The following is a 72,089-nucleotide window of genomic DNA, read 5'->3' on the forward strand; positions in this document are numbered from 1 at the left end:
TTGCCCTTTTTGATCATGTACTTGCTGTTCACTTTGCTTGCTGCTTCAGAGTCTTCATGATTTTTCTGCTTCTTCTTTTTCTCTTTGATCTTTCCTTCATGGTCATCATTTTCATGGACTTTGCTTGCATTAGTCATCTGGTTCTTGTCTTTAAGGTCCCCCTCAAGCAAAGGTACAATCTTTGAGATAGCGTAAATGTCTTCAAACTTTTGCACTTTCATGTCTTCAAGGTCTTCAAATGGATGCACTGATGGCATTTGGATATAGTAAGCTCCTTGTCTTCTTGTAGGGAGAGTAACATCTTCTATGTAGTGTATTTTGGCAAGGAGAATTGTATCACTTTTCATAACAAGCATCTTCATAAAGGAATTCATTTTGGTCATTCCCATAACTGAGAATGAGCTTCAAATTTTGAGTTTGCACCGCAGAAGAGTTACACTTTAATGTGTCAATAGACACAAGAAGACTAGTGTTTATCAGCACTGAATGAGTATCAAAAAGATACTATCTTGAAGCTTGGTGTTGAAACTGAGTTTGATTTCTTAATTCCCTTACTGATTTGAATTGGAAACTCAGTAGATCAAAGTGAATTAGAACTGCAGAGGGTTGGTTGAGCCCAAGGGAGTGAGAAATTGAAGAATTTTATGAGCTTGAGTTAAAAAGCTATGGAGGACTATTAGGGTTTGAGGTGCAAGCGACTGATTTTTTCGATGATTCAGCAGCTACGATGGATCATTTCGTCGCATATTTGATTGAGATGAAGCTTAGGAGTCCTTCTTCAAATGCCCTATGCCCAGAGGGTAAATCGCGCAGCGCAGAGGTCAAGTCGGACGTACGACCACACAGGCGCAGATCTGGACAGCAATCACGAATCTGGGCAATGCTGGAGCATAGACGGACCAATGTCAGACTGTGATGTACCAGGAGGCTTCGCCCTGACCTAGACAATATATCTCAAGAAGAAAGCGTGAGGAGATAAGGTCTATAGAGGGAGATCTCAGCCCTCTATCAGAGGTATGTCCAGGCTGGCTATGGTGGCCACAGGACAGAACCACAGAAGAATGACAATGCTAAAGCTATAGGAGCCCAATGTCAGTGATTGATGTGTCAAGAAGAAGCTCTGGAAGTAGGGGAACACTTTCCCAGAAGGAAGCAAGTGAAGATATGCCCTGTAAGTGGAGATCCAGCTCCTCCAACAGAGGTAGGTTGCAGGTTGGCTATGGCTGCCAAGGGATAGAGAGTGAAAATGGAGTTGGAGATTAAGTCAAACACTTGACCTGAGCTGGATAGAGATTATGAGAGACTGAGGGAGTAGAGAGAGGACCTGAAACATGCTAAGCCATGCTCAGCTGCGCTCTGATACCATGTTAAAAATGCGGGATCTAGAGCATGGCTATGGTGGCTTGTAGGCATAGAGTGAACTCATGATGGAGAAGACAAGGACACTGTTTGTTACACAAGTGAATTAGGTTCCAAGATAGAAGCTTGGACTCATAAACACAATCTTGTGTATGACTGACAAGACACTTAACTGAAAGTACAAGGCATCATGACATTGTATTCATTCTACATGAAAAATGGTAGTCAAGTACAATGCTTATATAGTTGTTGGATGGGTAGCAATCTTCCCTCTCTGTGCATATGGGATTACTGCAGCCTGCATGTCCTAAGCCTAGACTGCCTCATACAAAGAGGCTACATTAGGTGTGATTGCAAATATCTCAACAATGAGAACATGAGCACTGATAAAATACTTTTTATCATATTTAAGGGCTGCCACAATTTCCCATAATTCTCTTTTAACCTGTGGATACCTTATCTCTCGTTCAGTCAATACTTTAGCACCAAAGTGAATTGCATATCTTTGCCCTTCCTCATCATCTTGCCCAATTTCCCATCCAATCCCGATTGGGCTTGTATCAACAGTAATAATGATAAGCTTTCCATGTGAATAGTCAGCCTTTCTCAATGTAGGAGTAGATTTTAAGAGTTGCTTCAATTTCTTCATTGTTTTCTGATGCTTCCTTTCCCAATGAAATTTCTAACATTTCCTTAGAAGCTGATAAAGAGCATCGGCTACATGTGCAAAGTGAGAAATCCATATCAAATAGAACACACATGCACCCAAGAATCTACGCACCTCTGATACATTCGTGCATACATCTTGCATTCTATCAATCCCATCTTTTTTTTTTGTCATGGTCTTCGCCCATAAGGCCCACACATATGCCCAACAATCAAAACCTCTTCAACTCCAAAGACATACTTTTGTCCAGAAAGAGTTAAATGCACCTTTTCTAGATGTGTCAAAATCCTCTCACAATCCACAATATAGTCTGCAACAAACTATCTGCATCCATGAGCATCCATCTCTTCATTCTTTTCATCCACTACACACCCTTTGATTGGAACATCATCCAAGAAGGGCATAGTCAACTATGGTATAAAATCCATGAGTACCCTATTCATAGCATTTGTCATGTGTACCACTAAGTCTGTTGCACCCTGTGGGAGAGTACACATCCGTACTAGCCCCAAAGGAGTCTTAATGGTTGTGATATCCCTACTTTTGATTGCAAGTTGAAGCTGATCATAAGCCGAGTAAAGATCACCCAAAGAATAGATCGCTCTGCCTACAAAAGCCTCTGAAAATTCATCAACCACCACATGACCTGCACCTATATTTTTTATGGTCACTTTATTGGCCGGTTGCATGTCTTGAGTAAATCTCAAAGCCCCACTCTAGGGCTCCCCCTGCCTCTAAAGTTTCCTCTGCCTCCAGAAACCTGCATTTCACCAAACTGTTGATTGAACCTGTTTTGCTGGTTATCGTCAGCACATCCCATACCACGGCCTCTCGAAGAGGATCTACCACGTCCCCTTCCTAAACTCAAGTAAAATGCTTGGACCTGTTCACCATTTCTTTCAGATAAATCACCCTGCATATTGATCTCTTTAGTAATTATGAGAGAGATCAGCTCATCAAAATCTGGAAATGGCTTCCGTACATATACTAAAGTAACAAATGATTTCCATGCCTTCTCATTGTTAAGGCCACTCAGAGTGGGTGAAACCAAATCATCATCATCCGGCATTGCATCAATCGCTGCTAAAGCATCTGCAATGCTCCTCACCTTCAACGCATACTCATTGATAGACATTTTTCCTTTCTTCAAGGCATTCAACTCTTGCTTAAGTTAAATCTTTCGTACCTTTATATTTATTGAAAACATGCTCTCAAAAATTATCCAAACTGCATGTGAATTTTCTGCATTCCTAATATGTCCTAGCATAGTATTATCAGTGACTGTAGATAGCCAGTACATCACCTTTTTGTCTTTCGTATTCCAGTCTTTCCATGCTTTTATCTCATCTATAGTCGGAGGGATATCCAGCTCTGGCTCCTTTTCTTCACCTGAGACAAACTCATAAAGGCCCTTTCCAATGCGAAAGTTCATCACACGAAACTTCCATGAAGGGTAGTTGTTCTTGTCAAGCTTCTCAATAATGGGATTTCCACTGTTCTCTGCCATTATCACAAACAAGGATACAACACAACAAGCTAGTCTTCTACAATCTTTCACAGCACATGCATAGCAATACACCAAGCAACCTTTTTCATTGATTGCTCAATAGAACATGTAATCTGCAACCTATTTGCAGATAAACCTTATGTTTTCTTCCTACAAACACCTCAAAAATTACAGATTCGCAATCTATAACCTGCGCACCCACTTTCGGTCAGTACAGTCGAAATCACAATGTACCCTGAAATTGTTGTTCGCAACCTTGTGGTTCTAAAACGGGGCATGAAACGGCCTCAAACGCCCAAAATAATTGCTTCTTATCCATTGCTTGCTTGCTTAAACCTTGCTTCTCCTTCACTTCAGCCTTCGAAATCAGCCTCTCTTAGTGGCACGGCTCTGATACCATGTCAAGAATCGTGTGCTGGGGGACTTGCTTGAGGTGCTGCGCCAAACACACACTATATACACAAGAGGAAGCTCACTCAAGAACAGAAGAAGAGAGATGGAGGCCAAAATGTTTTCTTGTTGGTTTCTTCTTCTTCTTCCACACACTATACAATGTACACAAAGTATAGATAAGATACAACATAAAGAAAAGTGGCCTACTAAGTCAAACAGTGCATAAGCGACTACACTAATCAACTGGCGCTACGTCTTTGCCAGCTGTAGGTAGGTGTAGCAAACTAAATATAATAAGTGATAAGTCAGTGGCCATGTGAGTATCATAATGGCCACCAATGTGCTAAGTGTAGACATGCAGACCCATCTAGCTAGGCGGTCCATCATCAATGTCCGCATGTGTTGAGCTTGCCATCTCAACAGGGGGTAAACATGCCTCCGCCTAGCCGCCCATGTATTACTACACTGACAATACCTACCACTTCACACTGCAGGTGGCAGAGTGCCTATCACATTCACTTATTCTTTATTCTTTTAGTGACAGTTTGAATAAAGGAAGGCTTGGCCACACATTGTGGTTGTTGGAGTTCCCACTTTGAGCTTCTCTCTCTCTCTTGCTCTTGCTCTCCATCTACCATAGCTCTCACCACCAAGCTTCTTCCTCCTGGGTTCTACTTCCCTTTCAATTCCAAGCAAGCACAACCCGACCCATAGTGTAGGGATAGTGGGGGATCTCGAAAATTTGGATCCCCACTAGCTCCTTGCAGCACTGCAAGGTAGTGCTAGCAATCCAAACTTGCTATTTCCAATTGAATAAAAAGCAAATGCCCATGAGGAGTCCACCTAATAGAACATGTAAGATACTACGTGCGTTCAAAAGAAAGGGAATGCGATTTTTAAAAAATCCATAAGTTCAGTAAAGTAAAAGGGATCATTTAAAGGCCTTATATCATGTAAGAAAATGGTATTTCTTAATATCCTTTGAACACACGTTATATAGATGTTTTCTTATAGAAAGACCTCCCAGTGCCAACTCCCTCGTTTTCCTTATTGTCGTGGATCAATTCAATGGTGGACATTGGTGCACACAAATCTCAAATGACCTCACCCTCCACTTGAAACATGTACTTTCACTATCTTATATCACTCCTAACTTGTGCCCCTTGCCATTGGTTCAAGCTATATAATTTGCAAGGTTCGAAGAGCATGTGTGTTTTTTCTTCTTCAAAAATCCCTCGCCCCCCCCCCCCCAAAAAAACGAGGTATGTCTTTCTCCCTAATTACTAGTTGTCATTGTTTGTGTTATGAAATGCCATTGGGCTCTACCATCCATACTCAAATGGCATTTCTAATTGGGGTCTTTGTAAAATAGCCTTCTCTTCATGCCAAAGTTGGACATCATGTTGATTGCTCTTGTTTTAGTATGTAATTTCCTTGACATGGTGTTGTCTATTGAACTTTCCCTTCATTTCTCGCATGCATACAAAAATAGGAGCTATGGAAGAGACAATAGCCTCTCCCTTCATGGTGGTAGACCTAAACACATGTGGAGTGCTCAATTATGTGACTCTATGTGAGCGTAACCTACCATGATGTCAAGATTAACCTCCTTTCATGATAGGACCAAATGGGGGCTTCATTATCAAAATTAGCATGCACTTGAAATTTTTTTAATTCTCTAAATTTTGATGTTGATTGATTGTGTTTGCTGCACTAATCAAAATTTGAAGAAATTTACCTCCCCTCCCCCTCCCCAATGGTGTGCTACTATACTTGGTAAATGTCTAGAATGGAGGGCTACCAACATTTCAAGGCCTCAATTTTTGAATACATGATTTCTTATGTTTTAAGATTGGTCAAAATTGAGTTTTGAACATTAGCACGCCTCTTTCCCTTTTCCCTACTCATTAAAATCTGTGTGTAAGGTGCATATTGGCTTGCATGTTGGTTTGCATGTAACTAGCTTGTTGCATGCACGTATGTGACATCAAGGAATTTCCCTTTATACCCACAATACCTTGAATTCTCATGCTATTCTTGGAGTGATCAAACCATGTAGTATAAGTTTCTTTTGGTAGTAAAATCATGCTAATATAGGTGTAATCTATAGCATCAAAGTAGTTGGGAAGACTCTGATGGGATAGGAATCAATCCTTCACCTTGTCTAACTTTGATTGGGTGGAGATTGGATAAAGTGAGTTCCATGCTTTCATAATTTCATTCACTACCTCATGGAGGAACTTAGTCTAATTGAGCGATTGCAATATTAATAAGGCTTACAAAAGCCAAAAATCCATGCCAATGACACTACCACTGAGCAATCTAACTCCTGCCCCCAAAACAACAACATGGGTTATAATGGGGTGATAATTTAATCCACCTCTAACTAGTCAAATGAAGATATTATTGTTGATATTATTGTTCAAAAAAGACCATCATGAAACATTGTAGAAGCACATTGGTAGGTCAATTGGGTGGTTACTCTCTTATCGCCTCCCAAAACACCACCACAAGATAAAAGCCAAGAATATCTCTCAACAAAATTATTCAAATCAGCACCACAGAAAGTAAAACAAGGTCACTTAGATCTAGCCTTTTAATAGTTGAAATTTAATTCAAAATTATAGATTCTTCATTTTTAGGAGCTATAAATCCACTATGGGGTTGCAAGCACCGCTATGGAGACTACATAGTTGGACAAAGCTAACTGTGTCTTTTAATTTCAAATATGTATTTAGCGTGAAAAGGCTTATATTGAGTATGCTCTTCCTTGATAAACACTATAAAGCTTAAGAACTTACTTCGGAGTGGTGAGTACTACTACAGAGATTGCAAGATCTTGGGTAGCAAATTGTCTTTTTTATTCTAGATCTGTATTCCAATGTGGAAAAGCATGTATTTCATCATACTCTTTTTTGATAGAACACTACAAGGCTTCAAGACTTGTTGTAGGGCTATTGCTACGAAATTGCGAGTATCACTATGAAAACTATGGGGTTGGGTCAATAGACTATCACTTTTGATTCTGGAACTAATTCCAAGTACAAAAATGCATATATTTCAATATATTTTTCCCTAATAAAGCACCACAAAGGTTCAAAATCTAGCTTCAAGAGCTGCACATTTTTAGACTATGTGAGTGTTAAACAAGGCCATGCAAGAAAGACTTTCCGTTCCTAAAGAAATGTGTAATTTTATTATGTTGCCGTAAATCCTTCAATTTCCTCATTGACTTGAGTACCATATTTAGCCTTTGTCAATAGTACCTAGCCTTTATGATATACAAATCCCTCAAACACGGAAATTCTAGTTTCCCTTTTCTCACTAATGAGAAACCTCTAACATGTGACACACACCATCAACAGCATAGAGCAAAATAGCATTCCTATTCTCCTTCTCACCAACAATAATATGTCGACTAAAAGACTACACTCACTGTACTTCCTAAAGTAGGAGAAAGGAAAAGAGAAGTTGAAAGAAAACCTTGTTGTCGTAGTTAGAGAATAAAGGAATTACAGTCTTGTTAAAATGTGTGTGTAGTGCTAGAGAAACATGTAACTGAATCCCATAAGAAAAGTGTGAGGAATGTATTGAAGCTAAAAAGCTATTAAAGAATGTACTTCCCAGAACTATCAATCAAGCAAGTCTCTTTCATGGGTTATGAACAAGATTGCAAAGAGAGTCTAATAATAACCAAGAAAATATCCAGCCATCAAAGTAACCCCTCTTGAAGGTCTTCCAAATGTTGAGATGCAAATTATGCATAACTAGAATTCATGGCAATCCCATTTGAAAGCACTACATGAGTAAAATCCTTGACAAAGCCTTTAGCAAAGACTAATATAATCTCCATATTGGTGGCCGGTTTCTAGTAGATATTTTAGTGAGTTTCTCTCAATTTGAGAAGAGAATTAATGAATATCCAATAGGACCTCAAAAGCAGAGTGGTAGGAGTTAGAAGTAGAAAATAGAAAACTAGCAATGAAAAACTCAACTTAGCTATCAATTCCTTGAGAAAGAAGCTGAAGGAATATAAGGAGGTGTTATTGTTCTTTGACATAGAGCATCACTCTAGAGTTACGGCAATACGTGGAGCTTGAGTTGAAGATTGAACTGTATAAGTAGACTTTGAAAATTGTAGTTTTTTTGCAAATTGGAGATCCATTTCTTGATGATGATAGCATTGTTTGTCGACATTACCTATTGTCTAGTAAGTCTCTAGAAATATCTCTCATGGAATTCACCTTTAGTTTTTACCAATGTAGCTACTTATTAGGATTGATTATTCCTTTGTTCTTAAGCTCACGTAAGGGCCCTGGAATTAGAAGTTTTGAGCCATGAACAACATTTTCAGCTCTTGATGCATTTGGAGAACTACATTGAAACATCTTTGTTTCCAAGATCTGTGTGTAATTTGGCCATTGCCACACTAACAAGACATGGAGGCTCAACATGCATTTTACCAATGCACTATAGTAGTGGCTATGGGCTTGTCCTTAATTCAGTGGAAGTTATGGCAATATTCACACTTTCTATGCTTTGCTATTGCATGCTCTATTGAGTCGACTTGATTGCCAACAAAAATTACCAACAAACTAGTTGTCTAAGGCTACTAAAGAGCTTATGAACACTCTATCCTTAAGTCAATGAAACTCTTGTATCTTAACTAGCATGCCATATACACATGAATATAATCTATTTACCATCCTTACTTTGCTGCAAGTATGATAGCATGCTAGGTATGCCAACATGCGTATTGGATATGCTAGCTCCCATACATTCAAAGGTAACTTGGAATTATATCAAGCATATTAGGTATGTTAGCAATCATACTAGGTGTTTTTCCATAATGGAAATAATAAATAGTTATCTAGTATACCAGTATGTTGGAAATAATACCTGGAAAAAATATTTTATGCTAGTTATATAACTTGCATGCTAACAAACATGCTTGTAGCATATTAGATGTGCCAACTATCATGCTTAGAGTGATCATACCTCTTTTTAGATTACCTTTGTCACACAAAGACGTGATAGTTAGGATACCTCATTTGGCTTAAGTTTACTAGTTACGCTACAAGTAATGCCAATTAGCATGTGTGTATGCTTAGCAGCATACCCTTTTGTGCTATTTGAATCTTCATATCATACAATGAATGCTAACCAAAATACCATGTATATTGACTAGCATACATGTTATCATCTATGTATACTTTTGTTGTAGACATGCTAAGCTGAATATTAGGTATTTCATTCCTCTCAATAGGTCTCAATTTTGTGGTTTGGATGCACTATTTGTTGAGTGGTTTTCTTCTTTAAATTTATCATTTTATGTGTTTTGTATTTGTTTTGCAACTAGTTTTCTTATTAAATCGTGCAAAATGGAGGTGATAAGTGCACAATTAGGCTTTCTCTTTTTTTGTAATCAATGTATCTCAATGCAATGCAACTTTCATGTGCTTATGGTGCTCAAAAAATTTCTTTACTTTCCAATCAAAGTACAAAAGCATAATCAATTTCTCTTGATCAATCAATCACTTGAGAAATCTAGATGCTCTTTCCTTACAAGCCAACCACTTTTTCAAGGTTTATTATGGGCCATTTGAGGAAAGGTCTTTGTTTTCTAGAGTGGGTCATTTCTTTGATATATCTAAGTATGCAACTTGGATAGTCACTCTCAATGTTCACCCCACACAAGGTTTGAAAGTTGACAATTACTGCTAGCTAGCACATCAACTCAAGGTGTTCTCAAGAGTGGTCCTTTGCAAGCACACAAATGGATCTAGATTGGCTACTCAAGCTTACTTCCTAAATTGCTCAATGGATGGTGTTTGAGAGCCTCTAGCACTTTCTCCATGAAAGTGAGTGAAGTAGATTTTTTTTCTCATGCAATGATGTTTCCAAGAATTTATCAATCCTTGACTTCTTAGGCCATTATGGATTTATAATGGCTTGTTGTAATTCCACTTCTACTAGGCTAATTGCTTTTATATGGTGCTTATCTAAGTCCAAACTCTATGTCAAACACTGAGGTGTAGCAAGTTAACAAAGGGTGTCTATAAGTTGCTTTTGTTTTGGACGTTTGGAGACACTAATTTGGCTGGTAGAATGTTCTTCTCTCATTCCTTGCTCGGCCTAGAAGCTCCTTTGGAACTCTTGCAAGGTGTGTAGCCTTAGACATTCAATATACTTTACACATTCAAATGGGTAACCTGAAAGTGTCTTTGCACAAGATTGTTGATGTGGAGCCTTGGCTTGGTGTATTTGATGGAGCTAATGGTGCTAGAGGTTGCATGGAAATAGGATTCCTTATGGCCACAACTCTCCAAGTTAAATTTGTGTGGCTAGACAAGATGATTACATTAAAATAATTGATAAGATTTTTATTGAGAAGCTTGGTTAGTGATGATAACTCAAGATCATGCATAAGCTCTTGTAGGGTGGGCTTGTTGGCCTAATCACATGCTTCCACCCTATAATCTTGGAATACCATTTGTGGTGTCTTGTTTGAGTAAAGTGTGCATAGCTCTTGTTCCTTAAAGACACTATCACTACTTTTCACTTGTGATGGACATGTATCTATTGTTTGGCCTTGTTTGGGAGCTTGCGCCACTAGGATTTTAATCAAGAAATATCTGACTCACAATTGCACCCTGGAAGGCATTAAATATAATTTGAGTAGACAAATCATGCGGTCCTAACCATTTATGTCTATCTAGTTATTAGGTTAGGTCCCCTACAGCAAACCAGTGAAGTATTGGATCTTCCAGAATATCCCTATGCACTCCTCATTATGGGTTAAACATCAATGAAAGATTTTGCATGCCATCATGGTCTGAGTGATGGTGATGATTGGCTACCTAGTTTTGGCATCATGGAAAGCTACCATACATGATGATTTGGTGCATGTTTTTTTGTCAACAATGTGACACGCCTTCTAGTTTTGGAAAAGCTACTTGATTCCATTGCTAGGGCTTGATGAGGAGGCGGCCATTGTTATTGGTGCATGCCAAAGTGGCCTTTCCAAATTGTAGTTTGAGTCAGGATGGCCTAGGGGAAGAAGGCCACAAGGGCTAAGGCCTATGGTCCAAGGGGGTGAGGGCCAAGGCCTCATGTGGCCATAGTCAAGGCATTGGGGCCTACTTTTGGTTGAGTACTTGGAGGCCACCAAGATCAAGCCACAAACTATCGAGTTTATGAAGTGAGGGTTTTGGTTTTTATTGGTCGAGGGTGACTACACCTATCCAAGGGTGGACAACAATAGCAATAGGTCAAGTCCACAATCAAGGTGTCTAAGTCACAAAACTAGCCTAGATGCTGAATTACAAGGAAAATGGGAATTGAGCACTAAGGTAGAGGTGGGATCATGCATGGGCTTGAATTGGCTTGAACCCAATAACCTATCAAGCCCACACAAGGAAATAAATATCCTTCTAGCTCCTTTTTTTGTTTTTCTTATTTGTGATGAGACTTTTAAGCAATTTTAGCCTGTAGGAAATCACTCAAACTAGTCCCTTAGCCACTATGGACTTCATCATGATGGGAACTTAGCTTGGGACTTAGACTTAGACTAGCTACCTTATACAAGATTTTGACCATTCGGCTAACTAAAATGACTCTCATGTTCAACTTATGAGTATCCTCAAGAAAGGAGAAAGCAAAGGATGCATCCCTCTTAGAGAGACCACTCAATCCGTAGCCCCCATCTTGGCATCAAATCAAATGTAACACATCACAAATAATCCCCATCTCTTATCTCAAAACAAAATGACAAACAAAGAAAGGGCAAGGTGATAGAGGCAATCGATGCCAAAATAATTCACATCATAGATCTTAGGCGCCTCCTTAAATGTGAACCAAAGGACTTGCATTACAAAGTCGAACAATAAACAAGTTAAAACTACCTGCACTTAAGGAAATGGAATATCCCTCTTGTCCTTATGAAATATATCAAGATAGCACAATATTTAGTAATACACTGATGGCAAGCACTCCCTTGGTTTCTACAACTCTCACATAATGGATGTCTAAACTGAATATAACATTGAGCAATCTTGTGTGTCCAAGATAGAATTGGAAGGTGGTTTATAGCTACCTAACTCATCACCCACACTAACCACCACTGATGACCAAAGAATGAAATTTTAGCAAAAAGTAAAGCACAAAGAATCCCTAGGTGGTAGTTGATATAATCAAATAATTGAAAAAGACCCTCAAGACAATAGTTAAAGAATACATCATTAACATAAGTATAGTTTGACAAGGAATTCACAAAGTGGTTCCATTGAGACAATGAATTAACTAGTAGGCTACTGACTCAAATGTCTAAATCATATCAAGCACAACAACACATACAAAGAATGGGATCACATACCCTATAAGTCGCATTCAACTAATTTATTACCAAATACAAGTCACCTTTTACTAACAAATAACAAATACCACCATATCTAGAAGATTTAGCCCCATCAACAAGGCCTTGTATTCTAATGTATTGTTAGTGACACTTGGTACCTAGATAAACACCCATCTTCATAATGACTTGGTGACAATTGTCTTTTAAGCCAACCTCAATACTATGTAATGTCTTTAGGAGTTGACTTAATTATGTGTAATAGCTAGTTGTATCCTCCTCTTGGTGGGAAGGAAATGAAGGGAAGTCTTCTTGATGATTGACCATATGGACATGGCGTAACTTCCTTTATAATTTTTGAGTGTCCCATAATATATTTGACCACCTAGTTAGAGATTTCTCCAAAGCTCATATGGCTATCTATGTTAGCTTCATCACAAGTTATAGTCTCAAACCTAGGTGAGCATATATCCATAAATAACCATTTGCTCTAGGTTAGAATGTGTGGAAATACTTTTGTTTAAACAATTCTATAAAGAGTTGAAACTATGGAACTCTATTTTGATAATTACATGTTTAAATAAATATTTGCATAATCTGACATCCTTTCACCATAAACCCCCAATATCATGTGCATGCTTATAAAACTTTGTATAGCTGTCCCCTCTACATAATTGATTTCTCTTACAAGCTAGGTATGCGTGAGGGGTTTTGACCGCAAAACACGTGCACCAAAGCCACTGTTTTGCAACTCGGTCACACTTGCATCGCTCCACCTGTATTTTGCCTACACACTTAGGAGTGCAAGAAGTGTCTTCAAGTGAGATACTTGGCACCCATCATATAATGGTATGGATGCTTCCTCTCTAAGTGGATTAGATGTCTCGACATCCATGGGCATCAATGCATCGATCATTGCCTCCATCTCAGGCTCCAAGATTGTAGAAAATTCTGGAAGGATGCATGTTTCCTTTGGTATTGACAGTATAGATTGGATTGTGCCTTCCAAGTGGTGGATTGGCTCAAGCACTCCATCCATCACATGCCCACGAACTCTTCTAACTGGCCGCAAAGGGTGCACTCCTCCTTGGAATGAGACATCACCTCCCTGTAATAAATTTTACGACCACATCCAATGTTTTTGTATATGATATTCAATTAGTTTGTGAATACAATGCATGATTGATATATACTTTTCTTACCGTTTGCTCAAAATCTAAGGTCGTCTGATCAATGATCTCTAATTGAAACTTGTCAAAGTGTCGTATGTGTTCCATAGACAATCGACGTTTTTGTCTCATTGCCAACTTACATTGAGAGCAAGGACATGGAACATGCTGATTAAGTTACGCCTCGCGATCTTGAACATCAGCCTTCATCGTTTTCCATTTGGTCTACATTATGACAAACAATTTGTTTTTGTTATCATTCTTTTTTTCTTTCTTGAATTGTTTGAGAAGGGATTTCTTCTCTTGTAACTCAACAAAATTAACGTATGTAAAGTCTCCACCTGCCTATGGACGGTCGAGCCTACAGTATGTAAAGTCTAATATGTTATGCATGGGGACGAGAGAGTAGCTACCCTATGTCGAAGTGTTTCCCGTCCCGTGGTATTGCACCAGACCACTACTACTACTAGTACTCGCCTGCTCAAACACACCAAAGGTGCACCTTTAACAAAACCTCTCTCTCTCTCTCTCTCTCTCTCTCTCTCTCTCTCTCTCTCTCTCTCTCTCTCTCTCTCTCTCTCTCTCTCTCTCTCTCTCTCTCTCTCTCTCTCTCTCTCTCTCTCTCTCTCTCTCTCTCTCTCTCTCTCTCTCTCTCTCACCACCACCACCACTACCACCACCACCACCACCACTACTACTACTACCACTACTACTACTCGCCTTTCCGAAGCGTCGAACACACCCAAGGCGGTGCACCTTTAACAAAACATCTCTCTCTCTCTCTCTCTCTCTCTCTCTCTCTCTCTCTCTCTCTCTCTCTCTCTCTCTCTCTCTCTCTCTCTCTCTCTCTCTCTCTCTCTCTCTCTCTCTCTCTCTCTCTCTCTCTCTCTCTCTCTATACTACCAAAAAAAAACAAGAAAATAAGAAATTTAAGAACTACCACTACCACAATTAAAAAAAACAAGAAATTAAGACATTACATAAGAAAATAGGAAATTAAAGAACTACTACTACAAAAAAAAAAACTAAATAACTACTAAAAAAAACTAAATAACTACTACTACTACAAAAGAAATTAAGAAATTAAATAACTACTACAAAAAAAACAAGAAAATAGGAAATTAAAGAACTACTACTACTACCACTACCACTACCACTACCACTACCACTACCACTACCACTACCACTACCACTACCACTACCACTACCACTACCACTACCACTACCACTACCACCACCACCACCACCACCAAAAAACCAAGAAAATAAGAAATTAAAGAACTACCACTACCACAACAAAAAAAACAAGAAACTAAGAAATTAAATAACTACCACCACCAAAAAACCAAGAAAATAAGAAATTAAAGAACTACCACTACCACAACAAAAAAAAAAAATTAAGAAATTAAATAACTACCACTACCAAAAAAAAAACAAGAAAATAAGAAATTTAAGAACTACCACTACCACAACAAAAAAAAACAAGAAATTAAGAAATTAAATAACTACTACAAAAAAAAAACAAGAAAATAGGAAATTAAAGAACTACTACTACTACTACAAAAAACAAAAACTAAATAACTACTACAAAAAAAACTAAATAACTACTACTACTACAAAAGAAATTAAGAAATTAAATAACTACTACAAAAAAAAACAAGAAAATAGGAAATTAAAGAACTACTACTACTACTACTACTACCACTACTACCACTACTACCACTACTACTACGACTACTACGACTACTACCACCACCAAAAAACCAAGAAAATAAGAAATTAAAGAACTACCACTACCACAACAAAAAAAACAAGAAATTAAGAAATTAAATAACTACCACCACCAAAAAAACAAGAAAATAAGAAATTAAAGAACTACCACTACCACAACAAAAAAAACAAGAAATTAAGAAATTAAATAACTACTACTACAAAAAAAAGAAGAAATTAAAGAACTGCTACTCCTACTCCTACTCCTACTCCTACTCCTACTACTAACATCTCTCTCTCTCTCTCTCTCTCTCTCTCTCTCTCTCTCTCTCTCTCTCTCTCTCTCTCTCTCTCTCTCTCTCTCTCTCTCTCTCTCTCTCTCTCTCTCTCTCTCTCTCTCTACTACCAAAAAACGAAGAAATTAAGAAATTAAAGAACTACCACTACCACAACAAAAAAAACAAGAAATTAAGAAATTAAATAAATACTACTACAAAAATAAATAAGAAAATAAGAAATTAAAAAACTGCTACTGCTACTGCTACTACAAGAAAAGAATAAATTACTACTACTACCACCACCACTACTATAAACAAGAAAAGAAGAAATTAAAGAACTATTGCTACTGTTATTGCTACTGCTGCTGCTGCTACTGCTACTGCTGCTGCTGCTACTGCTACTGCTACTATTATTACTACTACTACTAATACTACTACTACAAGAAAAGAATAAATTACTACTACTACCACCACCACTACTATAAACAAGAAAAGAAGAAATTAAAGAACTACTACTACTACTGCTGCTACTGCTACTGTTAGTTGTCAGGCAAGTTCAAAATGTTTGGAAAGTTAACAAATAAGTTTTAAGGAATTGATTGTTCAAGAAAAGGGGTTGGTTAAGTAGCTGCAGAAATTTGAAATTTGGCATATTGGGAGGGAAATTAACACTAAAACTCATGAGTTGGTTGAAAATGTTGTTTCAAATTATGTTGCTACCATGAGAATAGACAACCCTCTATATTAAGGCAAGGAAAACCTTGATTTGATTGAAGAGTTCCTAAGAACTAGCAAGCTGAAATCTTTGGCTAATTTTGAAATTCCTATTTGTTCATCTTCTTGTCACAAAGAAGGATGTGGAGGACACTTTGGATTTAAGCTAACCAAAAGAAAAATCTTGTTTGCAAGACTTGCTTGTCCTAGTTTGAGTACTCATGTTACTCACTGGTGTAAAAGGTTCCATGCTTTTCAGTCATTCACTAAGAGGGTATTGATTCCAGAACCTGTTTAAGCTATTGTTACCTATGGGCCATTTTAAGAATGGGGTTTTGATTTCATTAGACCTTTGCATCTGATAGTAAGATAAGAAAGTCTTCTATCCTTATTGTAGTAGATTACATGACCAAATGGCTTGAAGCAAAAGCCACTCAAAAATGTAAGAAAGAGGATGTAACCTAATTTAGATTGCAAAGGACCACTCCCAAGAGGCGAAGGATCACTTCTCAAGCTCCTTTGTTAAGCCGTTTCCTTCCTAGAGAAACAGACAAGAAATTTCATCAAAATTGAGCTTGTAAGCTTAATAAAGCTTAAGATAGGCATAAGCTTTTTACAATCCAACAATCAGTGCTGGCAAGACAAACTCCACGAGGTTGACGTCATCCACGACATGCCATTGTCCTGCACGCTGATCTTGACGACTTGCTTAAAGCTTTTATTAAAAAGCTTAAAGCTAAGCTTTATCAAAGCTTGAAAGTTTCATTAATAACCTTCTACATAACACCTATTCCTATTGTGATATTCTCAAATCGGCCTTCAAGCCTCACCAAGCCTCTCTCCTACCTGCACTTTGACAGAGTTGATTTTCAGCAAAGTAACTATCACACGTAGAGTCTATTTGTCGCTTGGAAGAAGACTGACATCAATTACTGTAACCGCGAAAGAAGCAAGATCTTGAATTCCAATTTTTTTAAAAATTAAGCCTTGTCAACCCAAATTTGAGCTATGCTCATCCTTCTTACAAGATTTCAAGTTTGTGAGGTTGTTTGAGATTTTTGCAGGATGTCCGATCAAAACATGAAAGATTTTATGTCCGATCAAAACACGCAACGTCAAGAAGAGCGAAGAGTACTTCAAAATTTGCAAGCACAACTGGCTACACTTCAACGATCCACTGTTGATCAATATGGAGTGCAACCTGAAGATGTTATTCGATGTACCATTGACGTGACACTCGAAGCATAGTCTCTCAGGAAAGAAGCCAAGATAAATAAAAGAATTTTTAACTTTCGTAATTTCAATGGGCAATGTGACGAAAAAATTATTATTGCTTTCATCAGTCAGTTTGATGATTGTTTCCATGAAGAGCAATATGCTAAAAAAGATAAACTCAAATGCGTCACTAATCATTTAGCAGACAGAGCATCATTATGGTGGACTATTCTCCACAACAGTATTGATTGTCCCACTACTTGGGAGGCCTTTCAAAATAAATTTTGGCAAAATTTTCTTCCACCTCAATTCCACGAAAAAGTAATCAGACAATGGGATCTTCTGCAACAAAGAGATCGTGAATATAGACCACAATAATACATTGAGTGTTTCTGGAGTGCCTTACTACAACTTCGAATGCTTGAAGATGTTCCTGAGGCAATCCACAAGCGCAAATATATGTCCAATTTTCTTGGTCACTTCTATGTGGAAGTGAACATGTTCAACCCAAAGACTTTGGAGAATGTGATTTCTTTAGCGCATGATGCTAAAGACAAAATTCATGGATGAGAAAAGTGACAACAACAATTTCCAACTAATGGTAACTTTAGTACAAAGCAATTCAATACTAACTTTTGAATATTCAATCAAAATTTATTTGTCCCTTCTTATTTCCATAAACCCTAGACTCGACCCCCTGCCTTACCATCAAACACAAATTCAAAACCCTAAGCAATCTCTCCAGCCAAATCCTAACATACCCAAATTTCTAGTCCTTACCAACAATGCTTCCAAAGCAAAGCCTATAGTTTGCTACAAGTGTCAACAACCTGGACACTTAGCAGTGAATTGTCAATCCAAGAAACCAGCTATTCAAATCAAATACTTGGGAGCGACAGAAGACGAAGACCATGAAGATATGCCACACTTCAATAAAGATGATGATGATATCACCGATGCTTCAAATACTTTACCAGGTATGTCAAATCCTCATTCATCATTAACAATGAAATGTTTTGTGCATGGTCAAGAAAATATTATTTTGCATGATGATGGAAGCACGCATGATTTTATTTCTGCAAAGTTAGTAAAAGAATTGAATTTTCCTACTGTTCCAACTCATTATCATAAAAATGCTGCATTCTTAGGCACTAGATACAATGGTACACAAGAAGTTCATGATTTAGAAATTTAAATTGGCAATTATGTTGAGCGCAAAAATTTCTTAGTTGTGCCTTTGCAAGCTAGTGATATTATTTTAGGAATGCCTTGGCGTCACAAATATAATCCCAATATAGATTATTCCACACATTCCATGAAAGTTTGTTCTAACGGAAAACAAATTACATTATATGAAACGCACACCTTTTGATCATTTTTCCATGCTTAGTTATACACAGGCTAAACATGCATTGAGAAAAGGTAGCAAATCATACTTAGTATGGGTGAATGAAATTGAAGCTAAAGAAAATCAAATGCATCCTAGGCATGCACAATTTCTTTCACAATTCAAAGATTGTTTTGATACTGCATCCTAGAAAAAACTATTTAATGGGATCCGAATTTATGATCAAAACTGACCAAAAAAGTATCAAACATCTTCTTAGTCAACCATAAATCTCTGACCGTCATATTAAAATGGGCTACTTTCATTCAAAGTTTCCATCCACTTTTCCAATATCATCCCAGTAGAGAAAATGTTGTTGCCAATGCATTGAGTTGAAGACCAAGTATCCATAATATTTCTGTTATATCTTTTGATTCCCTTATTCCTATGAAGGATACCTATGACCATGACCCTAGTTTTCAAGCTGATTGAAATAAATTATTTGCTAATAACTGGATTCCAATTGATTCTTTGTCTTATTCTGATGGATTTATGTTTATGAGAAAAGATTGTGTGTCACTGCTCCATTTAGATCATTTGTGTTGCACGATCCCCCATATCAAATCCATAGAGGTATTATTTCTACATTAAGAGCATTGGTTTAAGATTTTTACTGCGCCATAAATGGAATCTGATGTTTCTAACTTTGATTGTGAGTACTTAATTTGTCAAAGAGTCAAGCGACACCATGGTAAGCAATATGGTTTATTAATACCTTTACCAACTCCTGAACGTCCATGGGAACATATTTCAATGGATTTTATAACGGGTTTGCTTAACACACAAGCTAATCATGATACGATTTGGACTATAGTAGATCGATTTAACAAACTAGCATATTTCCTACCATGTAAGAAAACATTAATTGCATGTCAAGTTGCACAATTATTTTTGAAGATTGTTTTTACTAACAATGATTTGCCAAAAGTTATTATTTATGATCATTATTCTAGATTTTGCAATAAATTTTAGACTACTTTGTTTGCTAATTTAGGTACTAAGATTGACTTCTCATCTGCATTTCATCCTGAAACCAATTGGCAAACAAAAGCTACTAACAATACAATTCTAGATCTTTTGTGTGCATACACAATTTCAAAACCACAAACATAGGATACACATTTGCATCTACTTCAATTTGCATACAATAATACACCCCACACATCTACAGATAAAGCACCTTTTGAAATCATTTATGGACATCGATTGCCTACACCTGTTACACCATTGTCAAACAAAGTTAAAGCTACTAATGATATTGCCAATACGCATGCTACTATTTTTGCTGAAGTTGAAGATATGATTGCGAAAGCCCAACAATCATATACGAAACAAGCTAATAGTAAAAGAAAAGACATGAGTTTCAATGTTGATGATTATGTTTGGTTACACATTGAAAAGAGAAGATTGCAAAGTGTTAAAAAACATCATATTGTTAAATTAGCACCTAGATTTTATGGACCTTTCAAAATAATTCACAAGATCAATGACAATGCATTTAAATTAGAACTACCCCAATATTGGAAGATCCATAATACTTTTCATATCAGTTTACTACGGCCTTTTAGAGGCCAATTATCTCTCCACCCTGTCTATGAAAACCCTCCTTTGTTAGATGAAGAAACTGAAATACTTGAACCTAAAACTATTCTAGACACTGACTTTATGACCACTAGAACTGGTCGTAGATATTCTAGATATTTGGTTAAGTTTAAAAATCATCATGTTGAAGAAGCCCAATGGATGCACGCCCACGACCTAAGTACTTACTGTACTCGTACTAAATTAAGGTTAGGATAGAGTTCTAGCCTATTTTATTATTTTGTAGCTGAAGACTGCTAGGTATTCACTTTTGTGGATTTTATCTTATTATTTTCTAACAATTGTGAATGCTTCATTTAATATGTAGAGCGGTACTAGTGGCGTTGTGGGAAGCACCAAGCGATGGCGTGTATTCAGATTACCTAGAAGAAATTATCATTTTTTATGGGTGTGTGTCTTATCATTAAAGGCGTGGCATCAATATCTATTTAGGAGCACTTATTTATTAAAGCACTTGACAAACATTTATTATTTTGTATGCAAATAGACGCTCCATTTTAAATATTTTATTATCGGACATTGTATTTGGACACATCCCAACTTTTGGGACGCCCAAACACTTTACTCTTTATTTGGGCAAAAGCAAACACAAAAACCAAAAGCATGTTAATTGTAAATTGGACTATTTTTTAGCTTGGAGGTTAATAAAGTTATAAATACATGCCTTGTGAAGCGCTCACACAAGGCATGGGGGGAGATTTTACCCAATTGGTCTTTTTGTCTCATGTCGTGCAAACCCTTCTTCTTGCTTTATGAGGTTTTTGTAGAGTTCTTTGTTCTTGGCGACCTTCCGAAGTTCACTACATGCACATACAGCATCTGTTTTGCGCACCAGGATTAGCATTGTGTGGAGCTAAAGTTCAAAAACTATTGGATACATAGTTTATTTACCCCATTGATGATATAGAATGGATATATCCTATTTTGTAATCAAACCAAAGAACAATGAAAAATGGAGAGTATGAATTGATTTTAAGCCTTTTAATGTTGTGACCAAAAGGGATTAATATCCTCTTCCATTTCAAGATGAGATTTTGGATCAAATAGCAAGTCATGAGCTTTATAGTGTATGTGATGGGTATTATGCATACTTTCAAAGAGGAGGATCAGAAAAAGATAGCATTCATTACTCCTTTGGGATGTTTTTTGTTATAGGGTAATGCCTTTTAGTTTGACGAATTCATATGCTAGCATTCAAAGATGGGTTAATTGAGTATTTGCTCCATTCATTTGGAAAATCCTTGTGAGTCTTTATGGATGACTTTTACATATACAACTCTAGAGATTTGCATGTTGAGAAGCTAGATAAGGTTTTTTGCAAACCGGATAAGATGGGGAACAACTAAATCCTAATAAACGCAAGTTAGCAAGGGGTAAAGTGATACTCTTGGATCACAAAGTATCTGCTACTAATGGCATTTCACATGTACCTGGTTAAGTTTAGGCTTTTCTTCTTATGGATTCTCCAAAGACTATAAAAGAGTTAACAAGCCTTATTCAGAAACTAAGGTATTTTTCAAGATCTTTTCATATGCTATCTAAGAGAGGAAAGGGAATGTCTTATATGCAACTTGTGTTTTACAAAGTAGACCTATTGAAGCAACCAAAAACAATTGGATGAAAGAAGAGCTCTTACTATGGGGACTGGTATATGTAGTTAAAAGCTTATAAAGAGCCTGTTGAAAGTGTAGTTGTTATGAAATAAAAATCCTCGAATTCATTAGAAAATGAATGATGAAGATGGCACTTTGCTTTTTGATGGCAGCTGTCACTACAAGATACAGGCCTCATACCGATGTTCAAAGCGTTAAAAAAGTTCATTAAAAAATTTCGCCCCCATCGTCCCAAAAAACGATGATATTAGCGATGCCATAGAATTCTTGCTATTATTGTCACTATATGCGTCGCTATTATGCAATGCAAATAGTGATGCATATAGCAACGATTTGCGACGCTAATAGCGATGCGTGCAGTAAATTTGTGATGCTAATAGCGACAGTTACAGGGGAAAAATTTTATGATGTGCTTTATTTGGGCCATATAAAAGAGTTACAATAAAGTGTACAATGCTCGTCTCCATGCAACCAAAGTGTACTTGAATCCATAAGACTGATACATAAAATAAATACAAGATCACATAATAAAAGCGATGGTACAATCATGGCAAGATACAAAGGATGATAATAAGATAGTGTATAGAAAATGTATACATAAATCACATGACCAAAAAAGAAGAGGATGTGCACTCCACGGATCCAAGGGTGAGATATAAATCCTCTCCATCTGAAAGCTCTCATCCCGTTGCAAAGGAGCATCGAATGGACTCTACAAAAAAAGAAACAACTACACATCAGTCCACCATACAATAATGCATTTTAATTAAAATTAGTAACTACAGACAAGAAAGATGAGTGACTTATGGGACCACCGCATCCATACTATTAGTCGATCAATGCAGTGAGAGCATGTCTCTCTGCATATCGAATCTCTAGGTCGATGGGATCGCGGTTTGTAATGGAGTGTTGCAAAGAAAACAAAATACAACGTTAGAAACACGATTGTCAATACAATGGATATTGCAAAAAAATAAGCAAGCAGAACAAAAGAAAAACTTACAAAGTCCTCCAGATAAGTCCTATGGCCACCACTCCTCCCAAGATGATGGACCACTCCTACCTCCAGTCATGCCCTCGCCGCCTCGCGCTACTGTCTCCAACATCTTGGAGGATCTTTAGCCTCCTCCCTGAGTTGGCACCAGTCATTTGTGTCTAGCCACTTGGGATTTGAGGCCCCACTCTTAAGTGCCTTGCGTGTGTCAAATCGTCTGTATGACATGTACGCACGCATACACTCCATCATCCAACCTGTGAGAAACCTATCTACTGCGACAGGTACCAGAAACTCCTCATGCAAAGATGCTACTATGTATTCCTTGCTCCCCTCCGGTATGTTCTTCCAATGATTCAAGACGTTGTGCTGAAAAACTTGTTGGCACAACTCTCTCATACTAGCCATCACCCTCCTCCCCTCACCATTCATAATGATGGCTCCTGTCCTATCATCTACAAGGTATCCATATCCCTCTAGGGTATGCCTAAGATGTGCCATCTTCCATCTATGACCATGCTCTTGGGCATATCTAGGAGACCCCTGTACATCTAGTGTACCTACAGGGTAGTATGTCTCGGAGTAGCACTCAGAGGGGTGCCACCTGCGGACGGTTGAGCAAAATCTGGAGTGATTGGAGTAGTCGTCCCCACAGGTGTGACAAATCCCATAGGTGACGCAACTCCAACAAAACGATGAGACGAAGACACTATGTCGGTACCTACACAAGAACCATCTGAGAGCTACTCTCTCGAACCTATACGAGAGCAAGGAGTAGCACCTGTATCCTGAGCCCCGACTGCAAGCTCCAAAGACTGTGGGCTCACTGCATCCTTATCTCCGTAGCATCTCCTAGAACCACTCCCTTCGTCTGGTCCAAGTCTGAAGCATCGATCTCATCTACTGGAAACTAAAGCATTAGAGTGCACCAAAGTAGATCTAACAAAACGGCCTGATGGTGTCCAAGATAGCTCCTGCTCTACCATATCTCTGAATCGAGCCATCTGATCTAGAGACATATGTGTGAAGATCTCCTGTATCTCCTCGTCGCTCATCCCTTGACTCATCATGCGGATCCAAATATTCACAAAGGTTACCTGCACAGACAAAAATTGATGTTAGCATGATCAATATAAATCAAGCAAAGCACAGTAATATAAATCTTCAAGAAATGATCTTACTTAAAACACATATATTATGTATCCTTATAAGTGATTCGTCAACGAGTTGAGTAGGTGGATGCTCCAAGTATGAAGTACCCTATGGTCCCATGTCAATCTCCTGACACAACTCCGCATACACTGAAAGGTCGATAGACATGTCACCACAAAATGATGAGTCGACATTGTTACCCAATTTGGCCTTCTCTACATGCTCCAAGCTTTCGGCGGCCTCCACCCCTTGTTTGCAATATCAACCCCTCTATTTGCATATTGTCCTCATCAAAGCTAGAAACATTGCTTTGATCATACACTCTTGAAGGTACAACATACCACCATCGAGGTTGTCAAGGGTTTAGATAGAAAATTACAATCACGTACAAGAGAGATTTAACTTTTGTGACATGTACCATGTTGTAATAAAATTTAAAAAAACATGAGTTCATGCACTTGTTCACAATGGGCCGTCAATACAAACGTGTTGCACAAATCCGTCCATCTTTTTTTGGAATCTATTTTGAGAAATCCAGATAGACCTTATCGAATTGTTGTCCCAACTCTTTCAAGTACGACTTTGAACCACTGCACATCGAATAGGATCATGGAGAAGCTACGGTAATCCACCGTGATAATACTTTGCAAGCTCCCAAAATACTCCATCTCATCTATAATGGTGTTTGGATCCATTGCTCATCGTCGGCTCTCCTACTCGAACTTTGCCATGATACTACAATCTGTTGTGGAGCGCATTTTGTGGATACGCTCCACGCAGAAATATTATCCATGTGACCACGCCGCACTATATATTTTGTATTATACATTGAAATAGTCAATTATTTGTCGCATATAAAATCTAGATACGACAAACCCTAAACATGTCATCACCTTTAGACTACATCCCCTCGAGAATTTTCACTCCTCAGTTGAGACCTCCGCCCCTTCACGAGACATAAACTGCGGCATCTCCTCCATACTCTCAGAATATCGAATCGGTCGATGGTGCCTACTACGTCAAAATTTAGACCGCGCTTCTTCGAGATCTTTCCTAGCTTGCTCGTACCTAGCGAGCCACGTCTCCATGGAGGCATGGTGCAACATACAAAAACAATTCACTTTCTCCTCCATTGCAGCATCCATTCTTTTTTCCACCCCATTTCCAACCACCATCAGCACTTGACTGCGGTATACGCGAGGTAGTTGCAAGTGACCATCACCACTCGCAAAGCGCTTCCATCTTGCCTACCTCCTTCAAAATCATTTGTGCCCCTGTAGTGTCTCTCTTTCCTGTGATGTGGTCCCATAATAAGCTACCCATATTCTTGAAAATATGCATGGGATCCAAGTGGTTGATCTGCAAGTGGGTCCAATATGGCAACTCGTAGAAAACTGAGAACCTTCGCATTCCCTTTGGATGTGACTCTGTGTGGACCATTTTTTTCTTGTACTAGCTTTCGATATTCATTTGTGCTGGACGTCATCTAGGAAAACCTTCCCTTAGTTCATGACCCTCTAGCAAGAAAGTGGCATGTCCTTGATATACCATCTTCTTCATGGTTCGTGACCTTCAGGAGTCTAACTGTGGCCCACACACAATGGATATGCATGATAACCTGAGGTAACCAGACCTGTCCCCACACCTCTATCTAGTGAATACAAACTTGAACGAGCTATGATAGATATTACCAATGAGAACGGAAGCCTACTTACCTGAGCACTCCCCGAATCTCGGAAAGTCATGCATGGTCCACATGAGAATGGCTCGAAATATTGGTGGACCGTTGATCATCATGCTTGTATCTTCCACGACGACCCCCTCCTCCCACAAAATCTTAAGCTCATCGACTAATGGACGAAGATACACATCCATATTCTTGACTTTGTAGTGGCTGGGAATGAGCAAGCTAAGGATGAGGTGTCCTTTCTTCATAGAAAACCATGGAGGGATGTTGTAGTTAACAAGGACTACATGCCACACATTGTAAGAAGTTGAGCACACACCGAATGGGCTCACGCCATCCATAGTAAGACTGAGCCAAAGATTCCTTGGCTCTCTGGCAAAGCCTAGAAAGAAAGAGTCAATGTGGCTTCCTGCGCATGAATCCTCTTATATTCGTTGGACTCTATCTGTGGATCTATTCTGCACATGCCACATTGTTAAGCTTGCCATGCCGAATATACAAAACATGTGATGTATACGGGGGATAAGCAGAAAGTGTCTAAAAACTTTTTGAGAGATGGTTTATCCTTGCAAGTCTTGTTGATACCTATGAGCACCACACTTTGGACATGTCTCCATATTCTCGTATTCTCCTCGAAATAGTATACAATCGTTGATACATGCATGGATGCTATTGTAGTCCATGCCAAGCTTTCGCAAAACATGTCACGCATCATCACGAGACTCATGTATGGTATTTGCAAGTGGTAATATATGATACTTTAGTAACCTGGAAAAAATCATAAAACACCTTGAAAAAGCACAATTGTTTTTCACGATGGTGCTGAAAAGAAATCAACGAAGCGTACATAGAAGGTACTCAAACAACTCGGTCACACTCTCATCGCTTCACTTGTATTTTGCTTACACACTTAGGAGTGCAAGAAGTGTGTTCAAGCGAGATACTCGGCACCCATCATACAATGGTATGGATGCTTCCTCTCTAAGTGGATCAGATGTCTCGACATCCATGGGTATCAATGCATCGATCATTGCCTCCATCTCAAGCTTCAAGATTGTAGAAAATTTTGGAAGGATGCATGTTTCCTTTGGTATTGACGGTATAGATTGGATTGTATCTTCCAAGTGGTGGATTGGCTCAAGCACTCCATCCATTGCATGCCCATGAACTCTTCTAACTGGCCGCAAAGGGTGCACTCCTCCTTGGAATGAGACATCACCTCCATGTTATAAACTTTACGGCCACATCCAATGTTTTTGTATATGATATTCAATTAGTTTGCGAATACAATGCATGATTGATATATACTCTTCTTACCGTTTGCTCAAAATCTGAGATCGCCTGATCAATGATCTCTAATTGAAACTCGTCAAAGTGTCGTACGTGTTCCATAGACAATAGACATTTTCATCTCATTGCCAACTTACATTGAGAGCAAGGACATGGAATACGCTGATTAAGATAAGCCTTGCGATCTTGAACATCGCAGCCTTCATCATTTTCCATTTGGTCTACGTTACGACAAACAATTTGTTTTTGTTATCTTTTTTTTTTCTTTCTTAAATTGTTTGAGAAGGGATTTCTTCTATGGTAACTCAACAAAATTAAAGTATGTAAAGTCTCCACCTGCCTATGGACGGTCAGTCCTACAGTATGTAAAGTCTAATATGGTATGCATGGGGACGAGAGAGTAGCTACCCTATGTCGAAGTGTTTCCCGTCCCGTGGTATTGCACCAGACCACTACTACTACTAGTACTCGCCTTCTCAAACACACCAAATGTGCACCTTTAACAAAACCTCTCTCTCTCTCTCTCTCTCTCTCTCTCTCTCTCTCTCTCTCTCTCTCTCTCTCTCTCTCTACCACTACCACTACCACTACCACTACTAACAACAAGAAAAGAAGAAATTAAAGAACCACCACCACCACCACCACCATGACTACTACTACTACTACTACTAACAAGAAAAGAAGAAATTAAAGAACCGCCGCCACCGCCGCCACCACCACTACTACTATCACCACCACCACTATAAACAAGAAAATAAGAAATTAAAGAAATACAGCTACTACTACTACTACTGCCACTGCCACTGCCACTGCCACTGCCACTACCAGTGCTGCTACTACTACTAATAAGAAAAGAAGAAATTAAAGAACTATTGCTGCTGATGCTGCTCCTGCTCCTGCTCCTGCTCCTGCTCCTGCTCTTGGGCCTGCCTGTGTATAGTGACCGCCCATATTCTTTATTCATATATATATGAGATAGTGTATTAAGGCTATCATATCATTCTTGATATCATCTACATTGTGTGTGCTCTTCTCTCCCGCATCTTTCTCTTCTCCTTCTCCATTGCCATTGCATCCCCTTCAACTAGTATCAAAGCAGGTCTTTTGGAGTGTGATTGGGATGTGCACATAAGATACGAGAGATTGCTTCTCACTCAGTTTTAGCCATTCACAAGTACAGTAGGGTTTGGAAAAGCATGGATAGCCATATCTTCACTCTTTGGATCTTGTTTCTACTTCCCCTTAACTTGAGCCTTTGCAGGCTTGTTTGGGCATACTATAGGCCTCCATTGGGACTTGTCTTGCCTCCCCCCACCATATTTTTCTACAAAAACATGATGCTGGAATGATTCAACATTTTGCACCATTTTTCAGACCTATCTACAGCTCATGACCATCATTTGAAGCAGCCCCTCATCAATAGGGCACTTGGACATGGCTTCTTGAGCCCCGAGCACTTGATTTCAACCCTGGACTTGGTCTTCAAGCTTGGCATTGATCATTGATGTGATTTACTTTAGATTTAGGACTATTATACACAGTTTATAGGCAGCCCACAGCAGTGCTACATTAGCATTTTATGTCTGGACCACTTTGGCATTGACATTGGTTGCCTGGTTGGTCTCGAATGCTCTCCAAATGCTAGGGGAATGCATGCCTATGATGTGAGATGCTTTTGGGGCTGAATTTTCTCAGCCATTGACTATTTTACACAATCCATAGGTAGCCCAAAATAGGGCAGCCCCTTGTCATTACATTTTATGCTTATGCTACATGGTCATTTGATGTCCGATTATGCCCAGTTTGTGCCTATACATATGGGAAAGTATGCCTGTGGTTTGCCTATGCTTTTGAGCTTGGCTTGAGCCATTTTTTGCTCAGTTTTGGACTATTATTTGCTGCTGGAATAAGCAGGGCTAAAGCTATTTTGTTTCCATTTTGGTTATGCATATTGGTTATGGGGTGCTCCCAGCTACTTGGCTTGACATCTTGATGCATTTGGATGATGCCACATCGATGTCAATGCTCCCGGAATCATTTTTAACCAAGATTAGAGCTCAATTTATGGTTTTACTATCATTTTTTATTTGTAGCTAGCATGCTACTTGAGATAGTTCATGTTACGTATCACTTGGGTGATCCTTGTACAACCCTCTTTGGGATTGATGTCTGAGGTGGATGCTTTTGGTCTCGGCTTGCAGGATGGCAAAGATCTTTGGGCTTTGTCTTGACTTTCATTGTAGTATTCCTTTGAGAAGTTTGACATTTCGTTGGTGTAATCCCTTACGCAGCTTGGATGCTATTTGGCCTTGTGATGCTCCAATGATTTTCTTGGATCTTGGATGTTTGTTGGATGCAGATACATGTCAAGCAGTGATTGCTCCATTTTTCTTTGGCAGCTGGATATTGAGCTTTGATTGCTCGTTGGTGTCTGGATTTGTTGCAGGATACCTGGTTGATTAGTGGACTTTATAGTTCTTGGGCGCTACAGTTATGGCTTTCTTGCTCTTCTATTGTCTAGCTTCTATGCTAGTTGGGCTACCGTTGCCGCCGTCCATGTTAGAGAGCAGATGTTATGTATCCTTACCCATCTATTCACATGGTCTACTATTGTATACCTTACAGAACCCCTTGTATGGATGATGTTGTACAGGTATTTGGGCTTCTCTTGGAGCTTGACCATTGCAGGATCTTATGCCACTTACTAGTCTTGCATTGACTTGGATGCTACTATGTGGTCTGATGTACTGTAGAGTCATGTTTGCCATTATGGTTATGGGCTGATTTCATGGTTGAATACCATATGATCTTATGATAGATGTATTATGCTTTACCATATTGTGGTTGGTTATGTCATGCAATTGGCTATGACTCTTCTTCATGTGGGAGCTTTTGCATCCTTGGTTGATGCCTTTATGTCCTCCCGTCCGTTGAGGTCTCATGAGCCTTTGTAGCATGCTTCTACCACTAATGTACTTGCAAATGATTGTCTTTATGATCAGGTTTCCTCTGTTGGGATAGCCCTCAACTTCTTGAGTTCCGTGGATGCTATGGATAGCCCTATTCATGATGACTTGGATTCCTTGTCCTCTTCTACAAGTTCTTCAGTTACACATGTTGTATGCTTCCATTGTGGAAAGCTTGGACATGTTAAAAGAAAATTTTTTAGACTGATTAGAGAGCAACAAAGATAGAGACGGACTCGACATGAGTAGAGAGTCAGTGATGCAGCAGGTGTTACCACTCTTTCTAATGGTGAGGTACATGCAGTTACCCATGATGATGGAATTGAGCATGTCCTCCTGTCATCTAGTTTCCCTACAGCTTACTTGCTCAATGATCAGGTCTATGTCTTTGATTGGTTGTTGGATTCTTCAGCCTCTTGTCATGTTGCCCCTCATAGAGCATGGTTCTCTTCTTATAGGGAGGTTGATGGATGTATTTATTTGGGTCTTGAGTAGTCTTATGCTATTGTTGGTATAGGGGATATACACCTAGCTTTGCTTGATGGGACTTCTCTAATGCTCATGGATGTTTTACATGTTCCCATGCTTGATGGGACTTCTCTTACGCTCATGGATGTTTTACATGTTCCCATGCTCGGTAAGAGCTTGATTTCTGTCAGTCAATTGCATGATGCAGGATATATTGTTTCTCTTCAAGATAGATGTAATGATTCCTCACCTTGTCTCTTTTCCTTTTTCTTTGTTTTTTCACTCCCTGGCCCCTTGGCCTTTTAGTGGGAGGTTGTTGGGCGTGCTTGTGTATAGTGACCTCCCATATTCTTTATTCATATATATATGAGATAGTGCAATAAGGTTGTCATATCATTCTTGACAGCACGTACATTGTGTGTGCTCTTCTCTCCCACATCTTCCTCTTCTCCTCCGCTGCCATTGCATCCCCTTCATTCATTTTCATTAATATCTTTAGCAAAACGGAAGATATTTGCACTTTCAAGCTTTTGAATTTGTTAATCAGTGAAGTTAGGGAGCCATAATTGTTTAGATCTAGTGTGAAAAAATCTTATTAGAAGATTTATTTTTGAGTTCTTTACTCAAGAGCCAAATTTTTTATCCAATTCTTTCTAGGCTTGCGTTTCAGAATGATTGCATAAACTAATTCATGACAGCAAGTAGTGTGACTGCAAATTTTTGAAGTATTCAATGTGAATTAGATCTAAATAGAACCACTTTATGGATTCTCAGTGTGAATAGCGTTTGGTTTCAAACTAGTTTGATGTTGAGAATAAATGTGAGCAAGGGCTTAGAAAAACTAGTTTGAAGGAGGATTAAGTGCGAAAGTGATTGAAGTATTAAGGTTTAACAACCTTAAAAGAGAGGGCAATGATGACTTATTGTCTACATATTGATGTGGCCATTTCAAATCGGTGAATGCAGTCATGTCTTCAAGGTGTGTTTGTTGTCTTTGATCTGGACATGTCGAGAGTTACAGACAACCAATTTTATGTGGCTTTAAGCTCTTCCAACCTCTCTTTCTTCTTCTTTTCTTCTTTTTCTTTGATTGCAACAAAGAAAGCAGCCCCCCATCTTATATTGAAAGCATGCCCTTCAAGATGGCCTTTTAAGCAAGATGGCCTTTTAAGCAACAAGTGATGAGGTTCAAGCTCTTCAAAGAAGGCACAAATAACTCTCTCTTCTCTATTGCTAACTTAACCTGTGCTTTGGGCAATGGCCACCCCTTGATTGAATCAAAATAAAAGAATGGATAGATAGATAAGATATGCCTTGATCTCTTATTTGAACAACATTCTCTTCACAAAAACTTTTTTGATTTATACAATAAGTGATTGAGGCTTTCATGAATTCGAAGCATGTTGCCAACGTGCTCAAGAATGGAGTCGTGGAATAAAATTTGATGTTGTAATTCCTCTATTCTCTCACTACAATAACAAGGTTTTCTTTCAACTTCTCTTTTCCTGTCTCCTACTATAGGAAGTACGGTGAGTGCAGTCTTTTATTCGACATATTATTGTTGGCAAGAGGGACAGTGGGAAGGCTACTTTGCTCTATGTTGTTGATGGTGTGTCACATGTTAGAGGTTTCTCATTAGTGAGAAAAGGAAAACTAGAATTTTGATGTTTAGAGGGATTTTTGTATTACAAAGGCTAGGTACGTACTATTGACAAAGGTTAAATATGCTACTCAAGTTAATGAAGAATTTGAAGAATTTACGTTGGCGTAATAAAATTACACATTTCTTTGGGAATGGAAAGCCAGATTCTGAAGCTTTGTGGTGCTTTATTAGGGAAAAATATACTGAAAATATGCATTTTTATACTGGGATATAGTTCTACAATTAAAAGTCATAGTTTGTTGCCCCAACCCCATAGTTTTCACAATGATACTCACAATTTTGTAGCAGTAGCCCTGCAACAAGTCTTGAAGCCTTGTAGTGTTCTCTCAAAGAAGAGTATGATGAAATAAATACAAGCTTTTCCATGTTGGAATAGAGATCTTGAATAAAAAAGAAAATTTGTTACCCACGATCTTGCAATCTCCGTAGCAATACTCACCACTCCACAGTAAGTTCTAAAGCTTTATAGTGTTTATCAAGGAAGAGCATACTCAAATATAAGCCTTTTCACGCTAAATACATATTTGGAATTAAAAGAGGCAGTTAGCTATCCCCAACCCTGTAGTCTCTATAGCGGTGCTCACAACCCCATAGTGGGTTTGCATCTCCTAAAAATGAAGAAATCTATAAATTTGAATTAAATTTGAACTATTAAAAGGCTAGATTAATCTTTCAATGGAAGGATAGTAATATAAGGGACCTTGTTTTACTTTCTATGGTGTCAAAGACATAACATCTCGTCAAAGAAATTACATAGTAAAACAAGAGCAATCAACATGATGTCCAGCTTTGGCATAAAGAGAAGGCTATTTTACAAAGCCCCCAATCACAAACATCATTTGAGTATGCATGGTAGAGCCCAATGGAATTTCATAACACAAAAAATGACAACTAGTACCTAAGGGAGAAATATATATGTCTTTTTTTTTGGGGGGGGAGGGGGGGTTGAAGAACAAAAAACACACATGCTCTTTGAACCTTGCAAATTATATATCTTGAATCAATGGCAAGGCACATGAGTTAGGAGTGACACAAGATAGTGAAAGTACATGTTTCAAGTGGAGGGAGAGGTCATTCGAGATTTGTGTGCAACAATGCCCACCATTGAATTGATCCGCGACAACAAGGAAAATGAGGGAGTTGGGCGTTTGCTTTTTATTCAACTGGCAATAGCAAGTTTGCATTTCTAGCACTACCTTGCTGAGGGGGGGGATAGTGGGGATCCAAATTTTTGAGATCCCCCACTATCCCTACACTATGGGCCGGGTCGTGCTTGGCACTAGTGGAAGAAAGATCCCCACTCACCTTGTAAGTACATGGTTGCACTACAAGAGCTAGGTTGAGTAGGGGTATCACAAATCCTCAAAAACCCCTACAAGCACCTCTTCAAAAGGGGTTTCTAAGATTTTTTTTTTAGCAAGGTTAAGGATTCTCATTGGCTAGTGAACAAGATCTTCCATCTCCTCTGACAAAGAAGGCTCATAACCTTTGCATCTGATAGTAAGATAGGAAAGTCTTATATCCTTATTGTAGTAGATTACATGACAAATGGCTTGAAGCAAAAGCCACTCAAAAATGTAAGAAAGAGGATGTAACCTAATTTAGATTGCAAAGGACCACTCCCAGGAGGCGAAGGATCACTTCTCAAGCTCCTTTGTTAAGCCGTTTTCTTCCTAGAGAAACAGACAAGAAATTTCATCAAAATTGAGCTTGTAAGCTTAATAAAGCTTAAGATAGGCATAAGCTTTTTACAATCCAACAATCAGTGCTGGCAAGACAAACTCCACGAGGTTGACGTCATCCACGGCATGCCATTGTCCTGCACGCTGATCTTGATGACTTGCTTAAAGCTTTTATTAAAAAGCTTAAAGCTAAGCTTTATCAAAGCTTGAAAGTTTCATTAATAACCTTCTACATAACACCTATTCCTATTGTGATATTCTCAAATCGGCCTTCAAGCCTCACCAAGCCTCTCTCCTACCTGCACTTTGACAGAGTTGATTTTCAGCAAAGTAGACTATCACACGTAGAGTCTATTTGTCGCTTGGAAGAAGACTGACATCAATTACTGTAACCGCGAAAGAAGCAAGATCTTAAATGCCAATTTTTTTTAAAATTAAGCCTTGTCAACCCAAATTTGAGCTATGCTCATCCTTCTTACAAGATTTCAAGTTTGTGAGGTTGTTTGAGATTTTTGCAGGATGTCCGATCAAAACATGAAAGATTTTATGTCCGATCAAAACACGCAACGTCAAGAAGAGCGAAGAGCACTTCAAAATTTGCAAGCACAACTGGCTACACTTCAACGATCCACTGTTGACATGGAGTGCAACCTGAAGATGTTATTCGATGTACCATTGACGTGACACTCGAAGCATAGTCTCTCAGGAAAGAAGCCAAGATAAATAAAAGAATTTTTAACTCTCATAATTTCAGTGGGGCAATGTGATGAAAAATTTATTATTGCTTTCATCAGTCAGTTTGATGATTATTTCCATGAAGAGCAATATGCTAAAAAAGATAAACTCAAATGCGTCACTAATCATTTAGTAGACAGAGCATCATTATGGTGGACTATTCTCCACAACAATATTGATTGTCCCACTACTTGGGAGGCCTTTCAAAATAAATTTTGGAAAAATTTTCTTCTACCTCAATTCCACGAAAAAGTAATCAGACAATGGGATCTTCTGCAACAAAGAGATCGTGAATACAGACCGCACTAATACATTGAGTGTTTCTGGAGTGCCTTACTACAACTTCGAATGCTTGAAGATGTTCCTGAGGCAATCCACAAGCGCAAATATATGTCCGATTTTCTTGGTCACTTCTATGTGGAAGTGAACATGTTCAACCCAAAGACTTTGGAGGATGTGATTTCTTTAGCGCATGATGCTAAAGACAAAATTCGTGGATGAGAAAAGTGACAACAACAATTTCCAACTAATGGTAACTTTAGTACAAAGCAATTCAATACTAACTTTCGAAGATTCAATCAAAATTTATTTGTCCCTTCTTATTTCCATAAACCCTAGACTCGACCCCCTGCCTTACCATCAAACACAAATTCAAAACACTAAGCAATCTCTCCAGCCAAATCCTAACATACCCAAATTTCTAGTCCTTACCAACAATGCTTCCAAAGCAAAGCCTATAGTTTGCTACAAGTGTCAACAACCTGGACACTTAGCAATGAATTGTCAATCCAAGAAACCAGCTATTCAAATCAAATACTTGGGAGCGACAGAAGACGAAGACCATGAAGATATGCCACACTTCAATAAAGATGATGATTATATCGGCAATGCTTCAAATACTTTACCAGGTATGTCAAATCCTCATTCATCATTAACGATGAAATGTTTTGTGCATGGTCAAGAAAATATTATTTTGCATGATCATGGAAGCACGCATGATTTTATTTCTGCAAAGTTAGTAAAAGAATTGAATTTTCCTACTCTTCCAACTCATTATCGTAAAAATGTTGCATTCTTAGGCACTAGATACAATGGTACACAAGAAGTTCATGATTTAGAAATTAAAATTGGCAATTATGTTGAGTGCAAAAATTTCTTGGTTGTGCCTTTGCAAGCTAGTGATATTATTTTAGGAATGCCTTGGCATCACAAATATAATCCGGATATAGATTATTCCACACATTCCATGAAAATTTGTTCTAACGGAAAACAAATTACATTATATGAAACGCACACCTTTTGATCATTTTCCCATGCTTAGTTATACACAGGCTAAACGTGCATTGAGAAAAGGTAGCAAATCATACTTAGTATGGGTGAATGAAATTGAAGCTAAAGAAAATCAAATGCATCCTAGGCATGCACAATTTCTTTCACAATTCAAAGATTGTTTTGATACTGCATCCTAGAAAAAACTATTTAATGGGATCCGAATTTATGATCAAAACTGACCAAAAAAGTATCAAACATCTTCTTAGTCAACCATAAATCTCTGACCGTCATATTAAAATGGGCTACTTTCATTCAAAGTTTCCATCCACTTTTCCAATATCATCCCAGTAGAGAAAATGTTGTTGCCAATGCATTGAGTTGAAGACCAAGTATCCATAATATTTCTGTTATATCTTTTGATTCCCTTATTCCTATGAAGGATACCTATGACCATGACCCTAGTTTTCAAGCTGATTGAAATAAATTATTTGCTAATAACTGGATTCCAATTGATTCTTTGTCTTATTTTGATGGATTTATGTTTATGAGAAAAGATTGTGTGTCACTGCTCCATTTAGATCATTTGTGTTGCACGATCCCCCATATCAAATCCATAGAGGTATTATTTCTACATTAAGAACATTGGTTTAAGATTTTTACTGGCCATAAATGGAATCTGATGTTTCTAACTTTGATTGTGAGTACTTAATTTGTCAAAGAGTCAAGCGACACCATGGTAAGCAATATGGTTTATTAATACCTTTACCAACTCCTGAACGTCCATGGGAACATATTTCAATGGATTTTATAATGGGTTTGCTTAACACACAAGCTAATCATGATACGATTTGGACTATAGTAGATTGATTTAACAAACTAGCATATTTCCTACCATGTAAGAAAACATTAACTGCATGTCAAGTTGCACAATTATTTTTGAAGATTGTTTTTACCAACAATGATTTGCCAAAAGTTATTATTTATGATCATGATTCTAGATTTTGCAATAAATTTTGGACTACTTTGTTTGCTAATTTAGGTACTAAGATTGACTTCTCATCTGCGTTTCATTCTGAAACCAATGGGCAAACAAAAGCTACTAACAATACAATTCTAGATCTTTTGTGTGCATACACAAATTCAAAACCACAAACATAGGATACACATTTGCATATACTTCAATTTGCATACAATAATACACCCCACACATCTACAGATAAAGCACATTTTGAAATCATTTATGGACATAGATTGCCTACACCTGTTACACCATTGTCAAACAAAGTTAAAGCTACCAATGATATTGCCAATATGCATGCTACTATTTTTGCTGAACTTGAATATATGATTGCGAAAGCCCAACAATCATACACGAAACAAGCTAATAGTAAAAGAAAAGACATGAGTTTCAATGTTGATGATTATGTTTGGTTACACATTGAAAAGAGAAGATTGCAAAGTGTTAAAAAACATCATATTGTTAAATTAGCACCTAGATTTTATGGACCTTTCAAAATAATTCACAAGATCAATGACAATGCATTTAAATTAGAACTACCCTAACATTGGAAGATCCATAATACTTTTCATATCAGTTTACTACGGCCTTTTAGAGGCCAATTACCTCTCCACCCTGTCTATGAAAACCCTCCTTTGTTAGATGAAGAAACTGAAATACTTGAACCTAAAACTATTCTAGACACTGACTTTATGACCACTAGAACTGGTCGTAGATATTCTAGATATTTGATTAAGTTTAAAAATCATCATGTTGAAGAAGCCCAATGGATGCACGCCCACGACCTAAGTACTTACCCCTCACTGCTTGCTCCACATTGAGCTGATAGCAATTGAGGATAATTGCTATCCCGCCCCGGGAGTATGATGCCAAGAGGCATATTCCATGGTGGATTCCGTGAGTTTTTTGGTGGATTCCGTAAAACTATAGGCATATTCCACGGTGAATTCCGTGAGGTTTTTCGATGGATTCCCTGAAACTATATGTATTTATCGGGGCTCGTACACAAGGTGGATTCCTTGTGCAAGAAGTTGACGGGGACGCCTGTCCTTTTTGAGTGTCATGTTAATTTAATGTACACTTGGGTGATTTCACAGCAGGTGATTCCACAAAATACTTATTTAAATTAATGGATGTTTATGAGTTTAGAGTGTACTCGTACTAAATTAAGGTTAGGATAGAGTTCTAGCCTATTTTATTATTTTGTAGCTTAAGACTGCTAGGTATTCACTTTTGTGGATTTTATCTTATTATTTTCTAACAATTGTGAATGCTTCATTTGATATGTAGAGCGGTACTAGTGGCGTTGTGGGAAGCACCAAGCGATGGCGTGTATTCAGATTACCTAGAAGAAATTATCATTTTTTATGGGTGTGTGTCTTATCATTAAAGGCGTGGCATCAATATCTATTTAGGAGCGCTTATTTATTAAAGCACTTGACAAACATTTATTATTTTATACGCGCATAGACGCTCCATTTTAAATATTTTATTATCGGACATTGTATTTGGACACATCCCGACTTTTGGGACGCCCAAACACTTTACTCTTTATTTGGGCAAAAGCAAACACAAAAACCAAAAGCATGTTAATTGTAAATTGGACTATTTTTTAGCTTGGAGGTTAATAAAGTTATAAATACATGCCTTGTGAAGCGCTCACACAAGGCATGGGAGGAGATTGTACCCAATTGGTCTTTTTGTCTCATGTCGTGCAAACCCTTCTTCTTGCTTTATGAGGTTTTTGTAGAGTTCTTTGTTCTTGGCGACCTTCCGAAGTTCACTACACGCACATACAGCATCTGTTTTGCGCACCAGGAATAGCATTGTGTGGAGCTAAAGTTCAAAAACTATTGGATACACAGTTTATTTACCCCATTGATGATATAGAATGGATATATCCTATTTTGTAATCAAACCAAAGAACAATGAAAAATGGAGAGTCTGAATTGATTTTAAGCCTCTTAATGTTGTGACCAAAAGGGATTAATATCCTCTTCCATTTCAAGATGAGATTTTGGATCAAATAGCAAGTCATAAGCTTTATAGTGTATGTGATGGGTATTATGCATACTTTCAAAGAGGAGGATCAGAAAAAGATAGCATTCATTACTCCTTTGGGATGTTTTTTGTTATAGGGTAATGTCTTTTAGTTTGACGAATTCATATGCTAGCATTCAAAGATGGGTTAATTGAGTATTTGCTCCATTCATTTGGAAAATCCTTGTGAGTCTTTATGGATGACTTTTACATATACAACTCTAGAGATTTGCATGTTGAGAAGCTAGATAAGGTTTCTTGCAAACCGGATAAGATGGGGGACAACTAAATCCTAATAAACGCAAGTTAGCAAGGGGTAAAGTGATACTCTTGGATCACAAAGTATCTGCTCTACTGATCACATTTCACATGTACCTGTTTAAGTTTAGGCTTTTCTTCTTATGGATTCTCCAAAGACTATAAAAGAGTTAACGAGCCTTATTCAGAAACTAAGGTATTTTTCAAGATCTTTTCATATGCTATCTAAGAGAGGAAATGAAATGTCTTATATGCAACTTGTGTTTTACAAAGTAGACCTATTGAAGCAACCAAAAACAATTGGATGAAAGAAGAGCTCTTACTATGGGGACTGGTATATGTAGTTAAAAACTTATAAAGAGCCTGTTGAAAGTGTAGTTGTTATGAAATAAAAATCCTCGAATTCATTAGAAAATGAATGATAAAGATGGCACTTTGCTTTTTGATGGCAGCTGTCACTACAAGATACAGGCCTCATACCGATGTTCAAAGCGTTAAAAATGTTCATTAAAAAATTTCCCCCCCATCGTCACAAAAAACGTCGATATTAGCGACGCCATAGAATTCTCGCTATTATTGTCACTATATGCGTCACTATTATGCGATGCAAACAGTGACGCATATAGCAACGATTTGCGACGCTAATAGCGATGCATGTAGTAAATTTGTGATGCTAATAGCGACAGTTACAGGGGAAAAAATTTATGATGTGCTTTATTTGGGCCATATAAAAGAGTTACAACAAAGTGTACAATGCTCGTCTCCATGCAACCAAAGTGTACTTGAATCCATAAGACTGATACATAAAATAAATACAAGATCACATAATAAAAGCGACGATACAATCATGGCAAGATACAAAGGATGATAATCAGATGGTGTATAGAAAATGTATACATAAATCACATGACCAAAAAAGAAGAGGATGTGCACTCCACGGATCCAAGGGTGAGATATAAATCCTCTCCATCTGAAAGCTCTCATCCCGTTGCAAAGGAGCATCGAATGGACTCTACAAAAAAAGAAACAACTATACATCAGTCCACCATACAATAATGCATTTTAATTAAAATTAGTAACTACAAACAAGAAAGATGAGTGACTTATGGGGCCACCACATCCATACAATCAGTCGATCAATGCAGTGAGAGCATGTCTCTCTGCATATCGAGTCTCTAGGTCGATGGGATCACGGTTTGTAATGGAGTGTTGCAAAGAAAACAAAATACAACGTTAGAAACACGATTGTCAATACAATGGATATTGCAAAAAAATAAGCAAGCAGAACAAAAGAAAAACTTACAAAGTCCTCCAGATAAGTCCTATGGCCGCCACTCCCAAGATGATGGACCACTCCTACCTCCAATCATGCCCTCACCGCCTCGCGCTACTGTCTCCAACATCTTGGAGAATCTTTAGCCTCCTCCCTGAGTTGGCACCAGTCATTTGCGTCTAGCCACTTGGGCTTTGAGGCCCCACTCTTAAGTGCCTTGCGTGCGTCAAATCGTCTGTATGACATGTACGCACGCATACACTCCATCATCCAGCCTATGAAAAACCTATCTGCTGCGACAGGTACCAGAAACTCCTCATGCAAAGATGCTACTATGTATTCCTTGCTCCCCTCCGGTATGTTCTTTCAATGATTCAAGACGTTGTGCTGAAAAACTTGTTGGCACAACTCTCTCATACTAGCCATCACCCTCCTCCCCTCACCATTCATAATGATGGCTCCTGTCCTATCATCTACAAGGTATCCATATCCCTCCAGGGTATGCCTAAGATGTGCCATCTTCCATCTATGACCATGCTCTTGGGCATATCTAGGAGACCCCTATACATCTAGTGTACCTACAGGGGTAGTATGTCTCGGAGTAGCACTCAGAGGGGTGCCACCTGTGGACGGTTGAGCAAAATCTGGAGTGATTGGAGTGGACATCCCCACAGGTGTGACAAATCCCATAGGTGATGCAACTCCAACAAAACGATGAGACCAAGACACTACATCGGTACCTACACAACAACCATCTGAGAGCTACTCTCTCGAACCTGTACGAGAGCAAGGAGTAGCACCTGTATCCTGAGCCCCGACTGCAAGCTCCAAAGACTGTGGGCTCACTGCATCCTTATCTCCGCAGCATCTCCCAGAACCACTCCCTTCGTCTGGTCCAAGTCTGAAGCATCGATCTCATCTACTGGAAACTAAAGCATTAGAGTGCACCAAAGTAGATCTAACAAAACGGCCTGATGGTGTCCAAGATAGCTCCTGCTCTACCATATCTCTGAATCAAGCCATATGATCTAGAGACATATGTGTGAAGATCTCCTGTATCTCCTCGTTGCTCATCCCTTGACTCATCGTGCGGATCCAAATATTCACAAAGGTTACCTGCACAGACAAAAATTGATGTTAGCATGATCAATATAAATCAAGCAAAGCACAGTAATATAAATCTTCAAGAAATGATCTTACTTAAAACACATATATTATGTATCCTTATAAGCGATTTGTCAATGAGTTGAGTAGGTGGATGCTCCAAGTATGAAGTACCCTATGGTCCCATGTCAATCTCCTGACACAACTCCGCATACACTGAAAGGTCGATAGACATGTCACCACAAAATGATGAGTCGACATTGTTACCCAATTTGGCCTTCTCTACATGCTCCAAGCTTTCGGCGGCCTCCACCCCTTGTTTGCAATATCAACCCCTCTATTTGCATATTGTCCTCATCTACGCTAGAAACATTGCTTTGATCATACACTCTCGCACTTCGAGGAGCTGAAGGTACAACATACCACCATCGAGGTTGTCAAGGGTTTAGATAGAAAATTACAATCACGTACAAGAGAGATTCAACTTTTGTGACATGTACCATGTTGTAATAAAATTTAAAAAAACATGAGTTCATGCACTTGTTCACAATGGGCCGGCAATACAAACGTGTTGCACAAATCCGTCCATCTTTTTTCGGAATCTATTTTGAGAAATCCAGATAGACCTTATCGAATTGTTGTCCCAACTCTTTCAAGTATCACTTTCAACCACTGCACATCGAATAGGATCATGGAGAAGCTACGGTAATCCACCGTGATAATACTTTGCAAGCTCCCAAAATACTCCATCTCATCTATAATGGTGTTTGGATCCATTGCTCATCGTCGGCTCTCCTGCTCGAACTTTGCCATGATACTACAATTTGTTGTGGAGCGCATTTTGTGGATATGCTCCACGCAGAAATATTATCCATGCGACCACGCCACACTGTATATTTTGTATTATACATTGAAATAGTCAATTATTTGTCGCATATAAAATCTAGATACGACAAACCCTAAACATGTCATCACCTTTAGACTACATCCCCTCGAGAATTTTCACTCCTCAGTTGAGACCTACGCCCCTTCGCGAGACATAAACTGCGGCATCTCCTCCATGCTCTCAGAATATCGAATTGGTCGATGGCGCCTGCTACGTCAAAATTTAGATCGCACTTCTTCGAGATCTTTTCTAGCTTGCTCATACCTAGCGAGCCACGTCTCCATGGAGGCATGGTGCAACATACAAAGACAATTCACTTTCTCCTCCATTGCAGCATCCATTCTTTTTTCCACCCCATTTCCAACCACCATCAGCACTTGACTGCAATATACGCGAGGTAGTTGCAAGTGACTATCAACACTCGCAAAGCGCCTCCATCTTGCCTACCTCCTTTAAAATCATTCGTGCCCCTGTAGTGTCTCTCTTTCCTATGATGTGGTCCCATAATAAGCTACCCATATTCTTGAAAATATGCATGGGATCCAAGTGGTTGATCTGCAAGTGGGTCCAATACGGCAACTCGTAGAAAACTGAGAACCTTCGCATTCCCTTTAGATGTGACTATGTGTGGACCATTTTTGGCTCGTACTAGCTTTGGATATTCATTTGTGCTGGAGGTCATCCAGGAAAACCTTCCCTTAGTTCATGACCCTCTAGCAAGAAAGTGGCATGTCCTTGATATACCATCTTCTTCATGGTTCGTGACCTTCAGGAGTCTAACTGTGGCCCACACACAATGGATATGCATGATAACCTGAGGTAACCAGACCTGTCCCAACACCTCTATCTAGTGAATACAAACTTGAACGAGCTATGATAGATATTACCAATGAGAACGGAAGCCTACTTACCTGAGCACTCCCCGAATCTCGGAAAGTCATGCATGGTCCACATGAGAATGGCTCGAAATATTGGTGGACCGTTGATCATCATGCTTGTATCTTCCACGACGACCCCCTCCTCCCACAAAATCTTAAGCTCATCGACTAATGGACGAAGATACACATCCATATTCTTGACTTTGTAGTGGCTGGGAATGAGCAAGCTAAGGATGAGGTGTCCTTTCTTCATAGAAAACCATGGAGGGATGTTGTAGTTAACAAGGACTACATGCCACACATTATAAGAAGTTGAGCACACACAGAATGGGCTCACGCCATCCATAGTAAGACTGAGCCAAAGATTCCTTGGCTCTCTGGCAAAGCCTAGAAAGGTAGAGTCAATGTGGCTTTATGCGCGTGAATCCCCTGATATTCGTTGGACTCTATCTGTGGATCTATTCTGCACATGTTAAGCTTGCCATGCCGAATATACAAAACATGTGATGTATATAGGGGATAAGCAGAAAGTGTCTAAAAACTTTTTGAGAAATGGTTTATCCTTGCAAGTCTTGTTGATACCTATGAGCACCACACTTTGGACATGTCTCCATATTCTCGTATTCTCCTTGAAATAGTATGCAATCGTTGACACATGCATGGATGATGTTGTAGTCCATGCCAAGCTTTTGCAAAACATGACACGCATCATCACGAGACTCATGTATGGTATTTGCAAGTGGTAATATATGATACTTTAGTAACCTGAAAAAAATCATAAAACACCTTGAAAAAGCACAATTATTTTTTACAATGGTGCTGAAAAGAAATCAACGAAGCGTACATAGAAGGTACTCAAACAACTCGGTCACACTCTCATCGCTTCACTTGTATTTTGCTTACACACTTAGGAGTGCAAGAAGTGTGTTCAAGAGAGATACTTGGCACCCATCATACAATGGTATGGATGCTTCCTCTCTAAGTGGATCAGATGTCTCGACATCCATGGGTATCAATGCATCGATCATTGCCTCCATCTCAAGCTTCAAGATTGTAGAAAATTTTGGAAGGATGCATGTTTCCTTTGGTATTGACGGTATAGATTGGATTGTATCTTGCAAGTGGTGGATTGGCTCAAGCACTCCATCCATTGCATGCCCACAAACTCTTCTAACTGGCCACAAAGGGTGCACTCCTCCTTGGAATGAGACATCACCTCCATGTTATAAATTTTATGGCCACATCCAATGTTTTTGTATATGATATTCAATTAGTTTGTGGATACAATGCATGATTGATATATACTCTTCTTACCGTTTGCTCAAAATCTGAGATCGCCTGATCAATGATCTCTAATTGAAACTCGTCAAAATGTCGTACGTGTTCCATAGACAATAGACATTTTCATCTCATTGCCAACTTACATTGAGAGCAAGGACATGGAATACGTTGATTAAGATATGCCTTGCGATCTTGAACATTGCAGCCTTCATCATTTTCCATTTGGTCTACGTTACGACAAACAATTTGTTTTTGTTATCATTTTTTCTTTCTTTCTTAAATTGTTTGAGAAGGGATTTCTTCTCTTGTAACTCAACAAAATTAACGTATGTAAAGTCTCCACCTGCCTATGGACGATCGGTCCTACAGTATGTAAAGTCTAATATGGTATGCATGGGGACGAGAGAGTAGCTACTCTATGTCGAAGTGTTTCCCGTCCCGTGGTATTGCACCAGACCACTACTACTACTAGTACTCACCTTCTCAAACACACCAAATGTGCACCTTTAACAAAACCTCTCTCTCTCTCTCTCTCTCTCTCTCTCTCTCTCTCTCTCTCTCTCTCTCTCTCTCTCTCTCTCACTACCACTACCACTACCACTACTATGACTACTACTACTCGCCTTTCTAAAGCGTCGAACACACCCAATGTGGTGAACCTTTAACAAAACACATCTCTCTCTCTCTCTCTCTCTCTCTCTCTCTCTCTCTCTCTCTCTCTCTCTCTCTCTCTCTCTCTCAACTACCAAAAAAAACAAGAAAATAAGAAATTAAAGAACTACCACTACCACAACAATAAAAAGACAAAAAATTAATAAATTAAATAACTACTACTACTACTACCAAAAAAACAAGAAAAGAAGAAATTAAAGAACAACTACTATTACTACAAAAAAAAACAAGAAAAGAAGAAATTAAAGAACTACTACTACTACTACTACTACTACTACTACTACTACTAACAACAAGAAAAGAAGAAATTAAAGAACCACCACCACCACCACCACCACCACTACTACTACTACTACTACTACTACTACTATTAACAACAAGAAAAGAAGAAATTAAAGAACCACCACCACCACCACCACCACCGCCGCCGCCGCCACCACCACCACCACCACTACTACTACTACCACCACCACCACTATAAACAAGAAAATAAGAAATTAAAGAAATACAGCTACTACTACTGCTACTGCCACTGCCACTGCCAGTGCTGCTACTACTACTAATAAGAAAAGAAGAAATTAAAGAACTATTATTGCTGTTGCTGCTCCTGCTCTTGCTACTGCTCCTGCTCCTGCTCCTGCTCCTGCTCCTGCTCCTACTCCTGCTCCTGCTCCTGCTCCTGCTCCTGCTCCTGCTCCTGCTCCTGCTCCTGCTCCTGCTCCTGCTCCTGCTCCTGCTCCTGCTCCTGCTCCTGCTCCTGCTCCTGCTACTGCTACTGCTACTGCTACTGCTATTGCTACTACTACTACTACTACTACTACACAAGAAAAGAAGAAATTAAAAAACTACTACTACTACAACAAACAAGAAAATAATAAATTCAAGAACAAGATCTTACCCTCTCTTTGTTTTTTATCCATTCATTCTCCTCTCTCCCTCCCTCCCTCTCTCTTTCTCTCTGTCTTTATTATGTTTCATGTTTATTCCCTCTCTCTCTCGTTCCTTCTTTCTTTTTCTCTCTTCCTCTCCCTCTCTCATTTCCTCTTTTTCTCTCTCAATACACATCATTTCTAACAAAAATAAGCAAAAGAAAAAGAGAAAAAACAAAAACAATCCAAGAGGGAGCAATGCACTCACTGCAAAGGTCCGAGGATGGATTTGGTGGCTCCTCTTCGTGACGGCGGCTCCTCTTCATCCTTCGTGCACTTCCTCCTCTTCTTCGCAAATGGTGGCGGTGGCGGTGAGAAGCTCTCCTTCTCCCTCTCTCTTTTTCTCTCCCTCTCCCTCTCAAACGCACGATGCAATTTGCTCCCTCTTTGGCTCTTTCGTGCAAAATGCCACGCTCGGATTTCGGCCTGCTTTTTTTTGTCCGAGTATCGTCGCTATAGCAACGCCGCTAATTTGCGTTGAAAATGGCCCTCATTATTCTCCTATATTCTTGTAGTGTATATAAGAATGTTGAAAAAGGGAAATTTGGGATTTGCCATTTTGAGTGGTGAAGGTCAAGAAGTCTTTTCAAGAAGTCAAGAAAGAAAGGAAATACAAAGCAATAATGAGAATGAATATACAAGCTTACATGCTAGTTTACAACAATGTACTCAATTGGGATATAGAAAGGTAATGGCAAAGGGGGATGCTATGTTAGTTGTTAGGCAAGTTCAAAATGTCTGGAAAGTTAACAAATAAGTTTTAAGGAATTGATTGTTCAAGAAAAGGGGTTGGTTAAGTAGCTGCAGAAATTTGAAATTTGGCATATTGGGAGGGAAATTAACACTAAAACTCATGAGTTGGTTGAAAATGTTGTTTCAAATTATGTTGCTACCATGAGAATAGACAACCCTCTATATTAAGGCAAGGAAAGCCTTGATTTGATTGAAGAGTTCCTAAGAACTAACAAGCTGAAATCTTTGGCTAATTTTGAAATTCCTATTTGTTCATATTCTTGTCACAAAGAAGGATGTGGAGGTCACTTTGGATTTAAGCTAACCGAAAGAAAAATCTTGTTTGCAAGACTTGCTTGGCCTAGTTTGAGTACTCATGTTACTCATTGGTGTAAAAGTTTCCATGCTTTTCAGTCATTTACTAAGAGGGTATTGATTCCAGAACCTGTTTAAGCTATTGTTACCCATGGGCCATTTTAAGAATGGGGTTTTGATTTCATTGGACCTTTGCCTCTGATACCAAGGTAGGAAAGTCTTATATCCTTATTGTAGTAGCTTACATGACCAAATGGCTTGAAGCAAAAGCCACTCGAAAATGTAAGAAAGAGGATGTAACCTAATTTTTTATGGAGTATATATACTGTAGGTTTGAGATGCCATTGAAAATAGTAACAAATTAGGGTCTCAATTTCACGAATAAGCTAGTTTGGGAATTGACAAGGAAGTTAGATTTGAAGCATAGGTTTGTTACTCCTTACTGTTAGAAATATAGCATGAGAACCCTATGTAAGTAAGGGTGCATAAGGGAAGTGTGGATTGAATGGACTAGAGGATAAAGGAAACCCTAACCCTAGCTCACTCAAAGGATATATAAACATGGCCAAAGGTTATTCTCAATAGATGAGAGAGATTACCACTTGTACTTTCATGAGCAACTGACTAAGCAAGATCTTCTTGTACTTTGTGTGCTCTCTTCTTCCTCTTATGCACACTTTTCCATGCTACAACTCGAATATTCCAACATTGTATTAGAGCCATCTTTGATCCATTAAGCTTCCCCTAATCCTATGTCAATTGAGTGCACAAGAAAGTTTTATTTTTCATCTTATCTTGTCAACCTCCATAGACAATTCTGGATCTGCAGACCTTGGAGAAGTTGGTGTGGCCAAAGAAGAGCATTTCAGCTTATGATTTCTTTTGGAAACTTCTTCCTCACCTGACGGCACAACATCATATCACTTAAGACCTTGACACTGGCCATGCAGGAGCCTGACATTGTGGGAATTACTGATCTGGCACAATCTGAAATAGCATGTTTCCTTCTCTACTGCTCACAATCTATAGAAGGCGCAATCTTATCAGTTATCATGGGGTATTTGTAGCCCCCCAAGTGATCTTTCCTTATCTAAAAGGGTTTTCTAAAATTCCTTCTCTACTACTCACACAAAGTGAAACCCTAGCTGCCAGTCTTCATGGCAGCCAAAGCTTAGCTTTCTAGCTTTCTCATTTCAACTTAAATTGTCCTAGAAGTCACTAACAATGATTCTAATCACTAATTAACCTTCTCTAGATTTTATTCTAGATTTGGAAGCTCCATCTCAGGGCTAAAAACACTTGGTGGACATTATTAAGTCCATCAAAAGACTGACATTTCGCATCTCAAGTGAGGCATAAACTATGAGATGAGTGCTTGGGAACACTAATTCTACATTTCTCAATCATTGCTTACTAATGATAATTAGAATTTGAATGTTCAGTTTGAGATATGAATACCATTTGTCATTTTAGTGTGGTCATTAAGTACTCCTCTCATTAAGTGACACTATAAGGCCATATGTAAAATTATAAACACATAGACCATACTCCTCTCCAAACATTGTCTTGTTGATTTTTTAATCAGATTATAAATCTGCAAGTTTGATGGAAGAGATTTTCATCCATGGTAGGTATTGGTGAAATATAAAATGATGGAGAGGGGTTATTGGCCCTTCATTAAGAGGACCAAGGCCATTGACCCATCCAATCCTAAAGATGTAGAAGATGATGAAAGAGCCCAAACCATACTAATGTTGCTCCTAGATGAATCCTTCATCCACCACATTGATCAACTTGCAACTACAAAGGAGGAGTGGGATGAGCTCAAGAAATTGTATGGTGCAAGAGGAAAGAACTCCAAAATCTTCCTCAAAATAGAGTTCTTCAGCTTGGAATACAAGCAAGGAGAAAACTTGGGAAAGTTCATTTCTCACATGAAGTGGCTAATGGCCCAACTAGCTTTAGTCCAAGCTCACGTTTCTGAAGAAGATGTTGGGGGTAAAGGCGCCTCTGCCTAGCCGCCCGTGTATTACTACACTGACAGTCACCGCCACTACACACTGCAGGTGGCGGGCGCCCATCACCGTCACTTTATTCTTTATTCTTTTAGTGACAGTTTGAATAAAGGAAAGCCCCATCACACATTGTGACCGTCGGAGTTCCCATTTCTAGTCTCTCCCTTTCTTGCTCTTGCTCTCCCGCCATAGCTCTTGACTCCAATCTTCGATCCGTCGCTCCCTTTCAACTGGTATCAGAGCTTTGCTTTCCGAATCTTGAGCTTGGTTCGTGGCATTCTCAGCATCCCATCGACTCCCTACTTGCATTGGGTCTCCTTCCCAGCAGCCATATCCGACTCCTTCGAGCTCCCGTCACTCCCCAACTTCCCGAGCACCTTCCCGCATTGTTGGACACATTCAGGGCATTACATCAGAGGTATTTGATCATTTTCTTCAGGGTTTACTTTAGTTCTCAGATCTCACAGGCTGTAAACAAGATTGTAGCAGCCACCATTGAAGCTCCCTTGCTTCATATCTCACTTGCCTTTGAACAAGACTTGCTGGAGCTTGTTTAAGGCCTTCCTTGGCTTTAACCGGACCCCTCCGAAGCTTGGCCACCATTTTTTGCAGCCCCAGGACCAGCATTTATAGTTGGCGGAATCACGCAGCCCTCCCATATGTGTCTTTGGCATTGACAGTCACAACAACAGCTCTCCCCCTCCATTGGCACTTGAAAAGGCTCCATTTCGGGCATATGAACATGCTTTGATGCTTGGTTTTGATGGTTGATGTGTTGGCATAGCATTTGGACTGATTTAACACTATTTTGGGACTGTCATAACAATCCACATGTAGTTTATGACAGTGTTACACTGACATTTGATGCTACATCTTGTTTGGCATTGTCATTTGATGCCCGGTTGATCCCGTTTGATGCCCGGATGTTAGGGGAATGTATGCCTATTGTTTGGCAACCATTTGGAGCTGATTTTGGTGCTGAAATTCTCAGTTTTGAACAGTAAATCACTGCTGTACACAGTTGGGCTAAAGTCGTTTTACTCATGTATACTTATACTTATGCTTTTCGGGCTATGTTTCGGGTATATATAGTGATGTATTAACACTTAGGGCTCGACATAGAGTTTGGTTTTGATTTGGGATCATTGGTTGAGCTTGAGCTTGCTTTGCAAAGAATTTGGATGCTCCATCTTGGATGTACTTATGGCATCTATGTTGCTTATGTCTGACCGGTCTTGACATGCTTAGCCTATGCCATTACTACATGCTAGTTACATTGTTTGGAGCCTATTGCTACTGGAGCTCGCGGACTTGGCTTGACCTTGGATTCTCGGAGCTTACTTGAGCTATGTATTGGCTTGCCAGAGTTGTTTCTTGGGATGTACTTGATGTCTTACATGCTTATGGATGCTACATACGAATGCTCTACCGCCTACATGTTCGGGATGTACAATTGATGTATTGTCTTGGACTTATGTCATTGGCACTGTGTCTTGCCTTGGCTTGAGCTCTTGAGCTCGTACATACGGCTTTTGTGCCAGTGGGAGCATTCTTGAATGCTTATCAGACATTGAGCAGGTGGTACTTTTATGCATTGAGCCGTTACATGCTATTGGGCAGTTTACAGACACTTAAGACTTTGGGACTTCTTACCTTTTGGGATGATACATCATATGTCTTGGTTCACTCTATGCTTATGAGCTAAGTCTCAGTTTTGGATCCGTATCTTTGTGAACTGACACCTACTTGTGTCAAGTTTTGGTAGTGGTAGGAACACTTTGCCCCGTTGCCTAGGGGGTGTGCCTACTCACTGGCAGATGTTTGTATGACATACTTGGGTGTTGGATTCATGCTTATCGACCGTCATATGCTTATGCTATGCCTGCATGATGCCGGCTTTGGTCTTGGTAGTATTTGATTGCCTTAGGATCCGATTTTGGCACTGTTAGCTCTCTTTTACTGAAATCTCAAAATTTATTACAGCAAGCATATATGTATGGACTGACATGGGTTTTTCATGCTGAAACACTCTGAAATGATGTACTTTCACTATTACTTGGTGGGCAGCAGCTTTGGTTCCACTTTCTTTGCCATTTTTCCTCGATTTTGGTGATTTTTTTGTCATTTTCTGCAATAAACAACAAGCAGTTTTAAACTGTCTATAGTCTTCCAGGCTGCATTATGGCGAGTTCGTCCCCACTGATCATGCTATTTTCAACATCACTAAGCTTAATGGTATGAATTGCTCTTATTGGAAGAGCCAGATTTGGCAGGTGTTGGTGCAAAAATCGTAGATTAAACCTTTGAGGTTAAGCGGGCATCCGCCTACAACTATGCCAGATGAGGAATGGCTTGAGCTTGATGAGTTATGCAAGTCCACTATTGTATTGTTTCTCACAGAATAGGTTCACTATAATGTCTTTGAGGAAGAACAGAGTGCATGGCAGTTGTGGGAAAATATCAAAAATCTCTATGACAAGAAAAGTCCAGCGAGTCAGATGTATTGGCTGAAGCAGCTTATGGATCTGTGCATGAAGGAGAATGTGACTATGTCTACTCACTTGAGCCAGTTCCATGCTATATTCAAGCTTAATGAGTCATGGGATGTATTCCGCACTGCATTATGTGCCTCTACTGCTATCTTGAAATTATCTGATGTTGAGAGTGCTCTTCTGCAGGAAGAGGTTAACCGTAAGAATTTGGATGCCTCTCCTGTGTCTCATGCTATGACAGTTAGAAGTAGGAATGAGGATATGGAAAGCATGGCAGTGGTAGTGGCCGTGGACGGGATTCTCAGAAATTTCGATCCAAGTCTCGTGGGAAGTCACGTAGCAAATCCCGTGGCAGGAATGCAGATGTTACTTGTCACCATTGTGAGAAAAAGGGCCATATTAGGCCACAATGCCATGAATTGCGCAATGAAAGGCGCAAAGATAAGGGGAAAGACAAAGTGTAGGATAAGTCTTCTGATCGCAACATAGTACCTACAAAGTCCAGTGTTAAAATTGAAGAGATCAATGTTATGCAGCCTGAGAATGTTAATGATGATGATTATATCCTAGCAGCTTCTTCTAGTGCTTCGCAGATGATAGAGATATACTCTATGTATGCACAGTGTTGGCTCTTGGACTCAGGTGCATCCTTTCATGTGACACCTTGCCGAGAGTGGTTTTATTCATACCGTACTATTTCGGGTTCTGTGCGCTTGGGTGATGGCAGCTCTCTTGATATTGTGGGCATTGGTGATGTTAGGTTGCAGTTTTCTTCTAGCAACAATTTTGTTATGCAGGATGTACGTCATGTACCTGCTTTGATACGCAGTCTCATGTCAGCTGGACAGCTTAATGACGCAGGATATCATGTATGTTTTGGAGACTCTGCATGGAAGATCACTCGTGGCAGACTTGTGATTGCGAGAGGCACCAAGGCTAGCAGTCTCTACCCCTTGATTGTATCAGCTTCTTCCCTTGATCATGTTTTGTCTGTGGGTTCTATCCCACATGTATCTCTTTGGCATGCCCGTTTGGGCCATATGTCTTTGAAGGGAATGAAAATGCTTTCTGGTTTGTAGTACTTACGGCCCCTTGATTATGCATGTTTTGATTCATGTGAGCATTGTCTTTATGGCAGGCAGACTAGGTCTATGCATAAGAAGTCTGGTAGGCCACGCATGAGTGAGCCCTTGGCATTGGTACATTCGGATGTCTGTGGACCCATGCCTTGTTAGTCTATGGGTGGTGCAAAGTATTTTGTTACGTTCATAGATGATTTTTCATGGAAAGTTTGGGCTTATCCCATGAAGCTGAAATCCGATGTCTTGGCTGTGTTTTAGAGATGGCTTGCATTGTTTGAGAACCAGTCTGGGTATAGGCTAAAATACCTAAGGACAAATAATGGGGGTGAGTATGTCTCACATGCTTTTGAGCAGTTATGTGATAAGAGGGGTATCAAGCATTAGTTGACCGCCCCCTACACCCCCCCAGAATGGTTTGGCTGAGTGCATGAATAGAACCATCCAAGAGCGTGTACGTAGTATGCTTAGCCATGCAGGCCTACCATAGAGCTTTTGGGCTGAAGCAGTTAGTACAGCTATGCATGTCATAAACAGATCACCTTCTAGTGGTTTGGATTTCCAAGTTGTAGAGGAGGTATGGATTGGAAAACCTCCCTCTTATGCGCATCTCTATGTCTTTGGATGTGAGGCATTTTTCCATGTGCCTAGGGACAAGAGAAGTAAGCTAGATCCTAAGAGTGTCAAATGCATTTTCCTTGGTTATGGGGATGCAGGCGAGATGGGTTACCGTCTCTAGGATTTGCAGGTGCGGAAAGTCATCCGCAGTCATGATTTAGTCTTCCATGAAGACAAGATGCATCGGTAGCCTGAGAGAGTTGTTTAGATCTGTAGGGTCATATTTCAAGAGGAGCCGAGAGCTCCCGCACAGCTAGTTGGATAGCCTACAACTGCAGTAGATGCTCATGGTCAGGGTGTTGGACTGCAGCTAGGCAGGCAACAGAGCTTGTCGGTCTACTAGAGACAAACGTCCACTTGATAGATTTCAGCCCTCGATACATTATGTCTTGGTTTTACAGATGTAGGAGAGCCTTTCACCTATGATGAGGCTATGCGCAGGGGTGATAGTCACTCCTGGGAGAGGGCTATGTAGTCTGAGATAGACTCCTTGCATAAGAATGACACTTGGGATTTGGTTTCCTTGCCTATGGACAAGAAGGCTTTGCCATGCAAGTGGGTGTACAAGCTAAAAAGTACCCCTGGACACCCCAAGACGGCATATAAGGCTAGATTGGTAGCAAAGGGTTTTAAGCAAGAGCATGGTGTGGACTTTGACGAGGTCTTTTCTCCTATGGTTAAGATGACCACCCTGCGCTTAGTCTTGGCTTTGGTTGCTCAGCTTGACTTGGATTTATACCATATGGATGTCAAGACCGCTTTCTTACATGGGGACTTGCATGATGAGATTTATATGGAGCAGCCTAAGGGCTTTGCAAAACCTGGCAGGTATCACCTAGTGTGCAAATTGAAGAAAAGTCTTTATGGCTTGAAACAGGCACCTAGGGAGTGGTATCACAAGTTTGATGCCTTTATGCAGTCACACAGGGCTACAGCCGGAGTGCTATGGATCCATGTCTTTACACGAAGAAAGCCAGTGATGGTTCTTTATTAATTTTGGTACTCTATGTGGATGATATGTTGATAGCAGGGAAAGCTCATGATGAGCTAAATGCTCTTAAGGCTCAGCTCAAGAAGAGCTTTGAGAAGAAAGATCTGGGACAGGCAGCTCACATACTTGGTATGCACATTAGACGTGACAAGCATCAGGGACTCCTCTACTTGTCACAGAGGGAGTACATTCATAAAGTCCTTGAGCGCTTCCGCATGCAGGACGTAAAGCCTATTGGCTATCCATTGCCTTCTTATGTGAAGGTATCACAGGCTGATTATCCGTAGATAGATGAACAGAGGGCTGAGATGGCCAAGATTCCCTATGCATCTGTAGTGGACAGTCTTATGTATGCCATGATAGCCACTCGTCCAGACATTGCCTTTGCAGTTGGTGTTGTGGCACGTTATATGGCTACACCTGGCAAGAAGCATTGGGATGTCGTGAAGGGTATCATGAGGTACCTGAAGGGCATTGCAGATATGTGCATATGCTATGGCAGCTAGGATACAGGAGTCATGGGGTACACTGACTCTGATTATCCAGGACATGCAGATAGTAGGAAGTCCACTTCCGGCTATGTATTCACCTATGCTAGGGGTGCTGTTTCTTGGATGTTCAGGCTGCAAAAATGCACGGCCCTTTCTACTACAGAGGTCAAGTATGTTGCAGCCACTGAGGCAGGTCATTTGGTTGGGTCGTTTAGTTGCTGACCTTGGTATTGATGCTATCCCTACATTGCATTTGGATTCTATGAGTGCTATTCAGTTAGCTAAGAATCGGGTCTTCCATGCGAAGACAAAACACATTGAGGTGAGGTATCACTTCATACGTGGGGTCGTTGAGGACAAGTCTGTTGATCTTCTCAATATCTTGACTGACCAGAATCCTGTAGATATGCTCATGAAAAGCCTCTCTACAGAGCGCTTTGCCTTCCTCAGGAGGTTGATGGGCGTGGGATGAGATGACATCTTTCCTCATCCTATTGTACATGTATACATGTTGTAATGCCTTTTTTCTTTTTCTTTTCACTCCTCACTGGGGCAGATTCGCCTTTAAGTGGGAGGTTGTTGGGGGTAAAGGCGCCTCTGCCTAGCCGCCCCTGTATTACTACACTGACAGTCACTGCCACTACACACTGCAAGTGGCGGGCGCCCATCACCGTCACTTTATTCTTTATTCTTTTAGTGACAGTTTGAATAAAGGAAGGACCGGTCACACATTGTGACCGTTGGAGTTCCCATTTCTAGTCTCTCCCTTTCTTGCTCTTGCTCTCCTGCCATAGCTCTCGAGTCCAACCTTCGATCCGTCGCTCCCTTTCAGAAGATGCTATCGCAATACTTTTAAAGGTTGTAAGGAAAGTCTTCCCAACTCTTGTAACTACTGTAACAAATGTACCAAATCCTACACTTGAAGGTGTCATTTAGTCTTTTTTGGATGAGGAGAAAAGAAATCAAAGGAAGGTGGCACTAGTTTAGCATCTACTCCACGACCCATGATCAACTCTTCGCAATAAAATGGGACATATTGTAAGAAATTGTTGGAAAAAATATCCCAACAAAATGAAGTGCAATAAATGTAAGAAAACATGACATATCACTAATAAATGTCCTAACTCCCTTGAAGCACCAAAAGAATTGGAGGCCAACTGTGTCTTCAAAGCACCTAATGACAGCCTTTTTTAGTATCCTTTGTATCATCTTTCCATAAACATCCTTGTAGCCTACTTTATAAAGGCATCCCACTGATTGATTAAGGGGAAGGGGAGAGATTTCCAAACTATGTGATCCCATACCACCTTGGCATTGAGGGCAAATATTACAAGTATAGCATGAGAATCCTATGTAAAAAAAGGATGCATGAGAGAAACTGAGGTGTGAATAGACTAGAGGACAGTAGGGAAAACCCTAACTCTCAGTCACTTAAAGGCTATACAAACATAGCCAAACATCACTTTGAGTAGATGAGAGAGTGTACCAATTGTACTTTTGTGAGCAACTGAATAAGCAATATCTTCGTCTTGTACTTTGTTAGCTCTCTTCTCCCTCTTGTGCACACTCTTTCATGCTGCAACTCTCATATTTCAACACTTACAACCCTCAATGTAATGGGCTAGCAGAATCGTTCAATGACACTTTGTCAAATATTCTCTAAAAACTAGTGGAAGACTATCCCAAGGATTGCAACAAGTATCTGCATTAAGTTTTATGGACTTGTAGCACAATTTAGAAGATGCGTACAGGTTTTACCCCTTTTCATTTGGTATATGGTCAGGAGGCTATAATGCCCATGAATGTCATGTTTCCCACAATGGAGTTTATGAAGATGTTAGTTGGATTGGTTAGGATGGAAGTTAACGGAGGATTAAAGTTGTATACACTATAGTTAGATAGGCAACAAAGAACCAATTGATCATTATGAGAAATATATTTTCAAAAGAAGGGAATGGTTCAATATGAAATAGAGGAGGAAAAATATTGCCAAGGGAACGTTAGTTATGAGATACGACAATAGTCTAGATTCTATATTTCAAACTCAATTTTGAGTTAGATGAGAAGGACCCTATATGATCAAGTAGATGTTTGAAAATGGTGCTTATCTATTACAAGATCTAGATGCAATAGTTCATAAAATCATGCTCAATGGGTTCCACCTCAAGAAATATATTTGGAGAATCATGTAAATACGGATGCTATATAAGTAGTGTATATACAAGTCATAGAGTAGATTGTTCTAGTTAGTAGTTTTGGACAATTTTGGTATTCTGAAATCTAGTACTAATTGGAGGATTTTAAATTATGGATAGCATGCCCAAAGTGCACTTTCACACCTAATGAGGATCCCTACCAAGTTTGGTATCCAACCAAGCAAGCATGTGGGAGACATGTGCTCTAGAATTTTAATGTATGTAATAGATTACATGTAGAAATGCAAGATTACAGACTGCCTTGAGGTTTTATGGGGCTAAAATCTTTAAAATGTGACTCTGATGCCTTTTGAAAAGTTGTAATTTGAAACCAAAGCTACACCTTTTCTTCAAAAATCTTGGCAATATGAGTTACAAATCAAAAGTTATGAGCAATTTTGTGCATGGTGTCTTGATTGACAAGATTTCGAAAGTCAATGCATGTCTTTGTTAGAGGTGGTTTGGATTTTCAAAAAAAGATTCATTCATACTTTGTGTTCCAAACCAAGGGATAGGCTAATCATGGTGTGTGAAACTTCTTCACCATGGGCATGTCACCGCATGCAGACAAATTGGACAAGTAATGTAAATGTCATTTGTTTGACTTTTCAATGCTTATCCAGAGAAGGATCGTGTTAATGGATAGGAGTCTTACGTGGTAGATCGCATGTTTTCCAAATGTTCTTTTCACTTGGTTTTCAAGTGCATTCCTACTACGAGAAGTGTGGTCCTACTAGTAGGATTTGTAGTCTTGCTATGATATTTTTGAACCCCAAGTTGAATTTTTAAGTGTTTAGCAGCATGTTTGCTACTTGGTAAAGGAGACAAACCTTAGTAAAAATAAAAAATGTGGGAGATGTTGAAAGGGGAGAAAAAACACAATGTGAGGAGAGAAAGACTTGTTGGAAAATATGGTTGAGTAAGAGTGGAAGAGTAAATTATGGGGGAAAGAAGAATAATAAGTAGGCAATCATGATAGCATGAAAGAGACTTAATTGATAGTTGTACCAAAAGTACATTCTTTTATAGATTTTCAGCTTGGATACACACCTCACACTTTGCTTATGTAGTTACATGTTTCTCTATCACAGCATGTGCACATTTTAACACCCCCTCCCTTGGTGCTAGCTTATCCTCTAGTTAACTACACCTAAGGATGTACGTTCCCGCCCCCCCCCCCCCCCCCCCCCCCAAAAAAAAGCTTCCAAGGCCTCTAGCTTATGTAGTGTCACAAAGTGTAGGCAAGTTACTATTTAGAAGAGAGTTTTAGGACATTCTTCAAAGTTTTTTTCCTTAATGAAATTTGCTTTTTGGCTCCAACATTCTTTCTCAGTGTGTCCAAACTTGTTGCATTTCTTACACTTTGACTTTTCTTTGTTCCAATATTCTTGTTCCTTATGTCCATTTTTCCCACAGATTCTACAAATAATTCTTGAAGAGGAACTTGTAGTGTAGAAATTGTGGGGTTTGGTCTAGTCTCTTAGGCCTTCTCTTTGATTTTTCTCTCTTGCTCATATAAAGCAGCTTCCATTGAGTTGAGTTTTCTATTTAGCACATTCCTCAAGGTTGCTACCACCTGCTCATAACCTTTGTTAGGTTTATCCACACTATTGTGTAGCACAAAAATGGCTTCATTGTTGGGGTAAAAGGCCCTTGGGCCTGCCTGTGTATAGTGACCGCCCATATTCTTTATTCATATATATATGAGATAGTGTATTAAGGCTATCATATCATTCTTGATATCATCTACATTGTGTGTGCTCTTCTCTCCCGCATCTTCCTCTTCTCCTTCTCCATTGCCATTGCATCCCCTTCAACTAGTATCAAAGCAGGTCTTCTCGAGTGTGATTGGGATGTGCACACAAGGTACGAGAGATTGCTTCTCACTCAATTTTAGCCATTCACAAGTACAGTAGGGTTTGGAAAAACATGGATAGCCATATCTTCACTCTTTGGATCTTGTTTCTACTTCCCCTTGACTTGAGCCTTTGCAAGCTTGTTTGGGCATACTCTAGGCCTCCATTGGGACTTGTCTTGCCTCCCCCCACCCTGGTTTTGTACAAAAACATGACGTTGGAATGATTCAGCATTTTGCACCATTTTTCAGACCTATCTACAGCTCATGACCATCATTTGAAGCAGCCCCTCATCAATAGGGCACTTGGACATGGCTTCTTGAGCCCCCAGCACTTGATTTCAACCCTGGACTTGGTCTTCAAGCTTGGCATTGATCATTGATGTGATTTAATTTAGATTTAGGACTATTATACACAGTTTATAGGCAGCCCACAGCAGTGCTACATTAGCATTTTATGTCTGGACCACTTTGGCATTGACATTGGTTGCCTGGTTGGTCTCGAATGCTCCCCAAATGCTAGGGGAATGCATGCCTATGATGTGAGATGCTTTTGGGGCTGAATTTTCTTAGCCATTGACTATTTTACACAATCCATAGGTAGCCCAAAATAGGGCAGCCCCTTGTCATTACATTTTATGCTTATGCTACATGGTCATTTGATGTCCGATTATGCCCAGTTGGTGCCTATACATATGGGAAAGTATGCCTATGGTTTGCCTATGCTTTTGAGCTTGGCTTAAACCATTTTTTGCTCAGTTTTGGACTATTATTTGCTGCTGGAATAAGCAGGGCTAAAGCTATTTTGTTTCCATTTTGGCTATGCATATTGGTTATGGGGTGCTCCCAGCTACTTGGCTTGACATCTTGATGCATTTGGATGATGCCACATTGATGTCAATGCTCCCGGAATCATTTTTAACCAAGATTAGAGCTCAATTTATGGTTTCACTATCATTTTTTATTTGTAGCTAGCATGCTACTTGAGATAGTTCATGTTACGTATCACTTGGGTGATCCTTGTACAACCCTCTTTGGGATTGATGTCTGAGGTGGATGCTTTTGGTCTCGGCTTGCAGGATGGCAAAGATCTTTGGGCTTTGTCTTGACTTTCATTGTAGTATTCCTTTGAGAAGTTTGACATTTCGTTGGTATAATCCCTTACGCAGCTTGGATGCTATTTGGCCTTGTGATGCTCCAATGATTTTCAAGGGTGTGGCCTACGCCATACCCTCTAATGGGTTTATTAGCTTAGGCACTCCATCTTCTAACGGGCCGTAATAGGTGGGTCCTTGGGATGGAGCATCACCTCTTTGTAGAAATTTCTAGGGCACATCTAATATTATTGTATGTGATATTCAATTGCTTTGCAAATGTAAAGCATGATTGATACACGTGTTACTTCAGTTCGCTCAAAGTTCAAGATTTCATGGTCAATGATCTCCGATTGAAACTCGCTAAAGCATTATACCTGGTATATAGACAAGCAATGCTTTTATTTAATTACCAACTTGCATTGAGTGCAAGGACACGGGACATGCTGATTAAGATATGTCTTGCGATCTTTGATGTCACAACCACCATCGTTGTCCATTTGGTCTATGTTATGGCAAACAATATGGTTTTGTTTTCCTCATTGATGATCTTCCTCCAATTTAGACTCTACTTATCTTTCTCACTCTCTATTCTTATATTTACTTCCATTCCTTTTCTCTCCCCCTCTTTATTTCTCCCCCCACCCCTCTTTCTCTCTCTCTCTCTTTCCCTTTCTTTGTTTGTCTCCCTTCATCTCTCTTTGTTTCTCTCCCCCTCTCTCTCATTGTTTCTCTCTCTACCCCATCTCTCTACTTCTCTCTCGCCCCTCTCTTTACCTTTATTTATTTGTATCTATCTCCCTCTCTATTTCTCTCCCCACCCCTCTTTTTCTCTCTATTTTCCTTTTTTTTGCCACCCTCCATCTCTCTTTGTCCATTCCTTTTCTCTCCCCCTCTCTTTATCTTTATCTATCCCCCTCCCTATTTCTCTCCCAACCCTCTCTCTTTCTCTCTTTCCCTTTCTTTGTTTGCCTCCCTTCATCTTTCTTTGTTTCTCTCCCCCTCTCTCTCTCTCATTATTTCTCTCTCTTCCTCCATCTCTCTACTTTTGTCTATTCCTTTTCTCTCCCCCTCTCTTTATCTTTATCCATCTTTATCTATCCCCCCTCTCTATTTCTGAGCTATTTCTCTCCCCACCTCTCTTTCTCTCTCTCTCTCTCTCTTTCCCTCTCTTTGTTTGTCCCCCTCATCTCCCATTTTTTATTTCTCTTCATCTCTCTCTTCATTTCCCTCCCTTCTTCTCTCTATTTGTCTCTCTCCTTCCCTCCCCACTCTCACTCAATGCATCTTGTTACAATCAAAATCAAAGATAGAAAACAAATACTTTAAAAGCAATGATATTGAAAGACTCTCTCTCCCTACCTCTGTTTATCTCTCTCTCCCCCCTCTCCCTTTATTTTTTTCTCTTTCCATTCTCTCCTTGTTTTCCTATTTCTCTCTCCCTCTCTCCCTCTCTATTTTTTTCTCTCTACCTATCTTTTTCTCTCTTTCTTCATCTCTTTTTTCCCTCTCTCCCTCTCTATTTCTCTCCCCTTCTCTTTCTTTCTCTCTTTCCCAAATTGTTTCCTCTCTCTTTGTTTCTCTCTCCCCCTCTCTCCCTCGTTTCTCTCACTAATCCTCCTCCCTTCATCTCTCATTTCTCTCTTCCTCTTTCTCTTTGTTTCATTTCTCTCTTTCTCTCCCTTCCTTCTTCTCCCTTCCTCCCTTCCTCCCTCTCTTTCAATGCATTTCATTACAAAAAAAACAAAAAAAGAAAAGAAGAAAACATAAAAACAAAGCAAGAGGAGGCAATGTACCTACCTCAAAGGCCTAAAGATGAAATCTTTTGTGTCTCCTCTTCATAGCTTCCCTTCTTTCTCCCTTGTGCACTTCTCCCTCTTTTTTGTATACGGCAATGACCCTCTCTCTTTTGCTCTCTCTTGCAAATATTTTTAGCAAATGCTACACTTGGATCTTCGATGCTCTTTTTTTCTCAGTGTGGCATCATTATTTGTATTGCTATCTACATCATTAAGCATCGTTAATAGTGTCGCTATATGCATCGCTACTATTAACATTGCAAATTCAAATATGCAATGCTAATAGTGATGCATATAGCAATGATGTTAGCAACACCGCTATATTACGTCATAAATCACCGTCGCTATTGCCCCATTTCCTTGTAGTGAATTTCATTATCTTATATAAAACGTAAGTAATCTATTTGTTATGTAGATACCAAATTTATTTGTGTATTTTGATGAGTTTTATACATGGTAATACAATATTCATGTTTGATAGGATAACAAACATGGATAATAGGGATTAATGGCCCTTATAGAACCAAATCCCTTCTACAAAGAAAAAATTATATGCACCGATATAAAAACCCTAATCTGTTGAAATATGCATCAAATTTTTCTTTGTGGACATTGAAAAGGCCCCGAAGTGCATACACTAACAACATGGCAACTTTGGAATGCCTTTTTGTGCATAATTGGGTCTGAATCAACTCTTGCTATCTCTTGACCAGTCCATGTATTTTCATTTGTTTGCCATGAATAACTTGTAAAAGACATAAAATAATTTTTAATTAAGAGCTAACTCGGACCCCACATTGCACACAATCATAATGAGAAAAATTTGAAATGCCCCCTTGCGTGTCGTTGGGTTTGCATTATCTATTGGACATGGAACATACTTGGACCCAATGGCATGCACAAAGACCATAAGTCAAGTTTGAATTCCTTGTCACGATCATTGATTCTAAGTCATCAAGTTTCTCCTCTCTATAATTGTCATTTGTTTGATGCGAATTACTTGTAAAGACATAAAGTAGTATTTGATTGGCGGACCTCACAATGCGCACACTCACAATTAGATAAATTCAAAATGTCCTTTTGCATGTCACCATTTTGGCCAAGTCTGATTAATTTGTGTTGTATGGTCCCAAATGCATAATAATCATAAAAAATAATTTCTATACATGGAACATACATAGAACCAACAATGCACACATAGACTACAAGTGAACTTTGGAATTCTCCCTTGTATGTCATTATGTCTAGGTCAGCAATTTCCTCTTCTTTGCAATCTGTTTCCTAATCACATGTTTGGTGCAATTGTGTCCAAGTGTCTAATGTTCACATTCTCAAGTTGATAAGATCAACAATGTTTATGTTGTTGATCCCTTTATCTTTGCAAAAGCAAATTCAAACTCAAAAAAAAAAAAAATTGCAAGAGATTAAGCCTGATGAACTCCAATTTGTTATCATTTCCTATCATGAGGGGTATATTCTTGTCCACTTAATTCTTATGCAGATATTAGTTTACTTATTGCTTTGATATTATGCTCAAATATATTTTAATGTGTAGTTTACACTAGAGCACCTCAATTTTGGACCTTGAACTTAGGAAAATTTGCATTATGAATTTTCTCAATGGTTTCCATGAGGATGTTAGACTGTAAATATGAATTGACTTTTCTTCTACTAGTGGCGTGTTCCAAGTGAACTTCTAATGACTATCACAAGCGTATTGAACAAGTTTTTGAAAATATTATTTTTTGCCCTTGAGGACAAATTTCTAGTGCTAAAAAGGGATAAATAGATATTTGTCTATAGGTTACAAGTCCCTTGCCACCCTGACACCTTATGGATGGAGGGTAATTTTATGGAGATTTTTTCAAGTAAAGTTCATGCTTAAAAATAAATCAATAATTGCAAGTAAGTTTCAAGTTTCTAAGCATTATAGATATATATTTATATTCTTATTTATATCTTTCATCTTATTTTTGCAATAGAGCCAAGGTTTATCCAAGAAACCAGCTGCAATAAAGAAGGTAGCTAATGCAACGAAGCCAATTGCAACCAAGAAACTAATGGTAACCAAGAAGCTTCTATAGCCAAGAAGCTAGCTGCTAAGAAGTCAATTGCTAAGAAGCCTGCATCTACAAGCAAGATTAAGAAATGTTAACTAGTTTGACGACACAAAGACATGAAGAAAGAGAAGGACATGAAAGCCTCAAATTTTTTGGAAAGTTTATGCTTTGAGACAAGAAAACATTTGTTGTACACAAGATTGGGGCTCCCTTCTATGCAACTTGTAATTAGAATTGCTAGCAATTAGCATAGGAATATGGATCTAAGGGCATACAAGGGGAGAAGACCGGTCTTTGATCCAAAAGATGGGCAAGATGTCAAAGGGTATTGGGGAAAACCTAGCCCTACTTTTTTGTATAAAAATATTGAAAATGAATGGAAAAGGCTATTCATGTGTGTCGTCTCCAATGGTAGAACCAGCATTGAATGTGAGAGTTGCAACCATCAGTGAAATGGAGAATGAGGATGAGAAAGTAGTAGCACTAGCCTACATGCATATAACAATGACTATTTAGAAGGCATACACCTTTGATGCACTAATTGATGAGGGAACTGACTCTAAGATCTTAACGTATGATCACTGGATCATTATGGGTCAAGCCCAGTTGCAACCAACCAATGCAAGACTTAGCCCATTTGGGGGGCAGTCCTATCCACTCTTGGGAAAGTGCAAACTAATGGTTTTTATCAAGACTGAGAGCCTACCCATCATCTTTTATATATTACCTAACAAAAAAAGTGATGGCAAGAAATCACTGTTGGATCATGCGTTCAAAAAAAAAAGTTTATTGTATGAAATAAGAGGGGACACTCACACCAACTCTAAAACATCTCCAAGTAGTTAAATTTGTGTTTCATGTTGTTTAAATGTAAAGTTGGGTTTATGATCAAGATTTTGGGCACATGAGTGATGATTGGAATTATGGTAGGATGGTAGTTCACCAATTTTTGATTTCAAAACTGTGGGTGGTAACCGTCGTTGAATTTAATTGCCTTAAAATGAAATGAAGGTACCCTGTGTGTATTGAAGATTAAAGAGTGTAGGATGCTTGCTTTTGTGGGATTGCTTTTGCATTTAGGAATTGAATATCAAAGAAAAGCAACATGAAAGAATTAGTGGAGGAAAAAAAGCATCAATTGCTCTTAGCAACCCCACTCCTAGTTTAGCAACCCCACTCCTAGTTTAGCATAGGTCTCTCCAACTTCAACCTTGTGATCATCATCGTCATCTTCTTTATTGTCATCTATTGCTCATGATATTGATGCCCCTCCTATTTCAACTCGGCACCTCCTGTTGCCAAATTGTGGGGCAACAAATTTATCAATATTTTCACTAATCATCTCCTATTGCCCTTGCTACAAATCATGGACAACAAAGTCATCATTACCATCAGCACCTCCTCTAATAGATTGTAGCTATTATTGGTGTTGTTTGTGGGCAGCCTAGGCAACATGATTATCATAATAATCTCCAAAAATTTGCACCATCATCTACTACTGTTCGTAGGCAGTATGATCAACCTCTTCTCGTGCATTAGAACTGTCATCTTCTGCTACTTGTTGGACAGGTGCTTCCTATTGTTATTTGTGGGTAACAAATTGTCATCATCATCATCATCTATAGATTGCAATTGTTGCTCTTACTATTTATGGCTAGCAAAGTTAGTATCTTCTCATGCATAGATTGCGGTTGTGCTGCCCCTTCATTTGTAGCAAATTATAGACAACATCATAATCAATATCTCTGGCATCAGTTTGCACCTTCTATCTCTAATGTTCACATGTAGCATATTCATCAACACCTCCTACATAGATTGCTTCAACTTTTTGCTAATTGTGGACAGCTTGATTATCTACATCATCTTTGGCATCAGGCTCATCTTCATCTTTGTCATCTCTATCAGAGCATTCTTCATCAATCTGAGCATCAACAAGATTATCATCTTCTTAACTGCCACCATTCTCTTCCTCTTCATCCCTGTGTTGGATCCACCACATGCTATCACACACCACTGGCAAATAAGGAAGAACCATTGTAGAGAAGGAAGAGTTGTGGCTAGGAATGAGAGGAGCCACTCTGTTACAAGTACCATGGTCTCCACACAACAAGTATGCACTAGAACCACCCCATTGGATATTGCACGTGGGTGGCTATTAAATGTAGCATGTTTAGCAATCTAGATCTAGGTGCATTCATTGAAAAGGATGGATTTAATGTGCGTGCATCTACCCTACTATTGGGGGGGAAGATTGGTAGGAATGGTAAGATAGGATGAGGCTTTGATACACCATTGTCACATGTAAGTGCATGTGGGCACACATATATCACATTGGTGTGTCTCAATCTCCATGTTAAAGACAAATGCAACACATTGAATACCTTGTGCACACTTGTTGCACAACAGATACACATGTGATGATGCATCATGCACACTTTCAATGATGCACCCCATTGTGACACACACTGCACCGTACACCCACACTCACACACACATAATTGCTTCATAATACATTGTTGCATACATAAAAGTGCATAGACACCCATGTACATCTGGAGACCATTTTCCTCCACAAACCTAAACCCAACCTATTAGGAGGCATGATTGTTGGGGGAGCGAAGCAAGAAGAGGGTACCCTATGTGGCATTCATGTGCCACACCCCCTATATCCACTACAATGTGCATTCACCCATTGTGTGTATCTACCTACACATAGTGCATCCATCCACTATTACCTTATGCATCCATATGTGTCACACACATGCACGCACGCACGCACGCACGCACACGCACACGCACACGCACACGCACACGCACACACACACACACACACACACACAAAGTACATTGATACACCTAAACACATCACGCACAAGTGTATACCCATGAGTCTCATGCCCCTCTCTACAACCCAAATCCAATCTACTAGGTAGGAAGGATAATGGAAAGTGAGATAGAAGGTAGGAGCTTTAGAGACGCACCTCTATGTGTGCATCTATTCATGCACAAACATACACATTGTGCACTCGTTAACTCACTCTTATAGTGCACAGTGCATCTATCTACACCTGTAGTGCATTCCACTGCACACACTATGCACTCATACCCACATAATAATACTCATATGCATCATTGTGCATCCCACTCACTTGTATAGTGCATCCACCTACACACACACACACACATAATCTACAGCCATGGCTACTTATGCCCTACTTGTAGAGAAAACTCAACATAAGGCCTAGTTTCACAAGCATCTCAAACAAATATCATTTTCTTAGATTCTCTATAGAAATATTCCCTAATTAGCCATTCAATGACATGATTAACTTGCTCTATCTGATCACCAGTTTGGGGATGGTAAGCTAGAAGAAAAGTTGGATCCCAATGGTTTCAAATAGGATTTTCCAAAGACATGATGTAAGGATGGAATTGCGATCACTAACGATCCTCTTGGGTAATCCATGGAGCCTAAAAATCTCCTTTACAAAGAGCCTTGCAATATCTGAAGCCTTATAATTTTTTTTGACAAGGAGAAGATGATAAATTTTTGTCGACATGTCCATAATGACCATAATGAAGTTGTGTTCACCTTGTATTGAAGATAAACCCACTACAAAATACATACTAAGAAACTCCTATTTCATTTGAGGGATGTGAAGTGGTTGGAGTTTTCCAGGCATCTTGACACGTTTAGGTTTCACCCTCTAGCAGCTTAGACACTCGTCGATGTAATTAAGCACATCACCCCTTAGATTTTCCTAATGGTAGCTCTTTCGTATGGCGTTAAGCATCATAACATAACCAAGGTGCCCTAAGAATGGGGAGTTGTATGCTTCCCAAAGTATTTTCTTATTGAGATCTTGACTTGATGAATGAACAATCTTATCTTGAAGTAGATAAGTCCTTCCTTAATGGAGAAATCCTCATACCTAAGCTTCAACTTAGGATTTTGGTCCTTAGCTTGGACTTCCTTTCATATCTATCGGTATTTTGGATCTTTATATGCTTCTTCCTTTGCTATATGGAGGATATGATTGCTTAGCGTCAATATAGTGTTTGCTAGGGATTTTATTCTTGTAGGTTCTTTAGAGATAAGTGCATCGAGGAATGCTTTGTAGCTTAAGTCATCCACAACTATATTTACTTTTCTTAGTCTGTACTTGACTTTAAAATCATATTCCTACAAAACTTCAATCCATCATCGGTGTCTTACGTTTAGATCTGGCTAAGTGAATATCCATTTGAGACTCTTGTGGTCAGTCACTGCAATAAACTTCTTCCAAGAAAATAATGCATCTATAATTTAAGAGCATGAATCACTACCAAGAGTTCCAAATGATGTGTAGCATAGTTTTGCTCATATTTCAATTTCCTTGAAGAGTAGGCCATTGCATGACCTTCCCACACCAGTATACAACCCAATGCTAGGGAGCTAGCATTTGTTACAACTTCAAAACATTGATTTAGGTAAGGAAGATTCAAGATAGGAGGTATTGCTAGGATTTGCATAAGTTTCTTGAAATTGCATTGCTCAATCAAAGTCCACACAATAGAAACTTGTTTTTTTTACTAGATCAATTAAGAGGTGCAGCTATCAAGGCATCATCCTTGGTAAATACCCTATACCATCCACTTAATCCTAGAAAGCTTTGTACTTCCTTGATTGAATTTGGAGGCAACCACTCTTGTACATCTTTAACTTTAGCTAGATCCATTGCAATCATTTTCTCATATACACTGAATCCAAGGTATTCTATCTGCCTTTTGAAGAACGCACACTTGCTCTTTTTAGCATAGAGCTTGTGTGTTCTTAAGGTCTTTAGCACAATCTTAAGATGTGCCTCATGGTCTGCTTCTTCTTTAGAGTAAGTTGATATATCATCGAAGAAGGCTAAAACAAACTTATCAAGATAGGGTCTGAAAATGTCTTACACCATCTTATTGAAAGTGGATGGGGCATTAGTCAACCCAAAAGACATTACAATGAACTCATAATGTCCATACCCTGTGTTGAAGGTGATCTTTGGGATTTCTTCCTCTTTGATCCTAATCTTGTAATAGCCTGATCTTAAATCAATTTTTGAGAAGATCCTCACTTCTTGAAGCTTGTCAAGAAGCTCATTGATTCTAAGGATTGGACATTTGTTCTTGGCTATTACCTTGTTTAGCCCATAGTATTCTATGCATAGACATAGTACCATCTTTCTTCTTTTGAATTAGAATTGGGCTCCCCATAGTGAATTACTTGTTCTAATGTATCCTTGGTCCAACTACTTTAGCAATTCCTTTAATTCAATGGTCTTGGGAATTCACATTCGATAAGGCTGCTTTGCTATGGGTCCAACTCTTGGAATAAGCTCGATCTCATGGTCAACTTCCCTTTTAGGAGGAAGCTTTGTCAATTCTGTTGAAAGACATCAAAATATTCCTTCATCTAAGAAGATTCTTCTTTTGCCTTGCTATCCCAATCTACCATGTTAAGCTTGATTAGGTAGACATGTAATCCTTTTCTTAAACCTTGATAATATGTGAAGCTTTTGCTAGTTGGAGCTTTGGTCTTCTAGCTTTGCCTTGCATAGCTACTTGAGTTCCTTTTGCATTTTGGAATGTGACTTGGCCCTTTCCACAATGGATGTGGGCATTACTAGGGATTAGCTAGTCCATTCCAAGAAGGCACTCACAGGCACCTAAATTCATGACATGGAACCTCATATTGGTAGGCTCACTACCTAGATCAAATCCCACTTCTCTAGAGTCTTGTATAGAAATGGCCTCTTTTCCATTAGCTAATTCTACCAAAAGCTTGGATGTAGGCACATTTGCTTTTTCTAATCTTTTTGCATGTTTGGGTGAGATAAATGAATGAGTGCTTCCATAGTCAATGAGAATCTTGAAACTTTTACATTGATAGCTTGTAGGGGTTTGAATCACCAAAAATTTGTCATTCAAACCTCACTTGTTGAGGTTAGCATACATAGTTCCTTTCTCAAATTTGGCCTCCATAGTGGGTTTCTCTTCTTCTTGTCCCTTGAAGGTAACTACCATAATCTTTCCTTTGCCTTGGCCATTGGTGATTCAAACCTCACTTGTTGTTGAGGGTAGCATACATAGTTATTTCTCGATTTCAGCCTCCATAGTGGGTTTCTCTTCTTCTTGTCCCTTGAAGGTAACTACTATAATCTTTCGTTTGTATTTGGCCATTGTTCCCTTCTTTTGGCCACAAAATTGTCATTGATAAAAAGTGTGGTTTAATTTTGGGCACTCCCTCTTAAAATGCCTAGGCTCATTACAATTAAACCACACTCCCTCTTAAAATGCCTAGGCTCATTACACTGATAGTATCATTGAGCATCATTATTTCTTACTATGGGAACAAAATTTCATGTTGTATGAAGGCACCTAGTCCTTTATTTGGGGAACTTTGCCCCCAATATCTTCTACCCTTTGGTTTGGATTGGATCTCTTAGTACAGGGGCTTGGCACGAAGCAACTCATCCTGAAGGTTCGCAGGTTGCATCGCTTCAAGTCAGGTATCAGGTATCCCAAGGTAGATTCAACCCATGACAAAACTTGGTCACCTCTTGAGCATTGTCCATGGATCGCACATATTTATGGAGTGTAACAAAATTTGAGTAATAAGCCTCTAAACTCAATCCCTGCTAACACAAGGTAAAGAACTCATTCATCTTCATGGTGTGATATGCAGGGAAAGATGTCTCTTGCACACTCGTTACTTTAGTTATTTCCAAATAGCAACTAACTCAACTTGATCCTTGCACAATTGTTTCCACCACAATTAAGCTTCACTTTGTAGCTTAAGCTTAGTAATCATGTCTTGGTTTCTAGGACTAGTTATGTAGTAAGGAAGTAGTCTTCCATTGTCTCTATCCAGACCTTTGCATTTGTTTCTATATCTCTCTCTTCCCTCTATCCATGAGGCAAAGTCTCATTCTGCCCCCCAAAAATGACATTGATTGGGCTCTAGAATTTTCCCTCGCACAATCACATATTCAACTCGTTCTAATCCACAGTCTTAAGATTTGTGGAAAACCTCTTGGCTTAGTAGGACTACCCTACCCACCTTCTGCTTCACTTTTGAAGTGGATGTTCTTAGTTACCTAATTACCTAGCATGGTTAAATGGAACATACAAAAAGAGCTTTCTTAATTAGCCCCATTAGCATAGGGTCAATTCAGATAATCTTAGCATGGACACAAAGACAAGTTGAAAACAAATTTTCAACGAAAAATAATTCTTCATTCAAATTGAGCAATATAGTCTTATTTACATAAATATATTTGTCTAAGATAGGACTTCCACATAGGCATTTCTGCCAAATTCCTACCCTTAGCTAGTGTTAGGGCCTTCTGGGAAGCCATCCTTGGCTCATAGGGGATTAGACTAGTATTTTAGGTGCAAGGGATTTATAAATAGAGCCCCCCTAGTACCCTTTCCACCTCTAGCTAACTATACTCCCTATGAAGAGACCTCTCACTCATGGAGATGGTCCTAACATCCAGAGTGACAAACACAACCCTTTGGTGAAAGCTTCTGCAACTATCCCTACGGGAGGTGTAGTGCGTCTTAGAATTTCTCCTAATTTTTAAAATACATCCTAAATTAGTATAGGTTCAAGTACAAATAATCTCGTTAATGCATCATCCCCTATGCATCAAATAGTCTTTGGATACAATTTAAAATAGTTGGAATTGATTCTAGATAGTATCCTCCCAATATCAAGTTTTGCTTGATTATTGGTGTCAAGTTGAGGTAAGTAGGGTTATTCTAACCCTCTACCTTTCGATTGTATCCAAGTAAATAATTCTACGATCATAAGATTCATTGATCTTTCAACAAGTTTAATTTTCTCGTTCAAGGATCCACAATCCCTTTGATTTGAAGAGTTGGGTTTAATTCTATCGAACCTCTTTTGCTGTGATCAATTTGATCATAACTTGAAAAGTTTAATTGACTTATGGCCTTATAATGTCCTAAAGTTACTTCCTCACATGTGATGGAAAGAGAGATAAAGTGTCTAACTCCCTCTATATAGTTTCCTATCCTAGTTTCTTGGCATTAAACCCTTAGGTGATTTCAAAAGAACTAAGTCTCTTAGGGGGGTTTAAAAAAGAATT

Source organism: Lygodium microphyllum, chromosome 5, assembly GCF_053477565.2.
Source record: "Lygodium microphyllum isolate KBCC chromosome 5, Lygodium_microphyllum_v1.1.10, whole genome shotgun sequence".
Lineage (NCBI taxonomy): Eukaryota > Viridiplantae > Streptophyta > Polypodiopsida > Schizaeales > Lygodiaceae > Lygodium > Lygodium microphyllum.